Source organism: Euphorbia lathyris, chromosome 10 (genome assembly GCF_963576675.1).
Source record: "Euphorbia lathyris chromosome 10, ddEupLath1.1, whole genome shotgun sequence".
NCBI lineage: Eukaryota > Viridiplantae > Streptophyta > Magnoliopsida > Malpighiales > Euphorbiaceae > Euphorbia > Euphorbia lathyris.
This window is the reverse complement of record NC_088919.1, coordinates 52,846,176-52,918,264: the sequence shown is the minus strand read 5'-3', so window position 1 is coordinate 52,918,264 and position 72,089 is coordinate 52,846,176. Positions and strand designations below refer to the sequence as shown.

At 36.2% G+C, this 72,089-nt stretch overlaps 2 protein-coding genes and 1 non-coding gene across 5 annotated transcripts; all 3 read left to right on the top strand.

The window, feature by feature from the left end:
- The first annotated feature begins 8,246 nt into the window (after window positions 1-8,246).
- On the top strand, window positions 8,247-8,353 carry LOC136210165 (small nucleolar RNA R71). The gene has a single exon (XR_010677874.1). It is a non-coding gene; the product is annotated as a small nucleolar RNA R71 (small nucleolar RNA).
- Window positions 8,354-43,112: 34,759 nt separating this feature from the next.
- On the top strand, window positions 43,113-59,848 carry LOC136209014 (adenosine kinase 2-like). 3 transcript variants are annotated; one of them, XM_066000353.1, is made up of 13 exons: window positions 43,113-43,273; window positions 43,377-43,430; window positions 45,164-45,210; window positions 45,295-45,326; window positions 46,117-46,218; window positions 46,424-46,491; window positions 46,912-46,988; window positions 47,516-47,613; window positions 49,228-49,298; window positions 49,677-49,743; window positions 50,343-50,526; window positions 55,321-55,503; window positions 55,860-56,116. In XM_066000353.1, the coding sequence occupies exons 1-13, from the start codon at window positions 43,191-43,193 to the stop codon at window positions 55,871-55,873; spliced, it is 1,080 nt and encodes a 359-aa protein (XP_065856425.1). In that variant the 5' UTR covers window positions 43,113-43,190; the 3' UTR covers window positions 55,874-56,116. The 3 variants fall into 3 exon arrangements, with proteins under 3 accessions (XP_065856425.1, XP_065856426.1, XP_065856427.1); XM_066000354.1 differs by lacking the exons at window positions 55,321-55,503; window positions 55,860-56,116 and adding an exon at window positions 59,475-59,848 and having other exon boundaries at window positions 43,115-43,273; XM_066000355.1 differs by lacking the exon at window positions 55,321-55,503 and having other exon boundaries at window positions 43,115-43,273.
- Window positions 59,849-67,222: 7,374 nt separating this feature from the next.
- Window positions 67,223-68,997, top strand: LOC136208847 (uncharacterized). Its single transcript, XM_066000101.1, has one exon. The coding sequence runs from the start codon at window positions 67,295-67,297 to the stop codon at window positions 68,705-68,707; it is 1,413 nt and encodes a 470-aa protein (XP_065856173.1). The 5' UTR covers window positions 67,223-67,294; the 3' UTR covers window positions 68,708-68,997.
- The last annotated feature ends 3,092 nt before the right edge of the window (window positions 68,998-72,089 follow it).

Here is a 72,089-nt window from a genome sequence, read left to right as displayed (position 1 = left end):
GTTAGGAATAGTGTGTAATTGTGTCTTACTTTACCCCAAAGTAATCACCGCTTAAATAACATACGAAACCAAGTCGTCTAATACTTGTAGTTATAAATCCCGTGGATTCGATACCCGGTCTTAACCGGATTATTACTTGATACGACGGGGTACACTTGCCCCTAAGTAGTCGTAGCGTCTAGTAGAGTTAAGAGCAATTTATAAAGACCAAATCCATAGACATAGCACATTCACCGCAATACACATTTAATCGTCATTAGAAAAGCTCTACACCTAGATCCTACGCGCATCAATAGGGAAACCAAACATGTTGCCCATGGCCTCATAATCTATGGTGTAAGTGACACCACTATTCCTAAAAGAAATTGATGTCTTCTTCTTGTTCATGGTCAAAGTGACCAAAAACTCCACCACGTATTCATAGATACGGGGAAAACGCATAGAAACGAACTCTTGCCAACCCAAAGCTTTAATAAAAGCATCAATTCTAGTGGAGAAGTTTAATGCTCTTACCGAATTGAAGTCAAGGAAGTGCATATCCACAAACTCTCGTTTGGAATTGGAAAAGTGAAAAAATCGATCGGCTTCCTCCTCCGTTTCAATATCGAAAAAGGCTCCGCAACGAATACGAAGGCGATTAGCTTCCGTAACCGGAGGTTTTTGACCCACACGCTTTTGTCTAGGCATGGTGATGGTGTTGGCTAGGGTTGTGTAAAGAAAAAGAAATAAAATAGAGAGAAGAGCAAAGGATGAAGATGAATTGAAATGGGTAAAAGAAGGTAATGAATTGAGAAGAGAGAAGAGAGGGGAAAGAATAAATTGGGAAGAGTAAAAGTAATGTATGGGGAAGAGGTTATGATAGGTGATTGGGTGAATTGTGAGGTGATGTGAGGTTTGTGTAAGGGGTAGGTTTATATAGGGTGAAATAGGTAGATGTAGAGGTAGAATAGGAATAGGTAAAGGTGTGAAAATAGGGCAAAAAAAATCGGAATTAATATTGCCTGCAGGTCGCGTGTCGCGACCGAGAATGCTGAGCCGCGATCGCGGCACGCGAATTTCAGAGAAAAATTTGCTCTGAATTCGGCCGTTTTTGCTGGACTTACCGAGAATTTTAAATTCTCGATAGAGAATTGGTCAAAAATGGCGTTTTTGGTGCCTTTTGACTTGCTTTGTGCAATTTTGTTGGCAATTTGTCTCCTGAACTTAATATAAATTGTTCCTGCACTTAAAAACTAAAATAAATGGCATTAATTGTAAGAAAAACCAAAGGTTTAGCCTTATTAATTTGGAATTAAAGGGTGATAAATATAAAATGAATGAAACTTAAATGCCTATTTATGCATACAAGTTAAAAGAACCATATTAAGTGCGTATTAAGTTCATATTAATACATATTAAAGACATGAATTTAATCAATTGAATGAATTTGAATGAAAACTTAATGTATTGAATCCAATGAATTAAGTTTTTGAAGGGGGATTATGTGTTGAATAAGAAATCATATTAGTTTATTCTAATCATTTAATTATTGTCATTTAACCAATATATTTTTAACTATTAGCAAAGCAATAAACGAACTAAGATGAATAGAAAAGTTAATTCATTAATAGAACACATATGTACAAATACAAAAATAAACAATTCAATTACAACAAAATAACAAAAATATGTACAAAATAAAATTGAAAAACCTAAACTATTCTATATATTCATCCCTATCAAGCGGGATTTCTGTGGCCTTATAATGGTCAATTTTTAACTGCACGAAAGTTTGACGTTCCGGTGCAGAAAGAAAATGCGGGCCTGCACGAAAGACACGTTTTACGAGTCCTTCAAACTCTAAAAACTCATAGTCTATCATCGGGAAGAATTCACCATCACTCCAAGGAATATCAATGGTACCCTTGGTACCGAGAATTATTCCACAGATTATATTGCCGAACCCAATCTTTTTATCCTTGGATCGAGAAGCGGCGACAAGACCCTCCATCAGAATTTTTGAAGAATCCACTGCATTGCCCTGGAATATATCTCCAAGAACATATAGATCGGTGTCACGGACCACACTACTAAATGTGCGACCAAACAAACTGTGACACAAGAATTTGTGTAAATACAGCATGGAATTGGAGTGAAAGGAATGATTGTAGGCGAGTCAAGGATTGAAACGCCAAAAACCAGTAAGCATTCTCCAAATGTCTGTGGATGTCATGTCTTTACCAGGATGACGTTTGATTGTATCCCTCGGGGGAAAACCAAACCAGGCCTGCAACTCTGGATAGCCAAAAGTAAAGATTTCGCCTTCTCGACGAAAACTAAGACGGACCCGTCGTTTGTTAATGAAACGAACGGTACAGAAAAATTCCAGAATCCAATCGCCAATGATTGGAAATCGCATTTTGGCGAATTTTGTCCACCCTAAGCGTTCCAAATAGAGACTCATGTCATCGCTTATTCCAAGTTGATCATTCAAGAAGTCATCCATATATAACATTCCAACAAAGAATGTATAACGGAGCCTCCAGTAGCGCCTTCCTTCATCGTGATTGAAGATAGGATATGGCGCACCATATCGTTTGGACAAGTCTAGACGTTTGTTGCTTGAATCAGCATGTTTCTTTGAGGTTTTGTGTTTAGTAGGCATGTTAAAGAACTAAAGAGACAAGGTTTCTGTAACTTAGTGAAAAATGGTGTTTAAAGAAAATCAGAATTTTGATCTGACAAAGATGAAAAGAATGTAACAGAACCATGATCCTCAAGGACTTATTTATAAGATTTTAGGATGAAATGAGGTGTTGTTTTGATGCGAAAAGGCATAGAATTATACCTTTCCGAATTGAAGAAACTTAATTTTTCATTTATGAAAGGGTTTGTCTATAGGTTGAAGATGATTCAGGTCTGATGGTGTAAAAACAGTGCGTGTCGCGACCGAGAATTCCAAATTCGCGGTCGTGACACGCTGATTTCCTTGCGAAAATCAGGCGTTGAAACCTATCTTTCGATTCTCGGCCGAGAATTTAATATTCTCGGTAAGATCAGAAAAATCCTAACCTATTTGGACAATTTTGAAAAGGAGAATTCTCGACCGAGAATTCCAAATTCTCGACAGAGAATCGTCTGAAACTTCAATTTCGATCTAATTGCCTAAAATTAAATCTAAAATCATGAAATAAACATATTTTATGCATCTAAATCATTTTTTTAATTTTTTTTTATTAGAAGCGAGGAGGGAGCGAATGCTCCAACCCATTTATTAAAAAGAATCAAAGAGGCAAAGAATACAAGAGAAAAGGCCGGCAGAGCCGACTAACTAAAACGGTAAGAGGCCCTGCCCCATAAATTGTCTCGGAGAAGGAAAAGAAAAATCCCCACCAGACCCGGATGTGATTCGAACCCATGACCTCCCTAGTCATAGGTAAGCTCTCAACCACTAGGCTAAGAGCTTCACCACATTAAATCATAATATAAAGTCATATAAACATAAAAAATGGCATGTGTAAAATAAATTTTTTAATAATTAATTAATTAAAAATAAAAAAATGGAAATGAACAAAAATTTAAAAGAAAATAAAACAAAATAAACTGTGTTAGAAAAGCTAAACGAACTATACTTCAGATAATCTTGTTACGAATTCAATGCCTATATTCGAAATATTTTCGTAATAAATTTTGCATCGATTACCATTAACTTTGAAACGAACTCCGTTAGGTCCTTCAAGTTCTAAAGATCCATAATCGAATGTTTTGATGACTAAATATGGTCCTATCCATCTGGACTTAAGTTTTCCTGGAAATAGACGAAGTCGTGAATTAAATAACAGCACCTTATCCCCAACATTAAAGTGTTTGACTTTAATCTTGGCATCGTGCCATTTTTTCACTTTTTCTTTATATATCTTTGCATTTTCATAAGATAGATGACGTAACTCATCTAACTCATTTAAGTCGAGCAAACATTTCTTACCTGCTTGTCGTAAATCAAAGTTAAGTTCCCTAATAGCCCAATAGGCTTTGTGTTCTAATTCGACTGGCAAATGGCATGCCTTCCCATACACTAAGCGGTATGGAGTCATTCCTATTGGCGTTTTAAATACAGTACGGTATGCCCATAACGCATTATTGAGTTTAGAAGACCAATCTTTTCTTGAAGATGAAACTGTTTTCTCTAGAATCCATTTGAGTTCTCTATTTGATATCTCCGCCTGACCATTTGACTGAGGATGGTATGGGGTTGACACGCGGTGGCGTACTCCATATTTTTTCATAAGCATATCAAAACTTCGGTTTACAAAATGGGTACCGCCATCACTAACGATGACCCTTGGACAACCAAATCTACAAAATATATCGTCAAGAAAATTAACAACTACTCTAGAATCGTTTGTTGGGGTTGCAATTGCTTCAACCCACTTTGAAACATAATCAACGACGACTAATATGTAGGTTTTACCATTAGAAGGAGGAAAAGGTTCCATGAAATCTATTCCCCACATGTCGAAGACTTCAACTTCTAACATGGTTGTGAGGGGCATCTCATCTTTCCTTCCTAAATTCCCTGTTCTTTGGCACTTATCACAACGAGTAATAAATGAACGAACGTCTTTAAACATCGTAGGCCAATAGAAACCACATTCAAATATTCTAGCTACTGTCTTACTAACTCCATTATGTCCTCCATAAGAGCTAGAACGGCATTCAGACATTATAGACTCATACTCATTTTCACTAACGCATCTCCTAATTATCCCGTCACCACATGTTCTAAACAAAAATGGATCTTCCCAAAAATACTTTTTAATGTCAAAGAAAAATTTCTTCTTTTGTTGGAAAGTTAATCCTTCCGGAACAATATTGGCTGCAAGATAATTTGCAATATCCGCATACCATGGCGACATGACACTTTTTATTTGATAGAGATGTTTATCAGGGAAATCATCTCGTATACCGTTAGTTTCACCTATAGGACCGTTTTCATCTTCGAGCCTTGATAGATGATCGGCGATAAGGTTTTCGACTCCCTTTTTGTCTTTGATTTCTATATCAAATTCTTGTAATAATAAAACCCATCTAATTAGACGTGGTTTAGCATCCTTTTTAGCAAATAAATATCTTAAAGCTGCATGATCAGTATAAATAATAACTTTCGAACCTAACAAGTATGACCTAAACTTACCGCATGCAAAAACTATAGCTAACATTTCTTTCTCTGTTGTGGTGTAGTTTAATTGTGCACCAGAAAGTGTGTGACTTGCATAATAAATGACATGAAGTTTTTTATCCTTCCTTTGACCTAAAACACATCCGACAGCTAAGTCACTTGCATCACACATAATTTCAAAGGGTAAATCCCAATCGGGTTTAGCAATAATAGGTGCACTGACTAAAGCTATTTTCAATGTTTCGAAAGCTTTAACGCAATCTTTATTAAAATCAAAGGTTGAATCTTTCATGAGTAAATTAGTAAGTGGTTTGGAAATTACAGAGAAATTCTTAATAAATCTTCTGTAAAAACCGGCATGTCCTAAAAATGACCTTACTCCCTTAATAGTAGTTGGAGGGGGTAATTTTTCTATTACTGAAGTTTTTGCTCTATCCACTTCTAATCCTTTTTCAGATATTTTGTGACCTAAAACAATTCCTTCGTCAACCATGAAATGACATTTTCCCCAGTTTAATACCAAATTTGTTTCTTCACACCTAGACAAAAGTTTATCCAAGTTTTTTAAGCACGAATCAAAAGAATCCCCATAAACTGAAAAATCATCCATAAAAACTTCCATGATATCTTCAATGAAATCATTAAAAATTGCAGTCATACAACGTTGAAATGTTGCAGGTGCGTTACATAGACCAAAGGGCATTCTCCTATATGCAAATGTTCCGTAAGGACACGTGAAGGTTGTTTTATCTTGGTCATCCGGGTAAATATATATTTGAAAGAATCCGGAGTAACCGTCAAGAAAACAATAGAAAGCATGACCGACTATCCTTTCGATCATTTGATCAATGAAAGGTAGAGGAAAATGATCTTTCCTAGTTGCTTTATTAAGGTTCCTATAATCTATACAAACCCTCCAACCAGTGGTGGTTCGTGTAGGTATTAATTCACCTTCGTCATTTCTTACAACTGTTATGCCTCCCTTTTTAGGTACACAATGGATTGGACTAACCCATTCACTATCTGAAATAGGATAAATGATTCCATTGTCTAGAAGTTTAGTAATCTCATTTTTGACTACTTCTTTTATATTCGGATTTAGGCGTCTTTGCCTATCCGCTTTAGGCGGCTTATGTTCTTCTAAGTGAATTCTGTGCATTACGATGCTCGGATTAATACCTTTTAAGTTTGAAATTTGCCAACCCATACTTCCTATCCTATTTCTAACAACTTCTTTCAATTTCTCTTCTTGAACTTGTGTTAATTTGTTAGAGATAATTATAGGTAGAGAATCGCCTTCGCCTAAGAAAGCGTACCTCAAATGACTTGGTAATTCTTTAAGTTCTAATTTAGGTGGAACTACAATTGAAGGCGGAACTGGTCCATCTTCTCGAATCAAAGGCTCTGGGTCCTTATCTTCTAGTTCCTCACTCATTATAGGTTCTATTATTTCCTCTTTTTGAACAATGTCATTTACACATTCTTCAATTAAATCAAGTTTCATACAAGCGAAATCCTCCATAGGATATTTCATTGCTTGGTTTATATCAAACTCGATCTTATCGTCTCCTATTCGTAAAATTACTTTCCCTTCCAACACATCAACTAGAGCACGTCCCGTGTTCATAAACGGTCGACCAAAGATTAGCGGACAATTAACGTCATAAGCAAAATCTAATATAACGAAATCGGTAGGAAAAATAAATTTATCAACTTTAACTAAAACATCCTCAATTATTCCATATGGTCTTTTAGTGGTTTGATCCGCTAATTGCAAAACCATATTGGTACGTTTGATATCTTCTTCTAAGCCTAACTTATTAAAAATTGATAATGTCATCAAATTTATGCTTGCTCCTAAATCACAAAGACAACTTGGGAATTCAATATCTCCCAATTTACACGGAATGGTAAAACATCCGGGATCTTTGAGTTTGGTGGGCAAAGTACTTGACACAATTGAACTGCAATCCTCAGTTAGTGAAATGGATGAAATTCCTTCCCAACTGATTTTCTTTGAAATTAAATCTTTGAGGAATTTACCATAATTGGGAATTTGCGTAATCGCATCCATAAACGTCAAATTAATATGCAAATTTTTAAGTTTGTCTAAGAATGTTAAAAGTTGTTTGTCATAGTCCTTATTGCGGACTTTGTGTGGAAAAGGTGGTTTGGGTACAAAAGTTTTTGTACTTGAGTCAAGTTGTGCATCTTTTTGATTAAATGTATCTTCTTTGGACTTTGGTAAATCAGTTCCTGGCAAAGTTGAATTTCCGAGCATTTCCGGACCTAAGTAATTTTTCCCTGAACGAAGAGTGATTGCCTTAACATGCTCTTTCGGATTTTCTTCCGTATGGCTTGGAAGACTTCCTCTTTTCGGGATGGAATTGATTTAGCGAGTTGTCCAATTTGAACCTCCAAATTATGGATGCTAGATGATTGGTTTTTAATAAGCTGATCGAATTTATTCTCGATCCGTTTAAAACCATCGTCGTGATTACTTATTTTTCCGCTCATAGCATCAATAAATTTGTCGATTTTAGAAGATAAAGTGCTAATCGTATCTCTTGATTGATTTTGATAATTAGTGGTACGATTTTGATTAGCATTAGCATTGTTATTGTTATCTCTCCAGTTAAAGTTAGGATGATTTCTCCATCCAGGATTATATGTATTGGAGTAAGGGTTATTAGTTTGGTTTTGCCCTTGGACAAAATTTACCTATTCAATTTTGCTCATACCTTCATAATCCACATCCGTTTGGATTTGCTGACCATTAGGATCGCACGGTGCCATAAACCTATCAATTTTGTGCGATAAGGCAGAAAATTGGGCTTGCAACATCGCAACTGGATCAAGATTCACTATACCTTTAACTGATGACGTAGTTGAGGATGATGGTTTTGCTATTGGTACATGTCCACGTTCCGCGGGCCACATACTGCTGTTGATTGCCATTTCCTCCAAAAGTTCTCTTGCTTGGGCAGATGTTTTCTTCATGAATAAACCTCCAGACATAGCATCCAGTGAACCTCTAGTTGTAGGATTGAGTCCATTATAAAATGTTTGCATTAAAAGTTCAGCGGGCAATTGGTGGTGTGGGCATAAACGTTGAAGTTCTTTAAAATGTTCCCAAGCCTCATAAAGAGTTTCATTATCACTTTGAGAAAAAGATGTTAACTCTTTAATGACTCTTGCGGTTTTTGCTAAAGGAAAATTTTTTGATAAAAATGCTTGGGCTAATTGCTTCCAAGTTTCAAATGTAGCGGCTGGCATAGAAGTCAACCATTCTTTGGCTCGATCCTTCAAAGTAAAAGGAAAAAGGCGAAGTTTGATTGCTTCCGCAGTCACATCAGATATTTTAAAAGTGTCACAAATTTCTAAGAAATTTGTCAAATGGGTGTTAGGATTTTCGTTAGGTAACCCGTAAAATGTTACGTTATTTTGTAACATATTAAGCAATGCTGGCTTAATCTCAAATTGATTTGCATTTATTTGGGGTCTAACTATACTATTTGTTACACCGGCCACTCCTGGCCTAGCGTAATCCATAAGCGTAGCCATAACTTCTGGCTCAGTAATTCTAGTTTTTATTGCAGTCTTATTTTTGTTTTTGTTTTTGTTCTTTTTAAGAGTCTTTTCAATTTCTGGGTCTAGCGGTTTTGGTGGAATGCCTGAACTTTGAGAACTGCGCATGAACTTGAAATTTCGCACGAACCGAAACTACCTACAAAACAGAATTTGAAAAATAAATAAAATATAAAAGTTTGAATAAGTATAAATAAACCTAGATTCGAAATAAAATACACAAAGTCTAAATTTTTGTCAAAAATTTTGGCGTTTCCCCGGCAACGGCGCCAAAAAACTTGTTGAGCGATTTCCGCAAGTGCACGGTATACGCTTGTAGTAATAAAAGATATCGATCCCACAGGGAACGCTTTTTAACAAAAACTTATTTTGAATTGGTTAAATATACTTTTAAAATTTATAATAAGGAAAATCGTTAAATCGGATTTGGTTTTCGAAATTGCTAGAATGAGAATTAGATTAGAGTATGAAAATGTTAAAAAATACTTCTGATTAGGAGTGAATTTGCAAGACAAGAACGTTTAGTACTTTTTAGAAAAGTAAGCAAATATATTCGTTTGCATTAAGCAAAGAAAACAACTTTAAACTTTGTATAAATTATGACGATGAAATAAATGACGAAACCTCTAATTTTTAGGCTTTGAACGCAACAATCCTCCTAACTGGTTTAGATTGTTTCTTTAACCAAATTAAAACTCTACCGAGATAATAATTTGTCTAAGTGTTCAACAAAGTTTCCTTGTAAAGATTTTGAATTAAACTACGTTTTAATGAAAACACTAGCAGTGCACTTCGGATCCTTTACCAAAGTGCTGCATAAAAATCTATCGAATAGAACGGACTTTATTAGATGAAATATAAATTGATACAAGTTTACAGAGAACAAGGAGCATGAAAACATTCGACAGCGTGCAAGTGAACGGGTTGTCAATCCTTTCCTTGGGTTTCGTTAGAGTTTGTCAGGCTCAGGGGCGGATTCTCTACTCAATCTTCTCGCTGAATCTTCGGAATAGAGACTGGTCTATCTACTACCAAAATGTAAACTAAACATGAACAATGTCTAAACGCTACTGTGTTTGTTATTATTAAATAAACAATGTGTGTACATCATATTGTTTTGAACAGAAATGAAATCTAAATTCTGAATCACTTGACTCGGAATTTCTGCATAAGTTTTATACTAATCTCTTTCTTCTATATATTCAACTCTTCATTAACTCTTTATTTATAGATGTTGAAGAGTCGTGGTTGAAGTGTCGTGTCCGCTGTGAAGGATCATGTCCGTTGTGAAAGGACGTCTTTATCCACCCGAACGAACGCGTTTCTTGGATTTTAACATGTGTTCATTGTACTTGGCAGAATTTCTGTACTTACTGAGAATGGCAATTCTCGGCCAATTCTCGGCCGAGAATGGGGGAGCATTTATTTGGTCTTCGAACGAAGGGAAGGAGCTGCTGAAGAACGCGTGTCGCGACCGAGAATTGTGGATTCTCGGCCGCGGCTTTCATAAAATTCTCTACCGAGAATTGGTTTCCTCAACCGAGAATTTGACATTTCTTCTGTTTCTGACCTCGTCTTTGTCCTCGTTTAGATGTAATTGATCTTCGTCGTTTTTTGACTCCTTTTGTAGGGTTTTTATTCTGTTTTTAAGCTCTTTTCGTTCCTATTTGGATTTTACCAAATATTTAGGTACCTTACAAGAAAGAAACATATTCGAGAGTAAAAGTATTCTAAACAGGTATAAATAGCACAAATTCGTAGCAATATTGATGTAATTATTGATGATATATTAGGTATATTTTGGGCTTAACAGTTGCTATTTGCTTGCTGCTCTGATCTTCTTTGAATTGCTTGCTTGCTGCTCTGCTTTTGTGTTTTTTTTGTCGAAAAATTGTGTTTTGCAGGGACATAGTCATAGAAACTTTGAGTTGTTTGTTTGCAGCAGGGAAGGGAAGGGGGGCGAATTGATATGAATTATTTATTTTCCTTGCTTTGTTTATTTGATTTGTTTGCATAAGGGCTTGAGTTATTGGCTGTGTCATGTAATCTAATTTATCATTTTAAACTTTCAGTTGTTTTGTGGCCCAATTAGCCTAAAGTTAATTGTCTAAGAAAAGTTACATTTCTATAATTGTAAAACATATATTCCTATAATCTAAATGTTTGCATAGGGACTTATTGAGTTGTTTACTTTATTATATAATCCAGAACTTTAATTGTTCTGTTAACATATAATTTAAGACTTTAGTTGTTTTTTTAAGCAATTTGGTTGTTTTCTAGTACTTTATAATCTAATGAGCTGTGTTTGTGAATTGTAGTTAATATAGCAATTAATAACTAAATTAACATTAGTTTGTATTCCAATTTACCATTAACAATTTACGATTAGCAATTAGTCATTGACAATTTAGCCCTCCAATTTAGCACTTAAAATTCCAATTTATCAATTTAACTTTAAATTAACATTATTAATTTAACATTAACTAAATTTGAGGGGATAAATGCATTTATAAACATATGTTTAAGCTTAAATAAATTCGTAAACTTATCATATGCTTAAGTTAAGCTTAATCAACTTATTCTCTAATGCAGATTTGATGACACACGGAGAAATTCTGATTAACTTCCGTCCCTGTGGGGGCGTCGTTGGGTTCGACGGGGGGAAGCTCCGATGCCAAAGTCAGTAAGGAAGAACAAGAGGGCAAACTGAATTGACAAAGGGTAAGAATGAATGTGTACCTTGATAGCCTGAGACGTAGGCTATATATAGCTAGAAATTTGTAACTTTCAGTAACTAGAAAGTCTCCATCAATGTTCCATTAATGGCGGTTACAAGTTACCTTTAAGCCGGCAGTTAGCCAATTGATAGCTCATTAATGGTCTTTATGGTCGGGTCGGCCCAGCCGTTCTAATGGCGAATGAGTGTTCAAGGAGATTCGCCTCATAGGTTCGCTGGCGGGTCTCTTTTGATGGGACCTTAGTGATCCGCCAGTCGGATCTCTTTGGAGGATCAATACGCGGCGTTCTTTAGGTGAATATCCCTTTTGGTCCTCGGGATAATATCTCAATGTTATCAGAAGCCCCCCCAAAGTTCCCTTAAAGTCCTTTAGGGCTTTTGAGCTTCTGCGCGCCGTCATGACTACCTGCATTAATGAGCACTCTGTTCGATGTCAATCGTAGAGTGACACGTGTAACGGGCGCACTGTCCAAGGAAAGAGAAGACGCCTTCTTCTTCCTTCTATTTCTCTCTCTTCCCCATTTCGTCTTCATTTACTTTTTCGTTGCTCGAAGCTTTTTCTGGGAGTTTCAGAGTTCCTTCAAAGCTTTCGCTTACATGTAAGTTCATCTTTTCCCATTCTATTTTTTCTGAATGTTTAGGAGTTCTTCTTCCTCTTCTGAATCTACGTCCGAGCTATTTGATTTAACCTCATCTTCCGAACCCATTTTTAGCTGGACTTCTTCTATAGTGAATGGCTTATGGCGTACTTCCAATTGGAATATCCTGAGATCGATTTTACGGATCCGGAATTCGCTGTTCCCGATCCAAATGTAGTTGTTAAATATCGCGAAATTCGAAATGTCATGGACTACATTCGGGATCGCGTTCGGGAATGGATGAAGGGACCTGTTGAAGAAAGCAAACCTGCCACCAACATCCAGCTAGTGGATCTCGAGGAAGGGGCAATTCAACGATGCCTTGTCAAGAGTAGTGGTCTTTGCCTTTTTCAGTACTGGTTGGTACCCAGGTCCGCCTGCTATGACATTGATGGTCCCCTTTCCTTTCTTCTTTGGGTCATCTCTGGGTCTATCACCATCTCCCTTCTTGCCATCATTTTGGATGAACTGATCCAATTTGCCCCTCTCAATGAGACGCTCTATTTCCCGAGCTAACTCCCAGCATGCATCTGTGTCGTGACCATTTTTCCTGTGATATTTACAATAATTTTTAGGATTTTTACCAGTGTTGGTGTACTCCCCCCCTTTTGGTTCGGGGTATGAAATGCTCCGTTTGTGTTGACTTTTCTCGATCCACATAAGCACTTCACTTTTAGAAGCATTGAGAGGTGTGAAGGAAGTGACAAATGCCGATTTGTTCTTAGAACCCCTTCGCCGGCTTCTAGAGGAGGAATCCTGGTGCTTGTCCTTTTCTCTATCCCGATGGCGAGATTCACTTTTGTCTCTTCTAGGCGTAGATGATGATTCACGGCGAATGTCATCTACCTCCATAAAGTCTTTGCAGCGCTCCATCAATTCTGCCATGCTGCTGGGCTTCTTTCGAATTAGATCCTCCTGTAAACTCTTACAAGTGGTGTTTTTTACCAGAGATTCCACTTCCATGGAAATATCCACATCAACAATTTGTATACACAATTTGTTGAAAGAGTTTACATACTCTCGAAGGGATTCGTTCGCCTTCTGCTTTAATTCAAAGAGCTTCCTTGACTTGACCACTGGAGGGATACAGCCGGCGAATTTAGCACAAAATTCTCTACTTAGTTGGTCCCAACTGTCTATCGAGCCGGGAGGTAGAGATTGGAACCAGCCATAAGCGGGACCTCCTAACGAGGTGACAAACATTTTGCATAGCACTGGTTCAGTTGCACGGTTGAGGCGAAGCAGTATTCGGTACTTTCTGACGTGGGCTTCTGGGTTGTCAGCACCTGTGTATATAGGGAGATTAGGTATTTTAAAATGCCTATCCATTTTCTCTGCCTCAATCCAAGCCGTGAAGGGCGAATCTCTATTGGCGAATGGGTTATGCCTGGCATTCTCCTCATTCATGCGGAGCACCGCAGCTCGAACTCTGTCGTCAAAATTCTCCGGACCTACTCTTGGGCGGCCCCTCCGTGGAGATCTGCTTGGAGAAGATGAAGAGCTGGATCCTGAAGATGGATCCGAGGGTGGTCATCCGCCCCCGCTTCCACGTCCGCCTCCGTTTCCACGTCCACCTCCTCCACCCTGTCCGCCCGGGGGAGCTTGACCGCTACCCCCTCCAGAGCCTCCTGAAGGAATGTGCCCATCACTCCCTTGGTGTGGTGGTGGAGGTGGCCCATTTGTACGTGGTGTCTCCATGGGCCTTTTGCTCTGTCTACGTCCAGTAGACGGGGGTGATCTGCCTTTGCGGGAGGATCTCGGTCTGCGGGGCGAAGGTGATTCGGACCGCCTACTTTTCTCTTTTCTACGCTTTTTGTGTTTTCGCCCTTCTGATCCACCCAAGGAGAGATTCGACCGTGGTCGCCTTGGGATATCTGATCTGCCTAGATTGATCCCATGGCTTACAGATCCGCCAGGAAGAGGCTGATCGCTCCTTTGACTTCCTCCTGCGCCAGCAGGGAATAATTCCCGATTGATCGGTCGTTCTCCAAACGCCGCCGTGGTAGTTACCATGGATTCTGTATTGTGAGCTTGGAGAAATGAAGAATTGAGGGCGTTTGGTCCTAGAGTCACCTGGGGCCAAGAAGATATCGTAGATGTGGGCGCCATGCTCCAAAATGGAGGAGTGGTCATGAATGACCGTAGGCGATTACCTATCTCAAAGCCAAACTTCTCTCCTATTGCTTCTGCACACATGTTGATGAAAGCATCCGGGGGCATACTACTTTCAGCTTGCGTTGTGGGGGCATTTGAATCAGCGCCCCCAGCACTAGTTACTGGTTGACTCGATGGTGTTATTAATGGTGTTTCAACCCCTGAGGAGGGGTTCTGCTCTTCGTTTGTCATATTCTTTCTAACGTGAATGGAAGCCCTTTATTTGATTAAGGATTCCACGTTCACCGCACCAATTGATGACACGCGGAGAAATTCTGATTAACTTCTGTCCCTGTGGGGGCGTCGTTGGGTTCGACGGGGGGAAGCTCCGATGCCAAAGTCAGTAAGGAAGAATAAGAGGGCAAACTGAATTGACAAAGGGTAAGAATGAATGTGTACCTTGATAGCCTGAGACGTAGGCTATATATAGCTAGAAACTTGTAACTTTCAGTAACTAGAAAGTCTCCATCAATGTTCCATTAATGGCGGTTACAAGTTACCTTTAAGCCGGCAGTTAGCCAATTGATAGCTCATTAATGGTCTTTATGGTCGGGTCGGCCCAGCCGTTCTAATGGCGAATGAGTGTTCAAGGAGATTCGCCTCATAGGTTCGCTGGCGGGTCTCTTTTGATGGGACCTTGGTGATCCGCCAGTCGGATCTCTTTGGAGGATCAATACGCGGCGTTCTTTAGGTGAATATCCCTTTTGGTCCTCAGGATAATATCTCAATGTTATCAAGATTATGAAAAGATACTTCGCTAGAAAAGAGCCGATCAATGAACAACAAGCGATTGACAAAAATGTTGATGGAAGAGAAGTGACGTGTTCTTCAAAACAACCTCGGATTGGAATTGATTTGAATGATCTTCCTTCTGATCCTGGGTTAAGGAAATTAATTACAGACTATCATCCAAATGATCGAGATAAAGTTCGAAGAGCTTATCTGCAAAAAGGTCCATGTCAACCCCATGAACATGATTTTCCACAAAGAAGAATAGGGCAAATATTAAGGCGATTTGTTCCTACTTGGTTTAAGGAGTATAACACTTGGTTGGAATATAGCATTTCCAAAGATGCAGCTTTTTGTCTGTGTTGTTATCTTTACAAATCAGATATTGGTGAGCAAGCAAATAAAGATAGTTTTATTGTTGATGGATTTACAAATTGGAAAAAGAAGGAAAGGTTTCAAACTCATGTTGGTGCCCACAATAGTGCTCATTGAAGGAAAATAGACAAGCCTAGGTGCAACGGAATTATAAAATTTTATCTATTTCCCTTTTCCAAGATCTGTTAATTATTATTTCATATAAAGAGGGATAGAACGAAATACCTTTATGACGATCTATCTACCGTTGCAAACGAAGTGCCCACAACTTCAAAAGAATAGAATCTGTCAATGAATCTGCCCCCTACCCGAACAGACCTTCCAGACCTCCGAATGAAAATCCCAACGGTGAAAACAAGGAAGAATATGTCTAGAAGCTCCTGTCCAAAAATTGTGACGATCCGACGGTTCAATCTTTGGGAATCCGCGAAATTGTGAACTGACCTGATGTAGGAGGAGCAAAACGAATTTCTCCTTTTGTTTGTCTTTTCTTCTTTCATGAGAACAATAAAACAAACAACACGGAAAAGAATAACTAATCAGTAATCAACATTAATAATAGCAATCACAATGATTGCCTCTAACAGAAATCGATACGAGATCAAAGAGAGAGTAAGAAAGATTGTAATTAGCCGAGACGGTTTCGGAACGGTTCCTCTTGCCTCCTTATTGTGTTTTTTTGGCGAAATATGTAGGCTAGGGAGTCTATTTATAGACTTCTCAAAACCCTAATCCTAGTTGTGTTAGGTAATTAATTCATTAGAATCTTATTCGGAATAGGATTACAAATTAGATAATTAAATAAACACTATATTATTATCTAAATAATAACTAATTATATCTAGATAATATTATTAATCAAATTAATAATTTAATTATTGTTAGGGATAATTAATTAGAGTTTCAATCACATAAAACTTCTAATTAATATTATCAGATAATACTTTAATTTAATTTATAATCATAATCTAATTATAATTATTAAATCAAATTAATATCCCTATTTAATTAATGAATTTCGGCCCATATATTGTGTCTCACTAATTTACACTTTCGTCCTCCGATTCCAAGTTCCATATGTGACCCATTAGGTCCTTTATTGCCACTAGCCGTATATATCCTTTGAAATTAATTTATTATAATTAATTCCAACATATATATAACGGAATACCGTCGCGAGCTGTTACTAGCAGAACCTATGATATTCCCCAAGAGCAATTAAGAAGTCAGGTTGATAATTGATGTTAACCATTCTGCATTAGGTACAGTATAATATGATCCTTCATCAACTATATCTTGTCGGTCAATTCCTTATAACCATGGAACGTGTCAAGGTTACATATAACGAAGAGTCCGGTTTTACTTGTACAGGTTGAATTCACTCTGAAAAGATAAGTTAAGTGAAATGTTCATTTCTACTCTTAACTGTATCACCTTGCAAGGATTTCAGTCAATTCACCACAAGCGGCCATTTGGATATATCTCCCACTTATCGGGAGTGACGAATGCTCAATCTGACATTAACTGCTCTGCAATTACTTTGTGTGATACCCAACCCTGCTCTCACACACCCCAGGCTCTCACCTGTTGGATCGTGCTCGCACAGAATCAAAGTATCAGACTCCATAATCCTGAATCACTAATTAACGAATGTTTGAGTCCGAGGATTAGTTATACCTACTAATACCCATGAGATGAACAATTGACACTTTTAGATAAATTAATCCATGCTGTTATCTCAAGTCGGGTCCCAATCCTAATGAACTCCTTCACCGGATCCATGTAACTGTCTAGATATCTAAATATCTAAAGCTTGTGAGATCAGCTTTCTGTCTTGACAGAAAACACTGTTATATGCAAGTCTCAACAGTAATATGCCAACCCCTATAACATATTACTTGACTTGGGTTGACTTTAAGTCTATTGGTCTATTATAAAGTATAGTCTCACTTCATGCTTATATGAACACTTTATAACTACTTAAATAAACTTAGGATTACTTTCTTTATGAAAGATTTGTGCCTTTATATATAGTTACATTTTAATGCTATATATCTGATTAAACAAATGACTAAATAAACAATTTATTCATTAATATTTATATCCTAAAACAATTGTCTTTAGGACACTAAACTCCAACACTCATAACCAAGCTTGGAAGCAATGTGAATACTTGATGAATCAGAAACAACACATTGAAGTATCTTTTGAGACGCATTCAGTTCAAACTCGGAAGGAATACAGAATGCGTCTAACAACAACTATTGATTGCATTCGGTTTCTTTTACATCAAGGACTAGCATTTCGAGGAAATGACGAGTCTGATGATTCAAGTAATCAAGGGAATTTTTTGGAACTTCTAAAGTTTCTTGCAAATCATAATGAAGACATCAACAAAGTCACTTTAGATAATGCTCCAGGTAACTCTAAACTTGTTGCTCCTGATATTCAGAAGGAAGTTGTGCGTGTTGCTTCTACTGAAACCACTAAAGTTATCATCAATGATCTTCATAATGAACTGTTTTCTATTTTAATTGATGAATCACGGGATATATCTGTGAAAGAGCAAATGGCAATAGTATTACGTTATGTGAACCCGAAAGGATGTATGATCGAGCGTTTTCTTGGTATTGTGCATGTTAGTGTGATTAACCATTGCTAACTGCTTTATCACTCAAGTTAGCAATGGAAGGTTTATTTTCCAAACATGGTTTAAGTATATCAAGTTTACGTGGGCAAGGTTATGATGGAGCTAGCAATATGAATGGTGAGTTTAATGGCCTAAAAACATTGATCTTGACAGAAAATCCTTCTGCATATTATGTACACTGTTTTGCTCATCAATTGTAGTTAGCTCTAGTTGTTGTGGCCAAAAAACATGTTCGTGTTGCTTTGTTGTTTAATGTTGTTTCTAACTTATCAAATATTGTGGGAGCTTCATGCAAGAGAAGGGATCTTCTTCGTGAGAAGCAATACAGTAAAGTCATTGAAGCACTACAAAATGGAGAGATAGAAAGTGGTACAGGATTACATCAAGAAACTTCTCTTCAATGAGCTGGTGATACACGATGGAGTTCACATTATGTTTCATTGGTAAGCCTAATCACCATGTTTCCCTCTGTGATTGATGTGCTTGATGTGATTCGGGGAGATGGAAAAAGTTTGGAGCAAAAGGGTCAAGCTTGTGCTTTACTTGCTTTGACACAAACATTTGAGTTTGTTTTCAACTTACATTTGATGAAAAAGATATTGGGATTTACATATGATTTGTCCCAAGCATTACAAAGAAAAGATCAAGATATCATCAATGCAATAAGCTTGGTCCACATTTCCAAACAACTCCTCCAACAAATGAAAGATGATGGATGGGATTATTTATTGATTCAAGTGGCTTCTTTTTGTGAAAAGTGAAGGAAAATAGGCTAACGTATAACAGCGGAAATATAAAAAAAAATTTTAACCTATTTCCATTAACCCCAAGATCCGTTAATCGTTATTTCATATAAAGAGGGATAAAAGAAATACCTTTCAGAAGTTCTATCTACCGTTGCAAACGAAGTGCCCACAACTCTTACTTCGAGTTCCCGAGCACAAAACAAAACAATGGAAGATCAAGTTAGAATCAATCGTTTTAAAACAACCAAAGTAGATTGTCTCTAATTAATCAACACAAGATCAAGGATAAAGAGAAAGAGATGAAAATCAATTGAACGGAAGGAAGCGGTGGAAAATCTCGTCCTCGAGCTAGGGGTCAAAATTCTCTCTCTATTTTCTTAGGGTTGAATTCGAAATTCACTACATGGGGGTATTTATAATCTCTTATATCTAATCCCTAGCTAGATAGAATTAGGTTACTGAATAAGAATTTAATTCGGAATCGAATTCTTAATTAGTATCTATTAATATATCTAAATATAAAAGATAATAATAATAACCTTATTGGATAATAATAGGAGTAATATAATCTAATTAAAACTCCTAACTTATTTATCCTTTAATTAATTTAATTCATAATCCTAATCTAATTAGGATTTGATAAAATCAAACTAATTTATTTATGTATTTACATACATAAATCACCCCCCATAGTAATTGGGCCTTATTGGGCTCAGTTGGGCTTCCATTAATTAATTAACATATGTCTCTCTTTTGGGTTCCAAGTCTTATGCGTGATCCATTAGGTTCTTATTGCTTCTAGCCGTATGCAACTATTAAATTAATTTTCAAAGAATTATATTTAATCTTTTGTATAACGGAATGATGTACAAAGTATGTGATTAGCAAGTCCGTAATCATTCCCCCAGAGCTATAAGAAGACAGGTTGATTCTGTCATTGACCTTTCCGTATTAGTTACGGTATAATTCGATCCTTTATCAACTACGTCCTTGAACTGAATCTTATGACTATGGGTAATGTCAAGTCACATATAGCGAGACGTTCGTTTTACTTGTTCTGGCCGAGTCAACTCCAATTAGATAGGTTAAGAGAAATCCGTATTTCAATCTTAAGCTATCACCTTGCAAGGATTTAGAGTCAAGTCTTCCACAAGCGATCCATGGACATATCTCCCATTTATCGGGAGTGATAAATGCTCAATCCAATGTATAACGATCCCGCAATCACTTCCTGTGATACCCAACGTCTGCTGTTCACACCCCAGAGTCATCTATGTTAAGGATCGTGTTACAACAGGATCAAAGCGTCACATTCAGTAATCCAAAATGACCAATTAACATTCCTTTGAGTCTGAGGATTATTTATACCTATTAATACCAATGAGATGAACAGGTGACAAGGATGAATCTACCCATCCTGTTATCTCAAGTCGGGTCCCCAATCCTAATGAACTACTTTTCATCGGATCCATGTAACTGTCCAGATATCTATATATATGAAGCTTGTGAGATCAGCTTTCTGTCGGACAGAAGACATTGTTACATGCAAGTCTCAACAGTGATATGTCAATCCTGAACATATTACTTGACTTGGGGTGGTTTTAAGTTTATTAGTTTATTACATAGTTTCGTCTCACTTCATGCTTGTATGAACACTTTATAATCACTTTAAACAAACTTACGGATTTCCTTTTATTAGACTTTATTTAGTTCTTAAAAGGGGATTGCCTTTATATAGTTATAAAACATATATCTCATTAAAACAAATGATATAAAGAACACTTCATTTACATTAAGTTTGTATCCTAGAACAATTCTCTTATAGGACACTAAACCCCAACATACTCCCACTTGGACTAAAGCCAATTGTTTCTATAACTTATCCTAGTAGAAGTTAGATGACGATCATGTACTTTCTGGGTTAAGGGCTTTGTCAACGGATCTGCAACGTTGTCCTCTGTAGGTACTCTTTCTATTCTCACATCTCCTCTTGCCACAATTTCTCTTACAATGTGGTATCACTTTAGGTAATGCTTGGATGCATTATGAGACCGTGGTTCCTTTGCTTGCGCAATGGCTCCATTGTTATCACAGTACAATGTAATGGGATTTACAATGTCAGTCACCACACCAAGTTCAGTAATGAACTTCCTAATCCAAACCGCTTCCTTTGCTGCTTCCGCAGCAGCGATATACTCTGACTCGGTCGTAGAGAAAGCTACGCTTCGTTGCTTGGAACTCTTCCAGCTGACCGCGCCCCCATTCAAGATAAACAGGTATCCTGATTGGGATTTAAAATCGTTCTCATCTGTGAGATGACTTGCATCTAAAAATCCTTCTATTTTCAGATCCCATTCTCCGTACACTAGGAACATATCTTTAGTTCTTCTCAAGTACTTAAGAATGTTTTTGACGGCAATCCAGTGCTCGTCTCCCGGATTTCCTTGGTAACGACTCATTATACTTAACGCGAACGCTACGTCAGGTCTAATGCATAGTATACATAATCGAACCGATTGCGCTGGCGTACGGGACTACAGCCATGCGCTTATTATCATCATCAGTTTTAGGACATTGATGATTGTTTAACTTTACTCCATGTAGCATGGGTAAGTTACCTCGTTTCGATTCAAGCATGCTAAACCGCTTTAGCACCTTTTTGATGTATGTAGCCTGTGAAAGACCAAGCAGTCTTCTTGATCTATCTCTGTAGATCTTTATACCAAGTATATAAGCTGCTTCACCGAGGTCTTTCATTGAGAAGTTACCAGATAACCAAACTTTTACTGACTGTAGTAGAGCTATGTCATTTCCCATTAATAATATATCGTCCACATATAATATCAGAAATGCTACAGAGCTCCCACTTGCTTTCTTGTAAATGCAAGCTTCTTCACAATTTTGTTCGAAACCAAATTGTTTTATGGTTTCGTCAAAACGCTTGTTCCAGCTTCTAGATGCTTGCTTGAGTCCATAAATGGATCTCTGAAGTTTGCAAACCTTGTTTGCATCCTTTGATATGAAACCTTAAGGTTGCATCATATATACATCCTCAAGCAGGTTTCCGTTTAGGAAAGCTATTTTCACATCCATTTGCCAAATCTCGTAATCATAGTGAGCAGCAATAGCAAGCATTATTCTGATTGATTTGGATATAGCCACAGGAGAGAAAGTTTCGTCATAATCAATTCCTTGCTTCTGACGATATCCTTTCGCTACTAACCTAGCTTTGTAGGTGCTAACCTTTCCATCCATGTCAGTCTTCTTTTTGAAGATCCACCTACACCCAATGGGTTTTATCCCTTCGGGTGGATCAACCAAAGTCCACACTTGGTTGGTGTACATGGAATCCATCTCAGAATCCATGGCTTCAAGCCATGCTTTAGAATCTGGACTGTTAAGAGCCTCTTCGTAGTTTTTGGGTTCGTCGTCTAACACGGGAACCTCATCATTATCTCCCACTAGAAAACCATATCTAATAGGGAGTTCACGAACTCTTTGTGATCTACGAAGGGGTGGCACTTGAGTCTCATCTAATGGGACTGCATCGGGTTCCTCGACCGCTTCTGTTGTTTCAGTTGGTGTTTCTTGTTCATGAACTTCATCAAGTTCAATCATGCTTCCCTTTTATGTGTCTTCGAGAAACTCTTTCTCTAAGAAGGTTGCGTGCTTGGATACTATTACTTTCTGATCATCTAGATGATAGAAGTAATATCCCACAGTTTCCTTAGGGTATCCAACGAAGAAACATTTATCAGATTTAGAATCTAGTTTGTCGGACGCAATGCGTTTGACAAATGCTGAACAACCCCATACTCTCATGAATGAGAACATGGGTTTCCTACCAACGAACAATTCATATGGTGTGGAATTAGCGGATTTAGTTGGTACTCGATTTAGGGTGAAGAGGGCGGTTTCTAAGGCATAGCCCCAAAATGTCTTTGGAAGTAATGCTATGCTCATCATGGATCGTACCATATCTAGTAAGGTACGGTTCCTCCTTTCGGATACACCATTGTGTTGTGGTGTATAGGGAGGTGTCCATTGTGAGCATATCCCATATTCAATTAGATAATTCAAAAAATCATCTGAAAGATATTCGCCACCTCGATCAGATCGAAGTGTCTTTATTTTCTTTCCTAATTGATTTTCTACTTCATTCTTGAAGCATTTGAATTTCTCAAAAGCTTCAGACTTGTGCTTCATCAAGTAGATATAACCATATCGGGTATGGTCGTCTATGAAGCTTATAAAGTATCTGAATCCTCCTCTTGCTTGGACTGACATAGGACCGCATACATCTGAATGAATGAGTCCTAGAGTGTCTGATACACGTTCACCTTTATTGCTAAAGGGTGTCTTTGTCATTTTACCTTTTAAACATGCTTCGCATGTTTCCAATGATTCAGGATCAATTGAATTTATAAGCCCATCTTGATGTAGCTTAAGCATGCGTCTTTTGTTTATATGGCCTAAACGACAATGCCACAAGTAAGTTGAATTATCTAGCTTATGTCTTTTGGTATCAATTGCGAAAACAGAAATTTTGTCATCTAACACATAAATCCCATTTTGTGATATTCCTGAAAAATAGAAAATCGAATCTCTATAAAAGTCGCAATGTTTGTCTTTTATTGAAATATGAAAACCGTCGTCAACAAGACGGCTAATAGAAATAATGTTACGAGACATTTGAGGAACGTACAAACAATTTCTTAATTCTATTACAAGCCCAGAGGGCAAATTTAAAACATAATCTCCAATTGCGAGGGCGGCAACTCTTGCTCCATTTCCTACTCGCAAGTTTATGCTTCCTTTCTTCAATTCCCTAGTCTGATTTAGTTCCTGCATATTTGTGCAAATATAAGATCCGCATTCGGTATCAAGTACCCAAGATTCAAACTGTGAAATTGTATTTATTTTAATATAAAACATACTAGATGTTGAAGCACTGCCTTTTCCCTTCTTGAGGGAGGCTAGGTACTCCTTGCAGTTCCTTCTCCAATGCCCGTCTTTACCACAGAAGTGGCACTCTCCTTTGGGCTTCTTCACTTCCTTTCCCTTAGCTTTAGTGGGCATGGCTCCCTTGCCTTTCTTGGGATATTTAGTGTAGCGTCCGTGTCTAAAATTATAATCTTCGATATAGATTATAATATAATTTTTATAGTGTTAATTAATTATGAATTTAAATATACTATTGGGTCTAATTTATTGGTTTTTAAAGTTTTGGGTAAGTTTTATAAAATTTAATAATTAAAGAGGACCTTTTTATTAATAATTAATATTAATTTAATTAAAAAAACGAGTTGACTACATAAATTACTAAAAGAACTTAATTAAGTTATATTGAGTTATCAAAACATACATTTGGAAAAAAGCTTTATTAAAAAAAACAATTGGCGATTCTTTGGGCGATTTGGATGGCGAAGGAACGGGAGGCTAGGTCTAGGGTGACGACGGGAGGAGCGGGCGGCCGAGCTGCGAAGGAGGCGGCGGCTCGTGTGTCGGCAAAGGGGTTGGGCGTGGATCTGGTTCAGGTTGGTAGTGTGGCGGAGGAGGCTAGGAGATCGGCGGATTTATCTCCGCGAGATAGGCGATTCAGCACCGACCGGATCCATGATAGGTCGAGGGAACGGGGTCCTGCTCAGGAGGAAGGCGTTGATGGGGCGGGACGTTGTGGATCGGAGCGTGTCCAGAGCTCGGCCGCGGCTTCGGGGGCGCCGGATCTGGTTGACGGCATAGGCGAGAGTGATGGATCCGTGTTACGGCCGGCTGCAGGAAGTGGCAAGCATGAGCGGGGGGCAGGATCCTTGGCATGCGTTGATGATTTTAGCGCCCCGGCTGGGGAGGGCGGTAGGCCTTCGCCTGGTGTGTCTACGATGGTAGGCAGCGATGCGGGGCTGCCGGCACGAATGGTGGTTGCCCATGGTAAGGCCCCGAATGACGGTAAGGAGGCTAGGGATGTTGGGGATTTTGTGGCTCCCCCATTGAGCGGGGCTTTGGCCCAGGGGGCTGCTTGCCTAAACATCTCAGGTCCTAGGTCTAGTCCCGATATTTATGTTAACCCTGGATTAGGGCTGGGGAATTTATCCTGGAAAGACAAGGTAATGGGGGTGGTAGAGGAAGAACCCATGATTGAGGATGACATTATTGAGGAGGTTTCAGAGGGAGATTTTTCTAATTCAGATGTTGAGGATGGTGAGCATGAGGACCCTTTGTGTCCTGTTATCCGGCTTTCATCTGAGGACAAGCGGGTTCTTAGAGCCAAATGGAAACTCTCCTTGATTATTACTATTCTTGGGAAAAGAATAAGCTTTAATTACTTTGCCCAGAGGATCCAGGCCCAATGGGCTAAGAAAGGGAAGGTTACCATCACGGATCTGGAGAATGACTATTATGTCATAAAATTTACTAGGGCAGAAGATTATAATACAGTGATTAATGGTGGACCTTATATCATTTCCAATCATGTTTTAGCGCTAAGGCCATGGGTCCCAAATTTCAATCCTCATGACTGTTCTGTGAATAGGATCCTTACTTGGGTTAGATTCCCAGGTTTACCCATTGAATACTATAACGAAAGATTTCTAAATAAGATTGGTGGCCTGGTTGGGAAAGTTCACCACGTTGATAAAACTACCGTTGGGGCAGTAAGAGGCAAGTTTGCCAGGGTATGTATTGACATTGATCTTGCTAAGCCTCTTTTGTCTAAATTCTCTGTTCAGAATAAGGTCTTCCATATAGAATACGAAGGTATTCAAAATATCTGCTATGAATGCGGCATGTTTGGCCATACCTTTGATGGATGCCCTAAAAGAAGGAATGTGGTTGAGGAGGTGGTGGAACCTATTATAGGTAGAGATGAAGCTAGCCAAGGTGAAGAGAAGAACTTTGGGTCATGGATGCTGGCCAAAAGGTCAATCAGAAGGAAGCCACGGGCTAATGCTTCTCGGGATCAAGTTCCAGAGACCAGTAAGGAGAAGTTCTCTCTCCAGATGGCTCCTGAGTTCAAGGCTAGGCCTCCTATTATTAAGAGTGGTGCTGGTGTTGACTCAGGTTCTGTTTGAGGATCTAGATTCGGAGCCCTATCTCTTGAGGAGGGTCAGGGTTCGGATTTACCTACTAAGAATATGGAGTTAAGTATGCCTGGTCTGGAGGTTGTTGAGCCAGCTACCTACCTCGGGGACTCTATTAATCCTCTCTTTGATCCCAAAGCCCTTGCTAAGGGGAAAGCCAAGATCACTGGCTCGACAGGGAAAGCTAAGCTCAACGAGGTTAGTGTCCTGCACCCTCTTGTTGACCCCTTAATTGGTAAGTCTATAGGAGTTAATAAGTTACCTTTGAAGAAACCTGAGGCTAACATTAAGAAGAACCTGGGTTCTTTTGATTCTTGGGATAAGAGAGGGTCGGCTGACACCTCTTCTAGGCTCTCAGGAGCCCCGAATAAATACATGCTCTAGGGTTTGGGCCTGAGATCAGTTGTCTTCCTTCTGATGGACTTCTTTGTTTGGAATGTTAGAGGTGCGGCTAGCAAGGCGACCCGCATCCATGTTAATAATCTTATTAAGCAGTTTAATCCTTCTTGTTTTGGTCTTCTGGAAACCAAGGTTAGTGGTTCTAAAGCAGACGAGGTGGTTAAAAAGTTTAAAAATTGGAAGTGTGTCAGGTCGGAAGCGACTGGTCGAGCAGGGGGGATTTGGCTTTTTTGGAAGCTAGGTCGTGTTAATATTGATATTCTTACTATAGATAATCAATTCATTCATAGCAAGGTGTGTTTTCCTGGCAACAACCCTTTCTTTATCTCCTTTGTCTATGCCAATCCGATTCTGACTAACCGAAAGAGGCTTTGGGAGATCCTGTTCTCTATTAGTACGAATATGATGGATCCTTGGTTGGTCGCTGGTGACTTTAATGATATTGCCCGGATGAGTGATCAGAAAGGGGGGGCAATCATTATATCAACCGGTGCCTTAACCATAAGCAGAATATGGACCTTTGCGGGCTTTCGGACCTTGGTGCGGCTGGCCACAAGTTCACCTGGAAAAGGAACAATGTGTTTGTTCGGTTGGATAAAGTGTATGCGAATGTTGCGGCGATCTATAGATTTCCTAAGGTAAACGTGCTGAATCTCCCTTTTCGCCACTCGGACCATTGTCCTATCCTCGTTAAGCTGGTTAAAGGTCATCGGCCTAAAGGGAATAGACCGTTTAGGTACCTTGTTGCTTGGGACACCCATCCTGAATTCAGGAACTTTGTCAAGGATAATTGGCAACCCCATTCTAATGTTCTCCTTGCTGCTGAGGAGTTTAGAAGGAATGTGGTGGGATGGAATAAAAACATCTTTGGCCATATTATCCGAAGGAAAAATAAACTCTTAAGGAGGATGGAAGGCATTCAACGCTGTTTGGAGATCCGTTTTGACCATAGTATGAATTGTCATCTTAGATCTCTCCAGAACGAGCTGGAAGCGGTCCTTAGACAGGAAGAGCTCCTTTGGTTCCAGAAATCTAGGAAGGCTTGGATTAAGGATGGTGACCGAAACACCAGATTCTTCCACCTTTCTACTATTATTAGAAGGCAAAGGAACCAGATCGATGCTATTAAAGATTCTAATGGTGACTGGGTTTATGAGGAAGAAGATATACGTTGCCTTGCTCTTGAGTTCTATAAAAGCCTCTTTAAAGAGGAAGTTGTGGATCTGGACAAAGCCCACTCTGGAGTCACCTTTCCTAGGCTGGAGGAGGAGGTTATTGTTGATGCCTTTCGTCCTATTGACCGGAAAGAAATTGATATTGCCTTCACTAGTATTGGAGCTACTAAAGCTCCAGGGATCGATGGTATCCCTGCTAGTTTCTACCATAAGCACTGGGACTCGGTGAAGGATGGTGTCTATAATTTTATCTTTGGAGTCTTCCGCGGCTCCAACGAGATTAGCCTGGTTAATAAAACACTCCTGGTTCTGATCCCTAAGGTTGAAAAGCCATCCTCCTTTTTGCAAATGAGACCGATCAGCCTTTGTAATGTGTTATACAAAGCTATCACTAAAATTGTGGCTAATAGGATCCGACGGATCCTTCCTGAGATTATTAGCCAAAATCAGGGTAGCTTTGTTCCTGGTAGGCAAATGATGGACAATGTGGTTATTGCCTAGGAGATGGTCCATTCCATGAAAATTAGGAAGGGTAAAAAAGGGATCGTGGCTCTCAAGCTTGATTTGGAGAAAGCTTATGATCGTTTAAATTGGAGCTTTCTTATGGATAGCCTAAGTAAAGCTGGTATTCCTGAGAACTGGAGGAGTTTGATTGAAGGTTGCGTGTCTTCTCCTGTTTTCCAGGTTCTGGTCAATGGAGATATGTCTGATGAGTTTTCTCCTTCTAGGGGTATCCGTCAAGGAGATCCTATGAGCCCTTTCCTTTTTGTGATAGCAATGGAAAAGCTGGCTCACCTAATTCAAGAAGCTGTGAATAAGGGGAGTCTCCATCCTGTGTCCATTAACAGATTTTGCCCTCCTATTTCCCACTTGTTTTTCGCTGACGATGTGATGATCTTTGTGGAAGGGAATGAGGAGCAAATTGGTGTGGTCATGAATATCCTGGAGTGCTTTTGCGTTGCTTCTGGCCAGAAGATCAATGTCCACAAGTCACGGATGCTTTGCTCTAAGAACATGGATAGAAGCCTTTGCAAGAAGCTTAGTGATCTTTCGGGTATTCCTCTTACCCAATCCTTGGGAAAGTATCTTGGGATCCCCCTTCATAGTGACAGAGTTTCCAAAGCCTCCTTTAAGGAGACTCTGGATAAAACTAATGGGTTGTGTGCTGGTTGGAAGGCCAATTCTCTTTCCTTGGCTGGCCGTCTAACCTTAATTCAATCTGTCAACTGCGCAGCTCCCAATCATATCATGCAAGCATGTAAGTTGCCTGAGTCGGTTCTCAATGAGCTTGATAAAATCAACCGGCGTTTTCTTTGGGGTGAGTCTGGAGAGGGTAGGAAGATTCACCTAGTTCCTTGGAAGGAGGTCTGCCAGCCTAAAAGCAGGGGGGTCTTGGCATCAGACAAGCTAAAGATAACAATAAGGTCTTGTTGATGAAGCTTCTCTGGAGAATGTGGCAGAACCCTTCTTCTCTTTGGGTTCGTTTGCTTTGTGGCAAGTATCGAAAGGACAAAATCTTTGGGGGCCCTAAAGAGAGAATTGGCAATTGTTCTTTCCTTTGGAAAGGGCTCAGTGCTCTGTTTGCTGAGTTCTGCACGGGGGTTGGCCTGGAGGTGGGTAATGGTAAGACCATAAGCTTCTGGTATGACACCTGGATCGGAGATAAACCGCTGATAGAGGTTTGTTGCTCTCCCCCGCCTAGCAACTTCCGCAACTGGAGGATTGCTGATGTGGTGGACTCTGATGGGGACTGGATTTGGTCTATGTTTGATCCCTTCTTGAGTCTTGATTCTCTCCTCAGAATCAGGGGTGTTAAGATTAGTAACCTCGAGGAGGACAAGGATAGGCATTGCTGGGCCCTGACGAACAATGGTGCTTACTCTTGCAAGTCTGCCTTTGAAGCCTTTACTCTTGACAGTTCCGACCCTCTTTCGGACACTTGGAAAGCTATTTAGGCTCTGAAAATCCCGTACCGAATGAGGAGCTTCCTGTGGCTTGGAGTCAATGACAGGTTGCTGACTAATTCGGATAGACATAGAAGACACTTGGCGGATTCTGGTGCTTGCAGTAGATGCAGAGGCCAAGTTGAATCCTTATGCCATGCCCTTAGGGACTGCTCTAAGAGTAAGGAGGTTTGGCAGAAAGTTCTTCCGCACCACATTCTCCCCTCATTCTTTGCCTGTCTTGAGAATGACTGGTTCTCCAATGGGGTTAAAGGTAGGTTACTGGCTAGTATTGAGCAGGGAGACATTTTATTTGCTATTATCTGCCACCACCTTTGGAAGTGGAGGAACGAGGAGATCTTTGGTGAGAAGACTATTTTTATTCAGAACCTACCCGAGTTCTTCTCTAAAAAGCTCCTTACCATTACGGGGAGCTTCAAAGGGGAATCCCTTGCTAAGTCTACCCAGAATAAAGAGGTTCACCTCGTTGGTTGGTGTAGGCCGAAGGATGGGTTGGTAAAGTTGAACACAGATGGCTCCTGTCTTAACAATGGAAAAATCGCGGCTGGAGGCGTGCTCAGGGACGCGGGAGGTGCCTGGTTGTCTGGTTTTACCCATAACCTGGGTTTGGGCTCTTCCTTCTCAGCGGAACTTTGGGGTATTCTTTCTAGAGTCAAGCTTGCCAGAAACCTGGGTATTAGAAGGCTTGCTGTGGAGTCTGATAATAAGGAGGCTATTAGTATGATCTCTAATAATCATGCTATTTGTCTTAGTAGCCAGAACCTTATCAAAGCTATAAGAAGTCTTGGCTCCTCCTTTGAATCCTTAGAGTTCAGTCACATCTATAGAGAACAAAATCGAATTGCGGATCGCTTGGCGACGGCTGGGCACGAGGGGATGTTAGGTGTTACCACCCTTTCGGATCCTCCTATCTATCTTTCTTCTCTCCTTTTAGAGGACAGAGTTGGGGTTAGCTTTCCTAGGCTAATCCCAGGTTAGCTTTTATTTCGGTGTTTGTTTGTTTTTCTTTTCTGTTTCTACCAAAAAAAAAAAATTATACATTTGGAAGGAAGATGGTTATAAGAGGAGGAAAAAGAAAAGGAAAAAAATATGCTTTTTTGTATATATGAAATTTTGGGTTAAGGAGGTTTTCGGAAAAAAACGTTTTCGGCGATGTTTTGGAACACCGATTAACTTTCGATGACCGGCGACGACATTCCAGTAATTCTATTTTAAATAGATTTTGAGTAAGTCTGGTTTTAGTATTTGTCAAATTTTAACAGGTTTATAAGTTGTAATTGATAAAGTCTATAGGTTACTAATAAAAATATAAAATCTTAAACAATTGTGCTTTAGATTTATCGAATTGAAATTTAACTCGATATTAATATGCTTTTAACAGCGCCACGAGTTTAGAGATATATCAGTGTCCAAATTAACAACGTCGGTTTAAATTACTATATTGTATTAATATAAAATTTGTACAAGTGTTTGAATATAAAATTTGTACGGATAGACTCGTAGCATTGTCACAAATCTAACTGAACCTTCGGTCGGAATTAACGATATCAGTTTAGTTTATACGTTACAATTTCGGTGACAAACGAGAATAGTCCGATAAAAGTGTTTAGCTTAAAATTTACTTGTATAATATTTAATTGGCTTTAAATTGTCGAATTAAAATAAGTTATAAACTAGAATGACTAATACCGATATTTACCAATTAGAGCCGGTATAGTAAAATATATAATTGAATATACAATTGGCACACGAATTTGAATATATAATTAGTAAAAATAGACTTATGATAATATAATGAGTCTAACACTATATTCGGTCTAAAATAGCTAAATCGATAACAGATAAAAATAAGTTTCAGTTTTAAATTATTTAAGTGACTTTGAATATTTGGTTAAGATATATTGTTTTAAAATATTTATATACTTTTGATTTTGATTATTTGAAGAATAATTATTTATTATCGTGGTATTTTAGAAATTCGGTCGAGAAATGAATTTGACAATCTTATACGACTTGTTTTTGGATTGAGAAAGCTGATTCGGTTGTTGTTAATATTTTTGTGATTTGGATTGAAGTTCAAATGTGATTTTTGTGTTGCGATATTTTGAAAGATAGAAAAATGGTTTTGTCCATCTAGGATTGCCCGGGGTAGGAGTTGTAAGTTGTAAGACCATACCTAAGGGCGGTATGGCCAGAGTGCACGGCCGGTAGTCCTAACGTTAGGCAAGGCGAGATATGAATAAGATATCTCGATTATTGATATGATTGATGTTATGATAAGCTACACGGGTGGAATTCGAGGATGGACACATAAAGTTTACGTTTGATTTGTTTTACGTTTGATTGAATACGAGTTGGTTTGTTAAAGCAATCTATTTGATTACGAGTTGGTTTGTTAAAGCAGTTTGTTTGTTTACGAATTGGGTTGATAAAACGTTTATTTTTTTACGAATTGTTTTGATGAAACGTCGTTCGATTTGATTCGGTTTGATAAAACGTTGTTCGATTTTATTCGTTTTGATAAAACGTTGTTCGATTTGATTCGTTTTGATAAAACGTTGTTCGATTTGATTCGTTTTGATAAAACGTTGTTCGATTTGATTCGTTTTGATAAAACGTTGTTCGATTTGATTCGTTTTGATAAAATGATTTATATATATAAAGATTATAACAACGTGAAATATACAATTAAAGTATTAGTGTGTCATTCAACGTGTCAATAAGTTAAAACGAGTTAATAAGTTAAGAGAACTAACTATTAAGAGAACTACCTAAAATAGGTAGAACTACGTGGCTTTGATTCCCGATTTAAAGATTAAAAGACGTTCGGGATACGTAGGAAGCTTGATAGAATTATCGAGTCCAAGCCAAATAATTAAATAAATTTTAGGTAGTCCAAATAACATTTTTATCTATTAGAAAATAGATTCGTGTTTCAGACCGATAGGCGTTGTTATCCTATTTTCCATTCATACCCGATGCCGATTTGGGTCGGGTGTGACATTTAGGATTGGGAAAATTCCCCTTCCTCTTCTTTGATCCCTCTATGACAAGAGCCGGTATTGCCTTGTCTTTCTTTATATTGGGCTCAACTGACTTGAGCATATTTGCAAGCTCTTCAAGAGAGGTTTGCAAGTCATTCATCTGGTAGTTCATGATGAACTGTGAATAACTCTCTGGGAGGGATTGAAGAATTAAGTCTATGCTTAGTTCATTATCCATCGCGAATCCAATACTTGAAAGTTTGGTAATATAGCCAATCATCTTAACACAATGTGTCATCACAGATGTGCCCTCTTGCATCCTGCAATGATATAGCAACTTGGATATCTCGTAGCGTTCGCACCTAGTCTGTTTCCCAAACAGCTCTTTAAGGTGCATGATGATGGAATAGGCATCCATTTCCTCATGTTGCCTTTGTAATTCCGGTGTCATCGATGCAAGTATAATGCATCCCGCATGATCATCATCAGCTTTGTGCTTCTGGTAAGCATCAATTTCTTCGATGGGAGCATCATCAGCTAGAATAGGGGGTATCGTTGTATCAAGTACATACCCTATCTTATCGAACTTCAAAACGATTTTGAGGTTACGAAACCAGTCGGTGAAGTTTGAACCGTTCAACTTGTTATCGGTAAGAATGTTTTGCAGATTGGTTTTAGTCATGATTTTAAGAGTGTTTAATTAAACCTGAGAGTGAGAAAGAGTAAACGTATGTTATTCATTTTCTTTAAAGTATATCAATCTAAAATTATAGGCCTTTTAGTTTATTTTAGATTGCTCCCACTATTTTGCCAAATTAATAGCCCTCCATATTAATTCGAAGAATTTCACAAATCCTTTAGTGAGCTAGGATCCTAACTCCTGAGATTTCGCCTTGAGTTTGCTCAACAAGCTAGTCTCATTCGTTAGGTAGATTCATGTAATCAATCACATCTTTAATGTGATTCCTAGGTTATTGGGTTACTAACCACATTAGTAACTAATATGCTATTCATATTAATCTCAACCATATTGCCCATTAGTTTATGACAACATGAGTTTGCTCATACAATTATCATAATCTAATTTAAGTATTACCCCATATTCATGAAAAATGATTTTCGATAATTCAGGTGTTACCGTAAGATCCCGAGCTTGAGTTTGCTCAACAACCCAAAGGCCCCCAGTACTGCCGGCTGAATTATAATATTAGGGAGGGGCAACCGATTTTAATAACTTGCTTATTTACTTAACTTTTAATGAGGGATTTTATTTTAGGTCTCATAATCTAACTTAGTCTTGATTTGCTTTAGCATACATCAGACACATACATTGGCGTTATGGACATATTATCTAAATTATTCCGTCGAGCCAGAGACGGAATAAAAGGCCAAACCTAGGAAAATACTAACTATTACATATTTCTCTTTAGGTCCTCCGTCTTCTCCATGACGCATTGAAATTACATATTAATTTCTATTCTACTAAAGAAAACTTCAATTGAATTGAAGGGAATTAGATGAGAGGAGAAATTACAATAGATAGTAGAAAGGCAGGACTCACAGACCCTATTTCAAAAATACCAAAAGACTAAAAGAGGGTCCAAATATGTCCATAACTCCAAACATGCATAGACTCAATTAAATAAATTTAATTGGTTGATTACATAAGTATTTTATGTAATATTTAGGTTAATCACATTAACTCATCAAATTAACTTTCATCCAATTTTACTTCTAACTTTCTCATATCTTCTATACAAAACTTGAATTATGCACGTTCCAATTATTTTGATTTCAATTCATTTAATATTTTGATTTACAAATAGGTAAAACAAACTTTTAAATAAATTTTCATTCGATAATCAAAACAAAAAACTATTAATTTCTGAAACATATATATATATATATATATATATATATATATATTCAAAACTGATTTTAAACGATTTAAAAACAAGTGGGTCTCGGGCCGGGCCCGAGGTTGGGCTGCTGCCGTTTGGCAGCAGCCCTAGGCGTCTGATCCACTGCTGCCTTGCGGCAGCGGCGGCCAGGCGCCGCGCGCGGTTGCTGCTGCGCGGCAGCAACCGAGCGACATCAGTCGGGTCGCGCCGTAAGGCGCGACCCGAGCTGCTGTAATTTTTTATAATTATGAATATATATATATATATATATATATATATCAGTTTTAAAACGGTTTTAAAACGATTTTCAGAAACTAGGAAAAACTATTATAGATTTTCCGTTTTATCTTTTAGAATAAATAAAACTGATTTTATCAATCTAACCATAAAACTAATAGATTTTGTCATAATGATTATCAACCAAAATTATTAGGAACATGTGCATAATTTATTTTAATTAACAATTAATTAAAACTTATTTATCTTTTAGAACTAATTAATCAAAACAGTTTTGTTAATTAACCTAACTATAAATATTTATTCAACTTGATTGAAAAACTTCTAAATTTTCATATATGAAATAACGGATTTAACGCAGGCTCTGATACCACTGAAGGAAAATAGGCTAACGTATAGCAGCGGAAATATAAAAAAAAAAAATTAACCTATTTCCATTAACCCCAAGATCCGTTAATCGTTATTTCATATAAAGAGGGATAAAAGAAATACCTTTCAGAAGTTCTATCTACCGTTGCAAACGAACTGCCCACAACTCTTACTTCGAGTTCCCGAGCACAAAACAAAACAATGAAAGATCAAGTTAGAATCAACCGTTTTAAAACAACCAAAGTAGATTGTCTCTAATTAATCAACACAAGATCAATGATAAAGAGAAAGAGATGAAAATCAATTGAACGGAAGGAATCGGTGGAAAATCTCGTCCTCGAGCTAGGGGTCGAAATTCTCTCTCTATTTTCTTAGGGTTGAATTCGAAATTCACTACATGGGGGTATTTATAATCTCTTGTATCTAATCCCTAGTTAGATAAAATTAGGTTACTGAATAAGAATTTAATTCGGAATCGAATTCTTAATTATTATCTATTAATATATCTAAATATAAAAGATAATAATAATAACCTTATTGGATAATAATAGGAGTAATATAATCTAATTAAAACTCCTAACTTATTTATCCTTTAATTAATTTAATTCATAATCCTAATCTAATTAGGATTTGATAAAATCAAACTAATTTATTTATGTATTTACATACATAAATCGCCCCCCATAGTAATTGGGCCTTATTGGGCTCAGTTGGGCTTCCGTTAATTAATTAACATCTGTCTCTCTTTTGGGTTCCAAGTCTTATGTGTGACCCATTAGGTTCTTATTGCTTCTAGCCGTATGCAACTATTAAATTAATTTTCAAAGAATTATATTTAATCTTTTGCATAACGGAATGATGTACAAAGTATGTGATTAGCAAGTCCGTAATCATTCCCCCAGAGCTATAAGAAGACAGGTTGATTCTGTCGTTGACCTTTCCGTATTAGTTACGGTAGAATTCGATCCTTTATCAACTACGTCCTTGAACTGAATCTTATGACTATGGGTAATGTCAAGTCACATATAGCGAGACGTTCGTTTTACTTATTCTGGTCGAGTCAACTCCAATTAGATAGGTTAAGAGAAATCCGTATTTCAATCTTAAGCTATCACCTTGCAAGGATTTAGAGTCAAGTCTTCCACAAGCGATCCATGGACATATCTCCCATTTATCGGGAGTGATAAATGCTCAATCGAATGTATAACGATCCCACAATCACTTCCTGTGATACCCAACGTCTGTTGTTCACACCCCAGAGTCATCTCTGTTAAGGATCGTGTTACAACAGGATCAAAGCGTCACATTCAGTAATCCAGAATGACCAATTAACATTCCTTTGAGTCTGAGGATTATTTGTACCTATTAATACCAATGAGATGAACAGGTGACAAGGATGAATCTACCCATCCTGTTATCTCAAGTCGGGTCCCCAATTCTAATGAACTACTTTTCATCAGATCCATGTAACTGTCCAGATATCTATATATATGAAGCTTGTGAGATCAGCTTTCTGTCGGACAGAAGACATTGTTACATGCAAGTCTCAACAGTGATATGTCAATCCTGAATATATTACTTGACTTGGGGTGGTTTTAAGTTTATTAGTTTATTACAAAGTTTCGTCTCACTTCATGCTTGTATGAACACTTTATAATCACTTTAAACAAACTTACGGATTTCCTTTTATTAGACTTTATTTAGTTCTTAAAAGGGGATTGCCTTTATATAGTTATAAAACATATATCTCATTAAAACAAATGATATAAAGAACACTTCATTTACATTAAGTTTGTATCCTAGAACAATTGTCTTATAGGACACTAAACCCCAACAAAAAGAATAACATCAATGTTCCAAATATGGATGATATGTTTGTGGATCAAGGAAGGTCACAGAGAAATACACATAAAATTACAAATTTGCGTCATTATCAAACTGGTATATTTTATACTATCATTGATATGCAACTTTTAGAGCTCAATGAGCGCTCCACGAAGAAAAACTCAGAATTACTTTTATGTGTCGCGTGCTTAAATCCTATTGATTCTTTTGCAGCATTTGATAAGCAAAAGTTGACTAGACTCGCCCACTTGTATCCATTTGATTTTTCTACCGTGAAGATTGCTATACTTGAAGATCAATTGGACATTTATATTTTTGATATGAGATCTGACAGACGATTTTCTGAGCTTAAAGGAATTGCAGATCTTGCTAAGAGCTTAGTTAAGACAAAGAAGAGTGTTTTGTATCCTCTTGTTTATTTGCTTGTGAAGTTAGCTTTAATTTTACCGGTTGCAACTGCTTCAGTGGAAAGGGTATTTTCGGCTATGAACTTGGTGAAAACTCCACTACGGAATCGTTTGGGAGATGATTTTTTAAATGAATGTTTAGTTACATATATTGAGAGGGAAGTATTTGATACTATTGATAATGAAAAAATTATCCAAGGTTTTCAACATATGAAGAAGCGTAGAGGACAATTATGAGAGATATTACTTTGTTATGTAATCTATTTTGATATATGGTAATTGAAATTATTTATTTATGTTGTTATTGATTTTTTTTACACCGTATATATAGTTTGCCCCCACTGTCTAAAAATCCTGGATCCGTCCCTGCTTATGGATATGATTTATGAAGTATTTATTGATATACAGTTTATGAAGTATTCATTGATATATGGTATGAAGTATTTATTGACTTACGGTTGAGTTGAGTAAATGGAATTATAATATTTTTAATATCCATCAAGAGTAATCCGGATAGGTGACTTTCATTAAAGTCCGTATTTAGTGAGAAATACGATATGTATACACAGTTAAAGACCTAATAGGGCATGACAAAGAAGTGTTGAGTAAGACCATGCAGGGTTAGGCAAAATTATGAGATATCTCGATTCTTTTATATTGTGGGGATTGATACATACGAGGATTATCTCTCGGATGGATACGTTTTGTGAAGTATTTATTGATATATGGTCTGTGAAGTATTGATTGATATACGATTTATGAAGCCCTTATGGATATGATTTATGAAGTATTTATTGATATACAGTTTACGAAGTATTCATTGATATATGGTCTGAAGTATTTATTGATTTACGATTGAGTTGAGTAAATGGTTAATTGCAAACCTATTTATTTTGCATAGTTGAAATTTTAAAGAAATAAATATATATAGCTACTTCATTGGTTTTAAGCTCTATTAATAAATGAATAAAATTTAAAAATTTTGTTTTTGATTTCATAATATGTGATATCGACTGATTTAAACAAAATATGTGAGATCAAATTATCAATTATTTTTCTATTAATTATGCAAATTTATTTTATTAGGCATTATTATCTTATTTAATCAGTAGTATTTTATTTTAGGGAGGAATATGCTAGTAATTTTACTAAATAATACTCCCTTCCTTTCATTATAATTGTTGTCTTGAAGAATATTCAAATTATTTAATGTTTTACACTTCTCAATGAGTATTAAATATGTTTTTTTCTAACTTTGTCCTCATGTGTTAAAAGGAAAGATTTTATAGAGAAATTTAAATATTAATTCCAAGAGGATAATATGATAATGTTTAACTACTTTTTAGGCTAATTAATATGTTTCTTAATATTTGTGTAGAAACCTTAAACGTTAATTAAAATAATATAGAGGGAGTACTTTTCTTAAGTAAGAATGAAGACTCAGTGAAAGCCTGAGAGTGTAGAAGAACATGAGTAATCAACAAGAACGTTTTCCTACTATAATATCTTTATGTCTCCTATAGGAGGCAATAATTTTCAATAATAATAATAAAAAACCGTTACTATTAAGAAAATTTATAATTAAGAAGTTAATGTGATATCTTACAAATTACCAATTGAACTTCAAGGATAAGTAATTCAAAGAATATAAGAACAAAAAAAAAAAAATCAAGAATTTTCTTATTGAGAAATTAGTGCTTAAAGAGGGGTAAATACATAGAATATGAAAATTAGGAAATGAGCGTATCTATCCTAATCATACAAGGTAACAAATGATAATTGAGAAATTATAGGATAATAAATACATAGAATATAAAGATTAGGAAAGGAGCGTATGTGACTTAATTGGGTAATTATGGAGTAATTATCTATAATAACCTTATTTTGGATCAATTAGTAATTTAGGAAGAAAAGATTTATTATCGAGCCGTTAGCATGCCGCATTTTTTATTCAAAGAATATGGAAAGCGATTAAACAAAATAAATCAAAATAAATCCCTAAAACACACGGACCAAAAAGGAAAATAAACTAACATTTACATATACATTCGTGCATTCCCGAGTCGTTGCTCCATGCGCAACGTCTCTGAATTTCTATTTGGGTTAATAAATTACATTTATAATAAACAATATTAAATTAAATAGATAAAACAACAAGGAAGATAAATGTACAAATTAGGGTTTTCAGGACAATGTATACGTTGTCCTAGCCCATGTGTGGGCTGTAGTAAACTCATGTGGACTGTAGTAGCCTTTGGATGGTAATAAGTTATATGGCGGAAACGAAGTGGTTTGTGGACAGTAGCAGCCATGTGGGTGGTAATGGATCGTGTGGATGATCATCTCTCTTGTAGGCGGTCATAGGAAGTTTCTAGGGTGATAATAGAGGGCATGAGTGATCATTCCCACCCGTATTCAAAGCCTCTTTAGGTGCTACAGATCATCGTTATTATCTTGTGCTTATTGATGATTATTCTAATTTTGTATGGACTTTTCCCTTATCCAAGAAATCATATTTTGACATTTTTGTAACATTTCAAGCCCTAATCCAAACTCAATTTGAATGTGATATTAAAAGCATTCAATGTGATAACGACAAATAATTTACAACTAGTTATTTTCTCAATTTTTCTCAAATTAATGGGATTGTGTTTCGTTTCTCATGTTCACATACGTTCTCACAAAATGGTAAAGCCGAGCAAAAAATGCGAACCCTTAACAATATCATTCACACTCTTCTTGTGCATGCATCTATTTCTCCTTCATTTTGGCATCATAGTTTAACCATGGCAACATACCTTCACAACATCCTTCCAAGTAAAATTTTAGGATACCAATCCCCTCTCTATTTGTTGTATCTTAAACCACCTTCATACTCTCATTTACGGGTTTTTGGATGTTTGTGTTATCCCCTTTTTCCATCCACCACTATCCATAAACTCTAAGCTCGATCTACCCCTTGTGTGTTTTTGGGATACACGTCTAATTACCGTGGTTATAAATGCTATGATATGTCTTCCTGGAAAATAATGATGTGTCGTCATATTATATTTGATGAGTGTCATTTTCCCTTTTGTTGTTGTCCTTGTGTCCTCACCTCATTCATATTCCTTATTGGATGATGCACACGAGTCCTTCCCCCACCCCGATTGTTCATGCCCCGAGTTCACCTCCCCGCCCTTCACACTATTGTTGCTAATCTAGCCCCTACGTCCCCTTCTTTCCCGCATATCCCACACGTAGGTGCCAACCCAACCTTGCCTATCCCAGCTCCTGCCCAAGGATCCCCTCCGTCTCATACCTTACCACCTTATTCCCATCAACGCCCTATCATTAGAAGCCAACATGACATTTTTATACCCAAATGCTAATTAAATCTTAATTCTCAAGTCTCTGAAACCTCTTCTCCATAATCCCATATCTACTCTTTATGATGTTAATTAGAAATTGGTTATAGATGATGACTATAATGCTCCCATTAAAAATAAGATGTGGGAATCGGTGCCCTATCCCTGCAATATTAATGTCACTCGTTCTATGTGGATTTTTGCTCATAAAGAGCGTTCTTTTGAGAGACATAAAGCTCATCTTATAAGTGATGGAAAAACTCAGCAGATTGACATTGATTGTGGGGAAACTTTTATCCCGGTGGTCAAACTGGCTACTATTTGCACTGATCTTAGTTTGCTCTTTCCAAATATTATTATTATTTTTTCAATAAAACAGCACACCAACCCGGTCCGGACGGACGACGGCAACGTGTGTATGTGTTGTGGTCAAGCATTAAGTAGGTCCTCACGCTTTCACAAAAGTGAGGCACACCTAATTGTGTAAGGATCTTATTTATGAATATAATCACAATGTGATTTTTAAGTAATGTGAGATGCCTTACTCTTATAAATCCATTTGAAAACAAATATTTGGGCATTTTTCCGTAAATTCAAATTGGGTCTAGTGGCCTAGCCCAACCGTTATTATATATTCAATTTTATTCTATGGAATTGTCAAAGTTATCCTTGTACGTCTCTTTGAAAAATTCAAGTTTATCTTAAGATTTTAGAGATATTAATCCAAAAGAACGAAACACGAATGAAATAATAATAGAACTGGAAGTATTATTAATATGAAATCCCATAATATCAAATGAAAATGTAAGAAATCCTTAAACTTTTCGAATAAATAGAAAAAGCAGAAGTAAAGTGATTCTGAGGTCTCATCCAATCCGTCTCCTTAAGATAAATTTAGTTGTAGTTGATTATCATCTTCCAAGATACAACAGAAACATCATTAAACTCTAACCATCTTCAAAGACTAATCACCAGAGAAAAAACAAAACGAAGAAACTGAGAAGACAAGAACAAAGAACTCGAACAACTTGATAAAAATCGAGAAAGTAAAGAACGACAAGAGCTTTTAAATTTGTTCGTGGTCTCAAATTAGTTCAAATTGAACCATGAACATAAATAGGATGAATAAGAAAACACATGACATTAAAAGTTAGACATTAAACACAAAATTAATGGCATAAAAAACATCCAAAATGTATTAAAGAGTATCAAACCCAAATTAATACATTAAGCCTATTAAACCATTAATGAAAAAGAATAAATCGTTTCCAAATCCAACTTATTTCATAATTTTGTTCAACCAATAACAGAATAATAACGGAATATAAAAAAAAGGTTAATTACAAGTATACGGATTTGTAAATGGATACATATGATATTTTTTTTTACAAGCGCAATTTTGTGGTTGTAAAATTTTGTATTTTTTATTATTTTGCTAAATTTGATCGATAACGACCTCAAAATGAAAATTTTCAAGAATTAAAGTTTTTTAGTATCATATTTACTATGAAACTATATTTTTAATTTTTCAAAATCATCATTTTTTAGTTTTTTCTCTCTAAAAATTAACTTTCTCTCTTGTAAAAAAACAACAGATAAATAACCTAAAACCTAAAAAGTTAAAGAATTAAAATTACTTAAAATATTGTTTAACTCTTGAAATTTTTTATTTTGAGGTTGTTATCGGTCAAATTCTCACAAAGTGAACCAAATGTAAAATTTTGCAAATCGACGAAAACACATAACATCTATATGTAATTAACCCTAACAAATATATATTCTGGAAAGGTTTAATACATTCTTCAAGTTGTCCAAAAACGATAACTTACCACTGAACTATAAAACATTACAACTAACCTATTAACTTGCTTATTTAGAACAAATAACCCTTAAAATGACGGGTAAATTACATCAATGGCCACTAAAATTTACTTATTTTAACATTATGGCCACTGAATTTTAATTCTTAACAGTATGACCACTGAACTTTACACTTTTTTTACACCGGTGGTCACTCAACGCCTCAAAATGACCGTTGATGGTCTCAAAATTAAAAATTCACAGAGTTAATGATATTCTGAGAAACTTTAATTCTTAAAAATTTCCATTTTGAAGTCATTTAGATGTTGTTTGGTTAGGGGAGAGAGAGTCAATTTTTAGAGAGAGAAATCTTCAAAAAATGTGATTTGGGAAAATAAAAAAATGTGGTTTCATGGTAAATGTCATTCTGAACAACTTTAATTATTGAATATTTTCATTTTGAGGTCGTTAACCGTTATTTTGAGGAGTTAGTTAAAGTTAAGTGATAATCTGTATTAAAAAAATGTAAAATTTAGTAATCATACAGTTAAGAATTGAAATTCAGTGACTATAATGTTAAAATGGATAAACTTAAGTGGCGATAGATGTAATTTACTCTTAAAATGATGGCTACCAAGTGTTATTTTAGGGGTTATTTGTTTTAAATAACAAGTTGATGAGATTAATTATAATATTTGAAAATTCTTAGATCAGTTGCAGTTTTTTAACAATTTGAAGGAAGAAAATGTATTATGCAATTTGAAAAGTTTAAAAGCATTGAACTTGTACACTTTACCCTTTTAGAATGGGTGGTTAAAATAGGAAAGGTTGATAGGTGACACATAACAGAAAGAAAGGCATTCTTCACTATCATTTTGCTACTTATCTTTGTTCTTTTTTTCTTCACAAAAATGGCATACGAAGGAATCCTTTTGGGAATCGGAAACCCTCTTTTGGATATCTCTGCTGTTGTTGACGACCATTTCTTCAAAAAGCATCTTCCTTTTTCTTTTTCCTTTGCTAATTTCAGTTATCGATGTGGTTTTTCTGCTTTAATCTGAAATGGGTTTTTCTTTGTTTTTTTTTTTTTACAACAGGTATGGAATCAAATTGAATGATGCAATTCTTGCTGATGATAGGCATTTGTCAATGTAAGCAACTTTTCTTCTTCTCAAACCCACTAACTATGTTCTTGGATATTTCTGATTCATGTTTTTCTTTTGGAAATGTTGTAATTTTGGAAAATTTTCTGGTTTGGGTGTTCTTTTTAATTTAAATTTTGCTATTTCCTTGTGTTTGTGTGCTTAGTAGATGCTTTTCATTACTTATGAATATAAAGTGGAGATGACTCAGATGAGCAAGTAGATTGTCTTTTTATCTTTTGTAACTATTTTTTTCAATACTATATACGGAATGAAACATGGAAACTCTTCATGGCATGCGATTCTGGTCGGGACCGAACCGGAAACGGAAACTCTCGGAAACTGCTACGAAACCTTTCCGTAATTAACTAAAATATGAAACGCGTCTCTCAATTTTTAAACGGTTTTCCCTATCTATTTTGATTAAAGTTCTGAAAATTCAAACTTTCTATTTTGCAATTCCTATTCAATCTAAGGTTAGGAAAATTGAAACTTTCCTTGTATCTTCGATTTAAAGAACTTGCCTATATTTCTTTCTATTGAGCTTGGACTATCTTCTCTTGTTCTTCAATCTTGTTTTTTTAAATGAATTATTATATTTTTAATATTTATAAATATGCCCCTATATTTTTAATATTTACACGTTCCCTCACGTTTCTGTTTCCTATGTTTTTTTTGAAATTACGTTTCCCAGTATCCGTTTCCGTGCAACATAGGGCCTTAACTATCAGCTTGAGCTTTTAGTTCGATCGGTTTCGTGACATGGTATCAGAGCCTCTTGGACCAAACGGTTGAGGATTCGAATCTTGGCAACCTCGTTTATTGATGAATTCAACACTTGGTGGGATGTGCCAGTGTTGTACATGCTGCAAGCCGAGTGGAAATTTGCGTGATTGAGCCTTAACTATCAACTTGAGCTTTTAGTTCAATTGGTTCTATGACAATATAAATATTATCCACTTTGATTCAAATTTCACTTATTTGATCTTACGGTTTTAAAATAAATCTACATATATTGAAAACACACTAACTCTCTCTCCCTTTAGATGTGAGGTTCAGTGCATTCCTAATCTTATCGTCATCCTTTGGGTCGTCCTTTGCTCAAACCTTCTACTCTAATGCCACCTCTCGGACCGGGTCGTTACACTTTATGCCAGCCATAAGATAAATTGCACTAGGGTCATTTAAGTTTGGAACATGTCCCAATAAAGCCACAAATGTACATTTTGTATACTCAGTTTTGCATTTTGTACTTATAAAGTCACTTTGAACATTTTCATGCCAAATTGTCTTGGAAATGTTGACTATTACATTTAGTCAATTCAAACAGGTTATATAAGCACCACATGTATTAATTTAATACACGGGCGGTTTATATGACCTGGTTGAACTAACTAAGTGTCCTAGTCAGTCTTTTCGATGAGAATTTGGCATGTAAAACGTTCAAAGTGGCTTTATTGTTACAAAATACAAAGATGAGTTATTTTATTGTACAAAACGAACTTTTGTAACCTTATTGGCACATTGTCCAAACTTAAGTGAGTTTCGTTAGGATTTACTCCAACCATAAATGGTTTAGAACAAATCATGTAGGACATCAATTTCTGATACGACAACATCCAGCACAACCTGTTTAACACAATTATCGTTTTTGTTGTATTTGCATGTGGAATATATAGATTGCATAACACGATTATGACACGAAAACCATTTTGATATCCCTAGTTGGAAATATGATGCAGGTATGAAGAAATGGCCACCAAGTATACTGTGGAGTACACTGCTGGAGGTAATGTGTTACTTCTTAGGCAATTTTAGTCCTCAACAAGATTTGTTTTGAGTATCATTTTGGTCTATGTATTTAAATGTGCAGGTGCAACTCAAAATTCTATCAGAGTTACTCAGGTAGTACATAAATTCTTAATGAAAATAAAATAAAATAAAATAACTCAAATTGTGCCTTTCTACTTGGTAAAATTTGTCAATTTAACCTCAATAATTCTATTTTATCACGTTTGGCCCTTTCGATTAGGGGTGTGCATTACTCGGTTAAAACTGAATTACTGAACTGAATCAATTTGGTTTTTTAGCTTTTGGTTTAGAATCAGTTGTAGTTTAGGTATATTAGCTCGGTTTGGTTTGGGAAAATGTAAAAAACCGAACTGAGCCAAATTGCTCATATTATGTATTTATATATACTCACATATTTGATTATAGATGTTTAATTTTTCTATTGTTGATAATAAGCCAAAATTAGTATATTAAAGTCATTCTAAATTTTCTTTGTTGTTGAGGTAAATTAATCGAGGAAATGTAGTGATTTTTATTTAAATTCGTTTTTTCCCTTTTTTCTTGTTTAAAATCGAATGGAATCAAATATGCGGGGTTTACATGCTATTCAGTTCGCTGTCTGTGTTACTTATTTTGGTACCACGGTATTCAGTCTTTTCGGTTCTGTTCGATTTTGAACCGATGCACACCCTACTTCCAATAGGCAATGCTTTGCATTGGTACATGGAAAGACCACTTTGACTGTGCTCAACAGTTTCATGTAATAAGGGCAAAATCTTCTTAAAAATAAAATAGAGGGACCAAAAGTGATAAAATAAGAGCTAAATTGACAAATTTTGCCAAGTAAATGAGCCAAATATTGTATTTTCCCTTTCTTAATTGTAGTAGAAATGTGTATTCTCAGTGGATGCTTCAAATTCCTGGTGCAACCAGCTACATAGGTTGCATAGGGAAGGACAATTTTGGGGAGGAAATGAAGAAAAACTGTAAGCTTGCAGGTGTTAATGTGAGTGCATTCCAGGTTATCATGTCAAAATCGTATTATGTTATATACATGTTTCATATGATATAAATATATAAAAAATGATAATTGTGTCGTAAAAGTCAGATTATCTCTATAAATTATGTCATCGTGTCAGAGATTGTTACTCCTATCTGTTTGGCCCAGAAAAGATTAATATTGGAAATCTTAAATGATGTTATAAACTCAGGTTCAGTATTATGAGGATGAATCAGCACCAACAGGAACTTGTGCTGTTTGTGTTGTTGGGGGTGAAAGGTGAGTTTTTCATAGAGCTTGTTCGTGTTCGTGTCGTGTCAAGTATCGAATTAGAATCAAATGAGTCAATCTTAACCCAAGCAAAAAAAGTTCGTACTAGAATCATGTCAATCCAATTAGATTAGTAAATATAGGAGCATATAGTAATACTTCTAAATATTTATATCCAAAAATTCGACCCAAAGCAAATCTCTCATATGCTTATATTATGTTGGGTTCATGTAATGTGCTCACAAGTGCTTCTTTTACTATCTCTATTTAGTATGACATATAAAAATATGAGAGGTTCAGGTCGTGTTCGGAGGTGACATGTAAAACCATGAGAGTATATAATAATAATTTTAAACCCGGTTCAAAAATTTACATATCAATTTCATATCAACCCAAAATGACCCGTTATTTTTTTTTTTTTTCTTTGAGGTCACTTGTTGCTAATCTAGCAGCAGCAAATTGCTACAAATCTGAGCATCTGAAAAGACCAGAAAACTGGGCATTGGGTACTTTCTTCATCTCTTCATCAACATTTTTTAGGGGTAAATTACACCCATGGTCCCTCAACTTAGGCCTTACTTTCTTTATGTCTCCTTACTTTCAAAACCGGACATAAAAAGTCTCGGAACTTTACCCTTTATTAGCTTATAAGTCTCTTATAAAAGTAAACTGCCTCAAAATGATCGATTACGACCTCAGAATAGAAAAGTCCAAGAATCAAAGTTGTTTAGAATCACATTTCTCATGAGACCATTATTTTCGATTTTCCAAAGTACCATTTTTAGAGCGCTCTCTCTCTAAACAACCATTTTCCAAAATTAAAGTTGCTTAGAATATCAATTCCATCAACTCTTCAATGACGGGTTACCTGCTATTAGAGTATTGAAAGATTAAGGGATTTTTATTTCTGCTACATAAAGAAAGTAAGGCCGAAATTGAGGGGCCATGGGTGTAATTTACCCCTTTTTTCAGTATTTATATCTTCACTGCTTCATTTTTTAGAATTCAATTTTTGTGAAATCTATGTGAACAGTTGAGAAAGCCAAGTACTTCTATATTGCTGGATTTTTTCTGCCTGTATCCCCAGATTCCGTACAGCTTGTTGCTGAACATGCTGCTGCAAATAACAAGGTATATTATGTTGACAATAACTTCATCTGCTGCTGTCCATGATTCACGGAAACTTTGATTTTAAAGCGTTTTACGTAGGCCCTTGAACTTGTCTTTCAAAGTCAATTGTCCCTGTACTTTGGAAATATACTATTTACCAACTGAACTTGCTTAATCCCGCCCGAGTCCACGTGGCAAAGCAAAGAGAGATTTTAGACAAGCTCCAGTACATATCACTTTAAGCAAGCCCAGGAGACCATTAAAAAAGTTGAGGAGACAATAGGTTGTTTTAAACAAGTTCAGGGATAAATAAAATATTTTCAAAGTATAGGAGGCATTTGACTTTTCTGACCAACTGCAAAGGGCTAGAGGTGTATTAAGCTTTTTTGGAGTGGTAAAGGCTCTTCCTCCCTTAACCAAAAGTTCAGGGTTTGATCCGCATCTTTGGGAATGGAAAGAATTTCCGTGGCCAGCAGTCCCATCCATAAAGGTGCAAACCATCTGCAGAAGGAATACCCTTACGGACCAAAAAAAAAAAAAAAAGTTTTCATAAGTAGATTAATGCTAATAGCATGTTGAATTAATCCCTAATGTTTCTACAAGTTTTCAAAATGAAAAGTTAATTTTTTCCCCCTTTTTCCTTTTTCTTTCCCTTTTATTATCTGATTTCTGTGTAACTTTTTTAAGCATTAATTCCAAAAAACCTTGTATTTACAGGACTTCATCTGCAAATCAGTGTAACCATAATTTTTTTTTTAAATTAACCTTTTTTTAATGTATATATAAAAATATTAAACATGCATCTTTATAATTTTTAAAAAAGTATAGATATATCCTTGTATTTTTATTATGGGTAATTAATTTATTAGTCTCTATATTTTGATAAAACACATTGTTTAGTCCCTGTATTTTCAAAAACACACGGTAAGGTTCCTAGCCTTTTTCTCAATGAACTGTTTAGTCCTTAACGTTTTTCTCGGTGAACTGTTTAGTCCCTGTCGTTAGACTCTTATGAAGATTCTGTTTGTCAATTTGGATTAGCATCGTCATCACTGAAGCAGTTGGCCGTAAACATGAGTTGAGAATATGGAGGAAATTAACTTGCCATTGAGAGTAAGAGGAGTTCCGCCAGGAAGAGTAAGCGAGAGAGATTTGAGTCGAGTTCTACCTTCAATTCAAACAGGAAGAGTGAGTATGAGTGATTCGATTATGGGTTAGGGAATCAATCCTTTCTCCATTTTTTTTTGTGAGCGCGAGTTGTGAGAGAAAGACATAGAGTTGTGAATTGCTTTTGATTGATAAATACTAAAGGGTAATTTAGTCATTTTCGTTCATAAACGGTAAAAAATCTAACAAATAGACAGAAGGACTAAACAGTTCACTGAGAAAAAGGTTAGAGACCTTACCGTGTGTTTTTGAAAATATAAGAACTAAACAGTGTGTTTTGTCAAAATATAGAGACTGATAAATTAATTACCCTTTTATTATTTATACATTTTTCTCATATTTCTATTTCCTATATTTTTTTATAAATATCATTTCTCGGTATCCGTATATGTTTCAGTTTCCATGTAACATAATGACATTTGTTAAGTTTTGAACTAACTTGTATTGATACTATTATATTCACAATAGGTTTTCATGATGAATCTTTCAGCTCCGGTTATTTGTGAGTTCTTCAAGGATGCACTAGACAATTTTCTTCCGTACGTTCCCCCTTTCCCTATCTAATACTCTTTGGGTAAACTACATGTATAGTCCCTCAACTTTGGTTTTACTTTCTTTATAGCTCTTAAATTTTAAAAAAAAAACGGATATAAAAGTACCTGAATTTTGGACTTTTTCATTTTGATGTCGTCATTGATCATTTTTAGATCGTCTAAAAGGCAAAGTTCAAGGACTTTTATGTCAGGTTTTGAAGGTAAAAGGTCATGAAGAAAGTAAAACCTAAATTGACCTGAACTTTTAGAGATTTTACCTCGGTTTACCGAAAATCGTTTCCAAGTCAGTGGCGCGTCCACGGTACAACCTCTCAATTCGATAAATTGTTCTTACTAATTACTATTTTGTTTCCAACAATATAGGTATACGGACTTTGTGTTTGGTAATGAGACAGAAGCAAGAACCTTTTCAAAAGTTCATGGTTGGGAGGTAATGTTAAGATGCCAGTATAACATTACTATAATATTAAAGCCAAATCAACAAAATTTATTAAATTTTTTTATGATAAATTACATACGTGATGTATAATCTTTGTCATTTTTCACACTTTGGTGTATAACCTTTAATTTTATGCATAAAACTGTATCACTTTTTGGTGACCTCTAATTAAAGTGTACAGCTGGTAATTATGACCGGTCAACACATCATGTCAGTAATTTGACCTTTCTAAAAGTCAAAATTATTGACGTGTCGTGGTAACTGGTCAACTTTTGACTTTTAAGGAGTTCAAGTTGCTGACGTAGTGCGTTGACTTCGTATTGACCAGTCACAATTACCGACCGTACACTTTAATGGGAAGTCACCAAAAGATTGCAGAGTTTTATATGCAAAATTCAAGGTTGTAGACCAAATTGTGAAATAGTGCAAAGGTTGTAAACCAAGTATGTAAATTTACTCAATTCTTTTAGGAAATGATACTTTTGACAAGTTTGATTACTTTTAATTTAGGTCACCGTATTTAATAGTCAAATACCTATTTTACCCTCGTCCTTTCATTAATTTTTTAACGGATTTTTATTGATGTGCAGACGGATGATGTGGAAGAAATAGCTGTGAAAATATCGCAATGGAGAAAAGTATCAGGAACATACAAAAGAATTACTGTAATTACTCAGGGTGCTGATCCTGTGGTTGTTGCTGAGGATGGAAAAGTGAAGAAGTTCCCTGTAATATTTTTGCCTAAAGAGAAACTTGTTGATACCAATGGAGCGGGTATGTATAATTACGCACTTAAACTTGTTATTTTTTTTTGCGGTTTGACACTTTAATCTAGGATTGTAAAATGGGGTAAGGATTTCTGCTTCGATGGAGATGAGGAATTCTCGAAAAAATTCTCCATGGGGCGGGGATGTGGAATTTTTTATTCCTGGAATATAAATAAGGACGGGAATAGGAATTCTCTCATCGTCCTACGGGATACGATTCCTGACTTTGTCAGGATTCCTAAAATTATTAATAAAATTACATATATATACATCAAATCACACTGCTACAAGTTTATAGACTCTTAATCCACTCTTCAAAAACAGTGATTTGAGGAATCACTAAATACATGTCATCTCCAAAAATATTCCACTTATTCGCTTCTTATTTATTTTTTATAAGGCTATTGAAATTGGTTTTTAACTCTTACTCAAATTTTAACTTAAGAATCCAAAAAAAAAAAAAAAAAAAAACTCTTGTGAGTCATTTTAAAAGTTTTGACTAGTCAAATCTCTAACAGTGGTGTTTGTGAATACATGTTTGAAAGATCTTATTGGGTCCAAAAAGCTAATTTTGAAAAAACTCATTTTCAATTAGCTTATTACTCTAATCTTTTTTAATACTATTTTTGTTCCTAATTACTATCTTTAACCCCAAATGAATGTTTTATTATGTCCTTATTTGTTATTTACACAAACAATTATTAGCTAATAAGTTTACACAATCAACTAATCAAATCAATTATAGCTATTTCCTAAACAGGACCTAAACTCTATTTCATAAAGATAATTAAATTTTATATTCGTTCAAAAAAAAATACTCAATTTTTTATTTGATTTCAATAAAAATCATTTTTAACAATGAACTATCATGGCATAGAAGATAGATCACCACATATCAACTAAGGGCAAAGGCTATGCTTATTTTGTTTTTTTACAAAGTAAGCTTTACTTTGTGTGTTTTTACCATTGGATTAATTTTATACTCCATCATCCAATGGTGAAAACACACCAAGTAATGGTATTTTGTCAAAAACAAAGTAACCATAGAAGGCACCATCAACTAAGTGCTATATGTGTAACAAAAAAAAAGCATCATTAGGTTCTTGATCTTTCATTTTTTAATTAATTAAAGGCTTAAAGCACTTTTTGGCCCCTGATCTATCCAAAATTTGTGCATTTGGCCCTGACCTATTATTTGGTCATATTTGGCCCCTGGCCTATCAAATTAGATAAAATCCAACCTATATTGAATGAAAAATTAACTCTGTTGGAAAATTAACGGCACTAACCAATACAAAAATGACACATGACATATAAATAAAATTAATTTTCACTCTATCGAAACACTACAAAAAGGTTTTAGGATTTTTTTACTGTGTAAAATAGTTACTGTTGCCATCTCCAGTTGAAAATTAATTTTATTTATGTGTCATGTGTCTTTTTTTATTGGTGACTGCTGTTAATTTTCCAACAAAGTTAATTTTCCATTCAATATGGGTTGAATTTTATCTAATTTGATAGGTCAGAGGCTAAATATGACCAAATAATAGGTTAGGGGCCAAATGCACAAATTTTGGATAGGTCATGGGCCAAAAAGTGCTTTAAGCCTTAATCAAACCTTTGATCTTTTATTTGGATATATTAAACATCTGATCATTTATTTTTGGTCTTATTAAACCTTTTGTGATCAAATTAGTAAGTTATAAACATTTTAATTCTGTTAAAAATATGTTATTAACTTCATTTGTATTTGAAATTATTAAAAAGAAATTTACAGTTTGAATTAAGGTTTTTACAGTTTTTATACAACACGTTACACATCCAAAACTGCATTCAAACAGCGGAAAAATACAAATTTTGAATGCATGTGCAATGAATAACAGTATGTTAACCGAATTTTATGTTCAAAATTAATGTTTTTAGTCATAAAGGGCTTAACGAAACTAAAAATAAATGATCAAAGATTTATTGTATCCAAATAAAAGATCAGAGACTTAATAAACTAAAAAATGAAAAATCAGGAGTCTAATAATGCTTTTATATATATATATATATAAAATATATATATATATAAACTAAAAGCTACTTGATGGAAAATGACCTAATTTTTTTAAAATTACGTTGTATGTCAGCTCTAAAAATTAAACATGTCACACATGTTAGTTTGCAAATAGTCAATTTTCTTTAATCACGTTAACATAGTAATGAATTTTTATATATAAATCAGACTGAATGATTTTATTGAAATAAAATGTGATTTCAAATAATTTATTAAAACAATAAGTTCAGTGACATTTTCAAAACGAATTACTTCAATATTGTTAATGCAATAATACTTACATATTTATGGTATTTATTAGAAGGGATATAGGAGGTGGAATAAGGATAAAAAACACGAGATAGGTTATTCCGTGTTTGTTTGGGAGATAGAAGAGTGAGACGGATGAAGGATAAGCTTCTTATCCCTCAAATCCTATACCCAGGAGGAGGTGGTATAAGGAGGTGGGATAAGCTCCAGCGATTTTAATAGGATGAAAAAGTCTATCTTATCCCTCAAATTAATGTTATGTAGTTTAAATAAGGTTAAAATAGTAAAATGTATTATTTTATCTCCATCCCTATCCCACATACCAAACATTGAATAATAATTCTCGATTATCATATTAGATATAGGCTTATTAAATCTAAGTCTCATGATGCTTTGAATCTCCACCTTAGGATTCTAATAAGCCCGGATCTAACAGTGAATGTATTAGATTATATTAAGATATATTTTATATACAAGGGTATATATGTAATTTAGTTAAGTGGTATGTAATAGTATAAATACATTTGTATTCTATTAATAAAATTAAGTGAGTATTATTTACTTTTACCATGGTATCAGAGCAAAGTTTCTTTTCTCTCTCACTCTTATAATAAAATCACATAGTTTACATGATTTATTCTGAAATTTTCCTCCATCACTAAAGGATGAATTCGGAAATTTCACTATACTGCTAATAAGACAAAACGACTTTGAGTCGTTGGAGCTGTGCCTATCGCGTTTCTCGCGACTACCTCGGGAAATCGTTTTCCTGTCCAATACAGTTCGCTTTCTCTGTTTTCTCAATAGTGAACCGGCGATGGGACTCGATCTCTTCTTTATCTCTGCAGTCAATTAGTTATTATCACAGTTTCCTTCATCTGCGGTGTTTCTTCATCTGCGACTCGCGGTTTTTTCTTCGTCTGTGATTTCTGCTTCTGATATCTGCGGGTTATTACTTCATCTTAATTCAACAAGTTATCTGGTATTTCACTGGTCTTTTACTTGTTGCTTGTGCTGCTGTCTACTAGAATCTCTGTTGATTACTCGGATTCATCCTGCAATCTCGTTTTCTCGGATTCACTGGTATCGCAATTTCTTGTTCTCTGTTTCTCTGGTGTTCTATTTCTCTGGTTTTCTGGTGATTTGTCCTTGGCTGCCGTTTGTGTTTTGATCTCATCTTCTTTCAACAACAATTATCTCATATGGATTCTCAAGGTTTTGTTGAGCCTGGATTTGTAGACTTTGAGGTCGGCGAGCTCTCGTCCGATTCCTCACCACTGCCTTCTGATATTGCCAAGTCGCCTGTACCTCCGCCGGAGTTAGAGTTAACCGAACTCTCTTTTCAGCACAGATCTCCAGTTTCACAACATAGGTTGTCTTCTTCACAGAAACTTCCTTCTAATGGTTCTGAGAAACAAAAATCAGGTGGTAAAGCTCCTGATCGCTCTTTTATTCTTAAGGAGAAAGCTCACACATATGTTTCTGGTGAGTCTTCTAATCCTAAACTGCCTAAACATTCATTACATGCATCTTTTGTACAAGATGAGTATACTCAGTCTCTTCTGCTTACTACGGCGGATAATCCCGGGATTTGCCTTGTTACGGCTCCCTTAACCGGTACGAACTACATAACTTGGAGTAGGGCAATGTTACTTGCCCTCTCCACTAAAGAGAAGTTGAATTTTGTTCTTAATGATGATTTTACTCCTGCTCGTACTTCTCCTGAGTATCCTCAATGGAAACGAGCAGACTCTATGGTTATCTCATGGCTTTTTAATTCTATTTCTCGTGATTTGGTTGACGGTTTTATGTTCACATCTTCTGCCCGAGCTCTTTGGAAAGAGCTGGAACAACGATTCGGAGGTTCTAACGGACCTCTACTCTATCAGTTGAAACGTGACATAAATGGTCTCCGTCAAGGCAGCCTCTCTGTTGCAATCTATTTCACTAAACTGAAAAGATTATGGGATGAATTAGCATATCTGTGTCCCCTTTCTGTTTGCACTTGTGAAGCTTCTGAAATGTGTGTTTGTCTATGTGTTAAGAAAGCATATGATTCTTATAATGCTGATCTTCTAGTTCAGTTTCTCATGGGTCTTCGAGATGAGTATTCACATGTGAGACATCAGATTCTTCTCTTAGATCCATTACCTAGCATTCACAAGGCTTATTCTATGATTCAAAATGTTGAAAAACAGAAAGAGGTATATTCTGATGTTTCTCAATTAGAGATTGCTGCCCACACTTCTCATAACAAATCTGCTGTTATTCCGTCCTCCACTCCTACTCGGGGACAGAAACGAGATTCCGGTAATAAAGCTGATCGATTTTGCACTCACTGTAATAAACCCGGTCATGAGAAGGACTCTTGCTTCAAACTTCACGGTTACCCGGAGTGGTTTCAGGATTTTAAGAACAAAAAGAAGGCTAAATCTTCTAAACCAAAGGCTAATTGTGTGTCTTATTCTACTGATACTCCTATGGATTTTTCAGATTCTGAAGCTTATGAGAATAAGGAGAATCATAATTCTGCAAACTTCTCTATGCCTCCGGGTTTTGCTCAACTTGTTCAAAATGAAGTTCAGAAGCTTATGAAAAGCAAAGGAAAAATGAATCATGGTGATGATGGTACTTCTTCATCTCCTACACCTTTTGCCAACTTTTCTGGTTTTGCAGGTATTACTTTTCCTTCTGTTTTTAATGCAAATATGAACATCCCTCCTTTTTCTCCATCAGTTTTTACCTCCGATTTTCCTTATTGGATTATCGATACGGGAGCTACTTCCCACATGAGTAGTCATCTTACTCAATTTACTAACTACAAATCTATCAATTCCAATAATTTGGTACATTTACCTGATGGTTCCAAAAGTATCATCAAACATGTTGGTTTGGTTACTATTGGACCTAATTTTGCACTACAGAATGTTCTTCACATTCCTACTTTTACACATAATTTGTTATCTGTTGGCAGATTGATACATGATTCACAATTGGTGATTAAATTTTTGTCCAATGTTTGCCTATTTCAGGACCCACTTACTAATCGTCTCCTCGCTGTTGGATTTTTCCATGGAGGACTCTACTATCTTACATCTCATTCTTTTATGCATTCTATTTTAGAACAATTTTCTAGCAATATTACTGCAAATGTTGTAACTCATTCTCCTACTGCCGATTTATGGCATCAACGTTTAGGACATGCTTCTGTTTCCAAGTTACAACATATTTCTGCTATTTCTACTCTATCAAATAATTTGTCTTGTTCTGTTTGCCCTTTGGCCAAACAACGACGACTTTCTTTTTCTCGTATTCCTATTTACACCATTGCTTCATTTGAATTGTTACATATTGATCTATGGGGGCCATATAAATTGCATTCTTTAACTAGAGCAAAATACTTTCTTACTATTGTCGATAATTTCACACGTGCAACGTGGACAATTTTACTCAATACTAAAGATCAAGTTTTTTTCGCTATTTCATCTTTTGTCTCCCTAATTGAAACTCAGTTTCAGGTGAAAATTAAACAAATACGTACCGATCATGGTACTGAATTTCTTAATAAAACTTGTTTCGAATTTTTTCATTCCAAAGGTATTCTACATCAGAAATCATGCGTGTATACGCCTCAACAAAACGGCATTGTTGAACGCAAACATAAACACTTGCTTGAAATTACTCGGGCACTTCTTTTTCATGCTTCTTTACCTAAGCAATTTTGGGGAGAGGCTTTATTGACAGCCACATACCTTATAAATATCTTACCTACTCCTTTGTTAAATTGGTTATCACCATATGAAAAATTACATAATAAAGTTCCACCTTATGGTTTTTTAAAGACCTTTGGCTGTCAATGCTATTTTTCTAATCTTCATCCCTCTCGGGACAAATTGGATCCACGTGCATTTTTCGGAATTTTTTTGGGATACGCTCTTGACCATAAAGCATATAAAATTTATAATCCTTTAACTAAAAAAATTGTCATTTCACGAGATGTCGTCTTCCATGAAACTATTTTTCCATATTCCTTTATTCCTACTACTACACCTCCTACATCTTCTTTACCATTACCTACATTCTTTCCTTACCCGGATCCTCCTACTCCGCTCACCCCTATTACCACTTCTTTACTACTTGACCCAGATTCTCATACTCCGAACATTTCTACACCCACTTCTTTACCACCCAACTCTTCCTCTTTACCTCACGATTCTCTTACTTCTCCCATTAATTCATCCTCACCTATTTTGGAACACTCTCCTGTTCTTTCTACAATTCCTACCTCATCTCCTATGAATGCAATTTCCTCTTTACCCTCTTCCTCAGCTAATTCTCCTGTTTCTTTACCCAATTCTACACTACCCTCTTCTTCTTCTATTGTCCCATTATCCGTTCCCCATTCCCCTACTCCTCTTATTCCTCGTAGCACACGTGGTCGTCCATTAAAACAACCTTCTTGGTTGCAAGATTTTGTTGCTCATACCACTACTCCTTCATCTTCCATTCTTCCATGTCTACCACCATTCAGTGTTCAACATTCTAGTTTCCTTTCTACTATTGATTCTAATGTTGAACCTACTACTTATCAACAAGCCTGCTCTAATCCTAAATGGGTTCAAGCTATGGAAGATGAATTACGTGCTTTGGAAGAAAATAATACTTGAGATTTAACTACTCTTCCTAAAGGAAAAAAGGCTATTTCTACTCGATGGGTTTTTTCGTATTAAACGAAAGCCTGATGGTTCTATTGATCGTTATAAGGCTCGATTAGTAGCACGAGGGTACAATCAAATTCAAGGTATCGACTATACTGAGAGTTTTTCTCCAGTTGCTAAAGTTGTTACTGTTCGTTTAATGATAGCCTTTGCTTCGGCTCATACTTGGCCTATACATCAACTAGACATTAATAATTCTTATTTACATGGCTTTGTGGATGAAGATATTTATCTTCAACCCCCTAATGGGTATTCCAAAGCTCCACTCGGCCAGGTTTGTAAATTACGCAAATCTCTATACGGTCTTAAACAAGCCGGTCGTCAATGGAATAAAGAACTTACCTCTCAACTTATTGCATATGGCTTTAAACAAACATCTTGTGATCATTGTCTTTTCACTTATGATCATTCTGATACTTTCCTTGTTCTTATTGTCTATGTTGATGACATTCTTATTACTGGCAATTCTTCGGATGGTATTCAGAATGTTAAAAATCATTTACATTCTCTTTTTACCATAAAGGATCTCGGTCCTGCCAAGTATTTTTTGGGCATTGAGTTAGCTCGGGACACTAATGGTATTTTTTTGTCTCAACGCAAATATATCTTGGACTTATTATCCGATGCGGGACTTAAAAATGCAACTCCTTCTCCTTGTCCCATGCCACCTGGTCTTATCTTAGATTCTGACCTTGGCACTCCAATTGATTCTCCAGATCAATATCGTCGTTTAATCGGTCGATTATTATATCTGAATTTTACTCGTCCCGATATCAGTTTTGCGGTTCAACAATTAAGTCAGTTCATGGCAAAACCATGCACTCACCATCATGATGCCGTACTTCATCTTCTTTGGTATCTTAAGGGTACTATTCACTACGGTCTTTTTTATAGTGCTTCCGCTGATTTTCGTTTAACTGCTTATTGTGACGCAGACTGGGGACGTTGTAAAAAATCGCGCCGTTCTGTTAGTGGTTTCTGTATTTTTTTGGGCACTTCTTTAATATCTTGGAAAGCCAAGAAACAGCCCACTGTTAGTAAGTCTTCCGCTGAAGCCGAATATCGCAGTATGGCAAGTACGAGTTGTGAATTGAAGTGGTTGTCTTACTTACTTCGTGAATTTCGTATTCGTTTACAACTACCAATTCCTCTTCATTGTGATAACAAGGCCGCTATTTATATTGCTTCGAATCCAGTTTTTCACGAACGTACCAAACATCTAGATATTGATTGTCACATTGTTCGTGAACTATTACTTTCTGGTTTTCTTTCCACCCCTCATATTAACACCAAACTACAACTTGCTGACCTTTTTACCAAACCATTATACGCTCCCGCACTTCGTTCTTTCCTTCCCAAGCTGGGTCTTGTTTCATCACAACCTCCATCTTGAAGGGGGGGGGGGTATTAGATTATATTAAGATATATTTTATATATAAGGGTATATATGTAATTTAGTTAAGTGGTATGTAATAGTATAAATACATTTGTATTCTATTAATAAAATTAAGTGAGTATTATTTACTTTTACCATTGATTACAGAATGAGCAAATTCTACATGCTCATTAAGGTGCATGTGATCAAGACTGTCCCAATAGAATACCAAACGCCCCGATCACAATACATGGGTTAATAGCACCGATGGTCACTAAAGTTTACAATTAGTTTAAAAAAAGTCATTGAATTTCATTTTGTTTCAATAAAGTTATTGAACTATCATTTTTATTTCAATAAATTCATGTTGGCATGATAATCATGTTGTAAATTCATGTTGGCATGATAATCATGTTGGAAATTATTTATTTTTATGCATGACATGACGGTTAGATAACAGCAAAAATAAAAATAAAAATAAAATTTATATTTATTATTTATTTAATTTAAGTGTTTGAAACTGTCAATGTAGTGATATTTTTGTTATTGTGTAGGAGATGCATTTGTTGGAGGATTTTTGTCGCAATTGGTTCAGCAAAAACCTATTGAAGAGTGTTTAAGAGCTGGGTGTTATGCAGCCAATATCATCATACAAAGATCTGGATGCACTTTCCCAGAAAACCCCACATTTTAAGTGACATATTTCACTATCGTCCATTTTTATCAACTCAAATCAAGCTGAACATAATGTCAAATCGTGTCTACAGTTGTCAAATCGCGTCTACATTTGTGTTATGTGATTTCACAAGCGTTGTATCTGGTGTTGGGATAGGTGGGAACAGACTGAATCTTATATCGAAAATGAAATAAAAGGATTAATTAGACTAGATGAGAATGCAGACAAATATCTTCTCTTATTAATTTTGAATTTATACAACAATATTTATAGAAACAGCGCATCAAATAATTAGTAGATTGCTAAATACCGCTCTCATTTTGCTTATCACTGTCCCTATTTGGATTTTTTTGGCATTTTCATAATTTTGATCAAAAAACTGAAAATTCTCTCTCCAAAATCACAAATCCGAACAATAATAATTGAAATTATGAAAATAATTGATGCGTGATAACCCGATAAATTGGCTCACAAAAATTTGGACGATTTTACATTTTTCATAAAAAAATTTATACCTAGACGGATGAATCTTCCGCTTGGCCTATGGGCAGGCGGGAGATTCATCCCATCTTACCATAGGCCAGGCGAGAGATTCGTCCGTCTAGGCATAAAATATGCGGATTCTCTAAAAAAAAATAGTTTTTAATTTTTTTTATGAAAAGGAAAAAATTGTCCAAATGGGAACAGTAATAAATAATTTGGAAGCGGTAAATAGCAATACCCAATAATTAACCGCAACTTCTATACCCTCCTTAAGATGAAGGAGTTGAAATAGTAGAGAAAACTCCCATCTTAATCAAAGCTGGTTGCATTCGATGGTTAGAAAGTGACTTTGTAATAATATCAATCAATTGAATTTTTGTTGCAATATAAGGAGTTCTAAAGAAACCCTTGATTATAAATTTCCTTATAAAATGACAATCGATGTCCAAATGTTTACTCCGTTCATGAAAAGACAAGATTAATTGCTATATGTATAGCAATTTGGTTGTCATAATGCAGTTTAACATGTAACTTATCAAATCATAGTCTTTGATTCATCCTTCTTTATGAAGAGACAATAATTATGGACGGATTTAACAAAACCCAAACTCAACAATGTTTGAGCAAACATTTTGTTACACTTGTGACCGACTTGTTTTAATCCATATATAAATTTAGATAGCTTGCGGAAAACATCAGTTTTTGAACCTTTGAGAAGGTTCCATATAGAACTCCTTATAAGTATACCCATGAAGATAGACATTATTAATATTTATTTGATGTATAGGTTAGAGTTTAGCTGCGACTATAGCTAAAACCATCCTTACAGTCACTACTTTTGTAATGGGAGAAAAACTATCTTTCTAATCTACCCCAAATTTCTGATTAAAACCCCGAGCAACTAACCTTGCCTTGTATATATCATACACTAAATACATAAAGACTTTGAGATCATCATACTTAGAGCATTTCTAATAGAGGTTGCTCTAAAGAGTGCCAAAAATTGACACATCATAGTAAAATATAATATTTTATTAATTTAGTAATCCACATTACTTTTGTCAACTTTTATTTAAAAAATGTTCCAATAGTAAAACAACTTTAAAAGTTGCCACAGTGGCCCCACAAATCATTACTTAATATATAATTTATTTAATTATAAATATTGTTAACAAACAGTGAAATGAGAGAGAAATTCATCAAAAAGATGAACCAATAGTATTCAAGTAAATCAACTTTTTTTATATTAAAAAATGTTTGGTAATCTTGCTTTAAGGTTGCCAAAAATTGGCAACCTCTTGGCAACTTTTTTGGCACCCACTTTCACTCCAATAGTAGGCACTCTTTAAAAGTTGTCAAACTAAATGTCACGTTAGCTTGTCACTCTTTTAGACACCTCTATTAAAGATGCTCTTACGCTTCACACCATATAACAACTCATAAGGACATCTCCTTTCAAAACCTTGGAAGGATGCATATTTAGACAAAATCTAGCTATAGTTGAAATATGCATGTGTTTGCGTTCCACTATCCCATTTCGCTAGAGAGTATATGCAAGTCTTCTGATGAAGTACCCCGAATTTCTGTAAAATCCTCGGAGTTTCTACCCCTATAAACTTAATTCCTGATTGAGATGGAAAATCAATAGATTGTCACTTTCACCATACCTTTGTTTGGTTTCTCTCCACAACGATTGCGCAGAAGGAGAAAACACAAAATCCTCAGCAAATTCCTTTGAGATGGAATTAATAATCTATAAGAGAAAACCAAGCTATCGATCCACTTCCATTTAACATATTCCGGAGAATCTAGAACATGTTCCAGATCATCATCAAGTGCAAAACAGGTGCGTCCCTTAGCATGTAGAGCTCGCAACATCAAACTATGTTAGGAACTATAATTCCTCTCATTCAAAAGTGAACTTACAAGAATTAAACATGGATTCTCATTATTCGTAGTTGAACTGACCTTAGTATTATGCAATTGAGAATTGTCGCCTTCGGGAACTTTGCGACGATTTCCAGAAGATCGAGATCGAGATCTATCATTTCTGTTTTGTTGATCGGATCTTTCATCAAATGAAAAACTAGAATCATCTTCTACATTGCCTTCTTTTTGCAAAGCCTCTGCGTAACTCTTTGCGAGGAGGCATGGTGATGAAAAATCAAGAAAGAAAGGGAAGAACACTTCCTCTCCATTAGCGCTGTAAATGAGCCGAGCCACTCTTGGTGGTCCGCTCGATAAAAGGTCGGCTCAATTTATAAAGGAGCCGCTTGTGATCATGATTTACTGGCTCGGTTAGTAAACGAGCCGAGCTTGAGGAAATCAAAACTCCGCATGAAAGCTCGCGAGGAGACTCGATTAGAACATTTATAAACAAATTTTAGTTTTATAGAAAACTATATAGTTTTGTGTTATTAGATAAGTTCGTCACAAACATAATAATAAATGAGTAATAGACGAACTATTTGTAAGTATCTTGTTTATTTATTCACAAACTTTGCTCGTGGACTTGTTTATTTAGACAATTAAAGAGCTATTTACGAACAAACTTCATAAATATAATTAACGATTTACTAAAAAAACAATTCGTGGTTAGATAATTTTCTTAACGAACTAATTTCAAAGAGGATTTTGGGCTCGAAACTCGGCTCGAGCTCGTTTATTTTCTAATGAGCTGAACCGAACTTGAGCAAGCCAAAGCTCGGCTCAGGCTCGAGCTCGTTAATTTTATAACGAGCCGAACTTGAGCAGGCCAAAACTCGACTCGATTGCAGCCCTACTCTCTACAATGGTTTTACCTGCTCTGATACCATCCGAAAACATCCAACATCCGAAAGAAAGATGAGAATGAAAAAATATCTTCTCTTATTAATTTTGAATGTATATAGCAGTATTTATAGAAACAGGTACATGGCATAAATTCTATTACATCCTTGTACTTCCTAATTAAACAACCAACAATTTTAACAGTTTTTAATATATGTAAACACGTTTTAAAGCTCGGAGACTCAAAGTACGCATATGTAAACATGTCAGGTTGGTCAAGCACACATAAGTTTGGTACTGTAACTTGTAAAAAGTACTATCAGATTTATTAAGTACTCATAAGTTTAACACGGATTTGCCAAACACTCGTAAGCTTAACATATATTTTTAAGCACCTATAAGCTTAGAGGGAGGCTTGATTCGTGCCTATTTAAGGATTGAATTAAAAATCTCAAGTGTAGTCTTGAGGAATGTATTAGGCGTAGATTCGCTCAACCACTATAAACTCTTCGTGTCGAAATCTCTCTTATCCAAACTCTCAGTACGATTGAGCATATTCATATATCTATAGTATTTTCTAACCTACTTGTAAAGGGTTTTGTTTTTGGTGAAGTTTATTGTTCTATAAAATGTTATTGATAATAAGTAGAGTTCGAGTATACATTTTTACTTTAGTGAGAGAGTCCTCCTTCTCTCTAAACTTTGCCTCTTGGTGGGTTTTTTCCTTTTTCTTCACAGATCTATTCCCCCCTCTCATTTCAGTGGGTATTTTTCTATCTTCTTCTTCTCCTACCCCAATCTACTCCCTCTTTCGATATTTTCTCAGCTTCACCGACAAGCACCCCTTAGATCTGCTTCTTTTCGGTCTAATGGGGAGGTTCAGGATGACGGGGTTGCGGCAACATGAGCTAGAAGGAACTCGGGGCCTCTTCGAATTCGGGAGGAGCATCACCGTCTCTGGTCGGATCTGGCCGATTCTTGGAAGGTAGTAGACCGTGGGAAGGGGAAACAGAAAAGTACTCTCTTCAATGGTTCTCTCTTCAATGGTATCCTCGCCTTCATCACCATGTTTGTTGTTATTGTTCAGGTTTTAGTACCTTCGTGCAACCATATGTGGTTCGTACGAGATTTTCGGGTCTGTTCCTGGGATCTTGTTCAGGGTTCAGTACCTCCGTGCAACCAGATGTGGTTCGTACGAGATTTTCGGGTCTGTTCTTCGGATCTTGTTTTTCAGCCGTTTGATGAAGGTCATGAGGTTCAGAAAGCTTTCTACCAGCTCAAGGATCGGGTTTCAAATGTGATTTGTCTCCTCACAGATTTCATACAGGGTGTTCTTGACCTTAGTGTTAAATCTGTTGTTGGAATTTTGTTTGTGGTATTTAGATCCTTGTTAACTTTGATTCGATACTTTATTGTATCTGGTTTAATTCCGTCAGCGAACCGGGTTGTCTTTTCTGTTGTTCGGACACCGACTCTCAGTCGGATTGTCTATTGTACGTTGATGATTTGATTACTTAATAAATGGATAAATTACATCCATGGCCACAACTTTACCTATTTTCACATTATGGCCATTGAACTTCATTTCTTCCCGGTATGGCCACTGAACTTTACACTTTTTAACACCGGTGGCCACTCAATTTTAACTAACTTCTCAAAATGACCATTAACGATCGTTAACAACCTCAAAATGAAAATATTCAAGAATTAAAGTTGTTCAGAACGACATTTACCATGAAACCACATTTTTTTTTTCAAAAATCACATTTTTTGGAGCTTTCCCTCTCTAAAAATTCAATTTCTTTCCTAACCAAACAACACCCAAATAACTTCAAAACGAAAATTTTCAAGAATTAAAGTTACTTAAAATATCATTAACGCTTTGGATTTTTTATTTTTAGCCGTCAGCAGTCGTTTTGAGACGTTAAGTGGCCACCGGTGTTAAAAAGTGTAAAGTTTAATGGTCATACCGGGAAGAAATGAAGTTCAGTGGCTATAATGTGAAAATACGTAAAGTTCAGTGGCCATGGGTGTAATTTACCCCTTAATAAATTGCTTCTTTGTGTAAAAAAAACGTTATTGATAAAAAAACAGTACATTTTAGTACACATAATTTAGTTGTACAGGGATTGCTCAGCTCCAAAGAGGCTCCTCAATCCTTTACACTTTCTTCTTCCCCTTTGCTCTTCTTCTCTAGCTTTCCATCACCGTCACCGTCTCGCTTCCTTATTTTTGTTCAGGTTCCCTTAGAGGAGGAAGAAGGAAGCTTGTCTTCCTTCTTCCTCCTCCCATTTATGTTTTAGTCTTTATTTTTTAGCTTCAGTTTTATCTTTTTTCCTAATTTGAAGTCTATATACTTTCTCGAATCTCTTTTCCGTCAGATCTACACCTGTTAGCTATACTTTTATCCTTTATTCTTTTTTCGGTCTTAGCAAGAGCGGAAAAGGTTCATTCTTGTCCGCAGATCTATAGATCTGCGTGGTTGCAAAAAAAGAAATGACTCAGATCCGAATGTCCGGAAGAGGCTAGATGATGAAGAATGGATTACAGCTGTTTTTCAATGGGATTCGACTTCCAAGGAGTATATGATTTCTATTTTGTTGTATTTGTACCCTTTATGATTTTTTATTGCTCTTTGTAGTCTTTTTATTGCTGTTTGTAGTCTTTTTCTTCCCTTTGTGGTTCTTATACTGGCTATAGCCTGTATGGGCGGGAAGTTTTATCGTGCTGTATTTGTACTTTGTGATTCTATGGAATGAAATATAACATTTTATTAAAAAAAAAAAAAAATAGTTGTATAGGTAAATGGGCTTATGGACTGTTGGGCCTTGGTGAGGCTATCAACATCAGGGAATGTTGGTTTGTTACAAGCAAATTGGATAAGGATAAATAAGTATAATTATTGAATATCCTATTATGAATACTACAAAACTTTGATTTTATATCCATACAATATTGAATAACTTCACCAAAATTTCAGGTGAAACAAACTGCTACTTTTAGAAAGTCCTATTAGATAACTTTCATTTTTTTTTGGTTACTACAAGAAAAACACAGCAACAAAAAGAGCCAAAAACAGCAGAAAAAACAGCAGCAGAAAAAAGAAACAACAAAAAAAACAAACAAACAAACAGGCTACACTAGGTAGCAATCATCCGGGGGAGAGCAACTCCTTGATAATCTTTCCAGAGCAAACGAGCCATGTCCGGCGGGACGTGACGAATCCTTGTAACACCAATCACACAACTAGCAGCCTTTGTAGCAAGGAAGTCCGCACACATATTCGTCTCGCGAAAGACATGAGACACCTTGACAACTTCAAACTTATCCAAGAGTAGTTGAACCTGCCGGATAAGGGCACGAGCTGGATGATGGGGAGGACACGGATTATTAATAAACGCCACAACTTCAGCACAATCAGATTCTACTTCAAGCTGTCAACCACCTTCCTCAAGCGCAACTTGGAGGCCCGAAATACACTAGTATGCTAAGAAAAAATATATTATATGATATTTAAAGAATTTTCTATAAAGACATCTCGTACGCGTGGATAAATATCACCCTTCAGATTAGAAAGATTTACAAGAATCATTCTATCTGAAGTAGGGAATATTCTTTAAATATGCGAATGGTATCTTCCGGTCACGTGGATTGATATCCACAATCCATTCTAATATCTGTAAGATGAAGGAAAGACAACTGTTGGATTATGAGAAACGGTTAAGTAAAGGACAGTGAGTACATGACAGAGCGCGTCGCCTAATACTATAACGGTCGAAAGCTTTAGGTTCAATGGAGAAATGATATCTGACAACATGATTACTGACATCATTATAATTTGAAAGTCAAAAGTTGTCATATATCCGATGAGTCATTAGAGCACATTTTTAAGATGACGATAGATACTATTGACAATCACTATAAAAATAAACAAATTGAAAAACTTAAAAAAAAAACATATAATAAAAACGGATAGAGTATAATCAGAGTTAATTTTAATAAGTTTGAATTAATTTCTTAATAAAAGTGTATCCTCAGTTATTAGTTTTATTATCTTCATTCTAGTTCTCGATATGTTATAATCCGTATCAGAATAAGTCCGGGAGTATACGACATTAAAAAACAATTATTTTTTTATGGACTAAACTTTCATTTTTCAAATTAATTGATATGTAATAGGAATATTTTTGTAATTTATTCAACTAATTACAAATTTTATTATTATTTTTTTTTTTTGAGAAAACAAATTTTATTATTTAAAAAAAGAAACTCAAAATGTAAAAATTTCAACGCGTGATTAACACTCCCTCAAAAATCGCGTGAATGCAAACTCAAGTAATAAAAAATGGCAAAGCAAAAAACAGCAACTTTTTTCTCTCTTCCACAGCAGAGAGACGGAGAAGAAAAAGAAAGCGAAGAAGAAGAAGAAGAAAAAAACAGCAAGCAATGACCGATCATCCCCGTCTCAGTCTCACCAATCTCCGAACGACGTCGCATCTGATCAAACAAACCACCGCCTCCTTCTCCGGCAATCTCTGCACATTTCTCCTCCTCTCTTTCCTTCTCTTCTCCTTCCGTTCTCTCGTCGAGAATGGGACCCACCTCCTCACTTCTTTCATAGACCGTGACGCTTCCCTTAAATCCCTCCTTTCCCGTCTAGACCTCGCCGGCCACCACCTCCACCTCCACCCTCACCACCGTATTCACCGACTCCATCCTCGTCGCCACCGCCGCCCTTTCCTCCATCTTACCCGAGTCGGAACCCTAGATGATGATTTCTTCTCCGGAGATGACGACACTGACCGATCCCTCTTTGGTCCGCATCGCAAGGTTCCTCCTAATGGCAGCTCTGCAATTCTTTACAATTTTGACCCTAAATTTGGATATTCGGAGGTGGTTGTTGATAACGGGATCAAGATTCCTGGTACTGTTCGTTCGGGGATTCAATTTAAGGTGGATAGTGTAGTTGCGGAGAGTAGTGGTGATAGTGAGAATGAGAAGCAAGAGGATGGGGAAGAGGAAAATGGATCGCTAGGTTTAGAAAAGGGTGGAGATTTGGAAAGAATTGTAGATTTGCAGTTTTTTATCAAGGGTTTGGAGCTAGGTCGGCGTGATGCTGCTGCCTTGTTCTTTCTTGTAAGTTTTTTATCTGCAGCTTATGGATGGGTGATTCTTGGATTTACTGCTATTTATTCGTGGATATTAGGCATTGTTTTTGTTGCTGTTGTTAATGATTTGTTAGGGAGTTTCTCTTCTTTCATTGCTGTTGTTTGGGATGGGTCTAGATTGGGATTAAAACGACTTACTGGATTCATTCTTATGAGATGGGCGGTTAGGGATGCTTTGACACAGCTGATAGGATTGTGGTATTTTGGAGAGATTGAGGATCAATACTCATTTTTTAAGCTGTTTGTGAGGTTGAAATTGATGCCATTTTCAATTATGTCCCCATGGATTCGAGGGTTCGAGAAGGAAATTTCCGGGTTTTTGTTTACTTGGTTTTTGTTGGATGCATTTGTGGCATTTATATTTGCAGTGGATGCATGGGTTACCATTGTGGATTCAAGGAGAACTGGTAGAGAGATTGTGAAGGAAGGTTGTTACTTGATATCAACCATGTTTAATCAGGCTATCCAAATTAAAACAATGGAAAGTGTACTCTGCGGGTCAGCTGCCAGATGGCTCTTAACTAGGGTTTTTGGCAAGTTTTTGGCTGCATATTTCCAGTCGGCTATGGAGGTTTATTTTATGGTAGCTTGGTTGATATTTTACTTGTCTGCGAGGTGTAAGGAAGCTCATTCAGAAGGCAGGAGGTTTGGGAGGAGAGAACTAGAAGGACTGATTGATGGCCTCAGATAATAATCACTGGTCATGATAGTGATAGATGATGTTTACACTAGCAGGAACATTAGCTGTTACGCTTAAATGCATGCACTGCGAGCTTTCGGAGCTTTGTGTGTAACTGTTTTTTGCAGCTCACTGAATCGGAACTGCAATTGGTAGGTATAGTCACCAGCAAAATGTTGTATGTACCTCATCCACGAGGCAGTATACCACTTGTGTATATTATCATGAGAACGCTTCATGTGTATATTTCCTTCCACGCATTGTTATAAAGCCCTCGCAATACCTATTCTGTTATTGATCAAGATATAGTTTGAGAAAGGTTTTGATTTACAATCTTCTGAAATTTGTTAAGCTATTCATTTTTTTATTTTTGTGATTTTGTGATTGTATCTTGATTCCTTCTACTCAACTGCACATTTGCAATTGAGTGGAGTTAAACTTTTCATTTTCTGTTGGTTTTTTGTATGCACATTCTAATGTCGCAAAGAGTAGACATCGCTTCTGTAATTCTGACAGTGAACTAATTGAGTAAACCAGAATTGAGTTGTGAAAAACATTGGTTCTGTATTCAGCCATGTATTACTTTTGTTTCTCGTTTGTGATAAATTTGTTACTCTGCATATAATTTGTAAACAGAGTTTAGTTGACTAGTAATTGCTGTTGTTAATGTACGTTATTAGGAGATGAATTAGTGTATGTTCGATTCAATTTTGAAATAGTTATTCAATTTTTTTTTCAAGGTATAAAGAAAACTGTTCAGTTTGATTGATTGATTTGAGGCTTGTTTTAAACCTTGTTAGGATGTTGGGAAAACTTTTCATATCCTAGGTTTTTGGGTTAAATTTATGAGAATAATCAGTTCATTTTGGTTATGTAGATTTGAGAAGGGCAGGCATTGCGGATATGAAGGAATTCTGAAATTCAAGTCCCATTGAACAATACAAAGTAGATTATTGCCAAACTTATATCCTTTAGATTGGAAAAGGTCCTGTAGGAGATAATATGTCTTTCCTCTTTTCTGTCTTTTTCAAAGCCTTGAAAAGACGGAAGAGGAAATTTAACGAATTCTTACGGGTTCATGTGCACCCTTCGGTGCATATAGGAGGGTGAAAGCTACGGAAATGAGGAAGATTTATGATCTGAAACTTTAGGCAAGTACATGATCAAGAGACAATTGTTCCAGCAGCTTAGAATTTCTATTGTCCCTAGGTGATTGCTCTTAACAGGTGGAATAATGTATAGAATATATGCACCAACACGGAAAGTCTTGTGCCCCGAGAATCTAAATACAAGAGCATAGGTTTCAGATAAAGTCTTTCCGATTTGTGGTTAACTTAGTGCCAATGTTGGCGACCACTATGCGGGCATCTGTTTCATGCTATTATGGTGCATGTGCTGGTATACTAAACTTTACTGTCTTAGCATGAGGAACCATAAATTCTATCACCAGCTGAGTTCTTCTGGGTAGACTCGTGGGTTTATCATGGTTGAAGTCTTGAAGATTGAAATTGTCTCATAAGAAGTTACAACAGATTGCCATTTTCTAGGATGGAAAGCCTTTTTACTCGTATGTTTGCCATTGTTGAAGCTTTATTGCCATTTTCTAAATTTGCTATGCCTATTAGAAGTATTTACCGCAGGTTGTTTTCTCTCTAGTGATATTTACCTTTCTTGAGTCTTGACTGATTTAATAGTCCAGCACAGGCTGAAATTTATCATAAGAGTAGTCTATCAATCGCCCTGTGAGTTATCTCTGCCCTTGTCATTCTTCGTGTTTGCTCTGTGGGGATGGGATGCGCGGTTGGTGGTTCATTGGAGCGAGTATTCCTTTGTAGGAGTTGAGCTTCTTCAATTTAATCAGGCAAATCAGGTTCTGAGCTGCTCCTACTCCTAGGTCATCCACTGTACATGAGTTAACTTATACCTCTTGCTTAGTTTACCAAATTGAGATATGCTTGTTAGTACTAAGAGCTTGTTGGCTTAGAAAATCTCCCTGTTGAATTCTGGCTGATGATGCATGTTTGAACTATATGTCATTGCAATAAGCAGTTTAGGTTAAGGGTTCTCCATGGGAGATGACTGAGAGGTGAGCTGCTGCAACAAAATTGATTGCCTTTGCCATTAGAGACATGCGCAACATGTTAATCGGATACATTAGTAGTTACCCAAATGGGATACTTTCTGATTGAACCATTTTAGAGGCTGTTTGTGGAATTAAGATGTTACTGTCAATGTCAGAGCAAATTAAACTGTGATAATGTTTACGCTTATTTTCCTTCGCCATTGTTCGATGTTGCATCTGCTGCCCAGGGGATGCACTGTACCTATATAAGAAGTGTCTTTTTGTGGTGATATTTGCAGATGTCTCACCAGTGGCTGTGGGAGGGAAGTGCATGGAGGGTCCGTTACACCCCCGACCACTGGAATCCACTTTGTGAGGCGTAGTACCAGGCGGAGCCGCCTGGAAGAGGGCATGGGTGCTGCAATTGCACCCTCAGACCCTCTTCCTAAGCACGGTAATGTTATTTCAGAGGACTTGGGTTTTGAGAAGCTAGGGCATGTTGAAGTGATAATGCAGCTTGTCTTATTTAGTTTGATGATCTATGATGCAATAGGTTAATGGCTGCTGCTGCTACTGTTTCAGCTAGCTAGAGAGGCATCATTCATACTCTTTGTTCATGCTTAGCGAATACTTGGACCAGTGGCGGAGGAACGGGTGCACGGTGTCTGTTACAACCCCAACCATTGGAATCTACCTTGGGAGGGCTGGTTCCAGGCGGCCCTCAGCTGGGAAGCTGTAATTGTACCCCTAAACCCTATCCAGTGGCCCTGCCATTGACTGGGACTGCACAAGTTCATGTGAAGATTTTACAGTATCCGCATCCTTCAAAATGCTTTCTGAAATGTGTGAATTGGTTGAGATATTTGTTGGATGTCATAGTACTCAACCATCTAGAGGGAAGATGGAGAGCAAGAGCTATTTATTATATTATGATTCCATGAAATATAAAGCACTCTTTGTCAATATAAAGCACTATTTATTAGTCCCCATCTTTTTTATGTAACGCACTGTTTAGTCCCTCTATTTTAAGAAACACATTATAAGGTTCCTATGTTTTGTCAATATTAATCTTTTGGTCTTTTTGTCTATTTTTTTTAAATCTTTAACCCAACATATCTTAGCTTTCAGGACAACTATAGCTAGAATACAAAATGATAATGTTACTATGTTATTTTCTGTCTGTTTGTTTATGCCAAATATATGACGGTTAAAAATATAAAAAAATATATAAATAAGAACCAGATGGTTAATATTGACAAAAGATAGGATCTTATGATTTGTTTTTCAAAATAGGAGATTAAACAGTGTGTTAGATAAAAAGTTGGGGACTAA

Excerpts from the sequence above, each read along its gene's own strand:
- LOC136209014 (XM_066000353.1), top strand. The coding sequence starts at position 43,191 with ATGGCATACGAAGGAATCCTTTTGGGAATCGGAAACCCTCTTTTGGAT. Across the intron at positions 46,989-47,515 it reads ACCAGAAAACTGGGCATTGG|TTGAGAAAGCCAAGTACTTC; the intron begins GTACTTTCTTCA and ends CTATGTGAACAG. Across the intron at positions 47,614-49,227 it reads ATGCTGCTGCAAATAACAAG|GTTTTCATGATGAATCTTTC; the intron begins GTATATTATGTT and ends TATTCACAATAG.
- LOC136208847 (XM_066000101.1), top strand. The coding sequence starts at position 67,295 with ATGACCGATCATCCCCGTCTCAGTCTCACCAATCTCCGAACGACGTCG.